The following is a 71658-nucleotide window of genomic DNA, read 5'->3' on the forward strand; positions in this document are numbered from 1 at the left end:
CTTTAGATTTATCTTTTAAAGTTTGATTTTTAGGCACCTATGCGCTCAAATCTAGAAAATTGAACGCGCAGTTTGTATTTCTAGTTCTAACATGAATAGAAAATAGAAAATAGAAAATTGAAATGACCGAAGACACTAGACACAGCGGGGGGATTAGGGGGCCCAGCGAGGCTTCCATTCGTACTCGTGTCTCATGAGATACATTTCCAACACACAAGCACGTGTTCGTTTTTACTTTACTTTCCGTCACGTGCCAAACTACGTTGGCTACTCTTGACAACTCCGCTCTGACACACAACGTCGTGCCAGTGAATACCGCGGTCCCTAGCTGTGTAGGTACGTGCATTGTACACTACACGCTACCTTTACCGTAGATGAACCGGTTAGAGAAGATGAACAGCTTGGCTGCAGATGTAAACGTACGCGCCTACAAAGACAGCCCAGAGATCATCGAATGACACCGTAGAACTCGATCTACAATAATTTTCTAGCACTATTGAGTCTATTAGCTATACCTAGCATTGACATAGTAGTCTACTTAGTAACTAACTCTAGTTGCAGATCACTAGCTATCAGCATGTTCCTTCAGTTGTAGCCGCACACTATTCTACGTTAGTTGAGTTAAGCCTGGTTCCCAATACATCTCGCGTCGCGACGGAGCGTCTCGCGTTAAAGAAGGCCGTTTTTGACGCGACGCGCTGGAATAGGAAAAAGTCCTATCCAACACGTCGCGTCGCGTTGCGTCGGAAACGGCCTCCTCTGACGCGAGACGACGCAAGGTGTATTGTGAACCAGGCCTCAATTAATTGAGTTGAGTTGAGCAAATAGAGTTCAGCTGAGTTGACTTCAACTAAAGTTCAGAAGACGTTGACGATGGATGTGCATGTCTGTTTACTTGGTGAGTTCTGCGACGTCATGCAAATACGAAACGTAACCTGCTATAGAGTACCACGCCCACCCTTGTATACGGTACCGGTACCGTGCACTATATCTAGAGTGTGCCCGTGAAAGTGCGCAGTCTATTACTAAATTAATTGTAGTAGGTTGACGGTTTCGATGTTTTAATTGTGTCTCGATTCTTCCTAGACAACGAACGTCGTTCTGTATACTTCGTCACCACAGTTGCCAACTAGGCGATCCGCTAGTGGGGAGCTTATCTAAATACATATATATTCGTAGCATTTCCCTTCCAACCGGTTGATCTACGGAAAAGGTAGCGTGTTGTGTACAATGCACGTACCTAAACAGCTAGGGACCGCGGTATTCACTGGCACGACGTTGTGTGTCAGAGCGAGTTGTCAAGAGCTGCCAACGTGGTTTGGCACGTGATCGAAAAACAAACACCTGTGTGTTGGAAAAGGAATCTTCTGAGACACGCGTACAAATGGAAGCCCCGCTGAGACCCCACTGTGTCTAGTGTTTTCGGTCATTTCAATTTTCTATTTTCTATTTTCTATTCATGTTAGAAATGTTCAAGTTTCCAGTTTTGAGCACATAGGTGCCTAAAAATCAAACTTTAAAGGATAAATCTAAAAATCACAAGAATCAAACGTCAAAAGATAAAAGCCATTTTGCAAAAAAAAAGTAAAATAAAAAATAAGACATGAAAAAATTTAAAAAAATTAAAAAATTAAATAAAAATTGAAAATTGCAAAATGAAAACATGAAAATTAAAATGTAGAAAATTATATGGCCGGACCATCCATTGACCGTAGAGAAACATTTCTGGAGATGCGGACAATCCCAATTATATAAATAATTTAAAGGGAGGGTGACATGCAAAAATCGCTACCTATTTTATAACTTAGAAACGTTGCTTTGCCAGTCAAATGAATGCATGAATTTTTTTAGAATTTTTAGCTAATGTTCTAAGGGTTAAAACGAGGGTTCTTTTGGCTATTATTTGGCTCCGCCTTTCATCTTCCGGCAATTTTGAGGCGTGTCCATCGCGACATCACAAGTTGAACGGAAACTGCTCGCGCAGAAGTAAATCAGGTCTACAATGGTGAAGCGATGTGTTGCGGCTGTTTGTTCTAACTCACACAGCGACCAAGTCAGCTTGTTTTCTTTCCCACAAGACCCAGTTCTTCGAAAGCGATGGACAGAAGCAGTACAGAGGACTAGAGACAAATGAAATGGGCCTTCACGGTATTCGGTTCTATGCAGCGACCACTTTACAGAGGACTGTTTTGAAACCGATCATCTTTTGCCCTCATCGTTTGGCATCGCCAGGCGAGCACGCCTGAAGCCAGACGTCGTTCCAACGCATTTTGTCAGAGCGAATTTGAGAACAGGCGCCTCTGGATCGTCAGCTATGTCTTTGGAACGAACACGGAAACGAACGTGCACTGGCGGTGAGAGTGAGTTGACAAGCAAGAGGGGAGCATATGAGAAGAGACAAAGAGCTAGGGTATGTAGCTATTGTGTAACGTCGTATTGACAATTGATAGAAGTGTTGCATTGTGAATGCACCTCAACGTGTGATTTGCAGTAGGCGTGTTGCTAGAAGTGTGGTTAGTAGCCTTAGGCTTGAAGTGTGAGCACAACGGCGAGGCTTCGCTGCAGTCTAGACTGATTTTTATGCGTTTACTTTGCAGCTTCTACAGGAAATTGTCAGCACTCCAAAGCACCTGTGGAAAGAGAAACAGAAATGGAATCTACTTGGCAAGACAGTGAAGACAATGAGAGTGAGAAGAGTGCAACTCATGCAGATATTGGTGTACAGGCAGTATGCCTACAGGATATTCCACGCAGATCCACTGTAAATGTCAGAGTTCAAGTAAAGCCAAAAACTGTCTCCAGGGGTGAGTGACAGGATAGTTTGATCACTGACTAACAACTTGTGGGAATGTACCTACAAATTAGAGAATTACACATGCATGCATGTACTAAGTTTTGGAGTCAACAATAAATTCTAAAACTACTTACTCCTGTGGAGTTTCATCTTCATCATCATGACCATGCTCCTGCCGATATTGAAAGTACGCTGTTTGAAGGACCCACACATTCAGGCAGACTGGTTCAAATCCTTCGAGCTCTGTGATACACTTGCATGATGTTACACTTTCTTCCAGTTTCCTTTCAATGTCGTCATACTCGCAACAGCACACACATTCATCTACTGTAGGCATAACTTCGCACTGTCCACAGCTGCACCTTCATTTCAACACAACTATTTGTACTCGAGGTTGCACGTGAAAGGTATGACGTCATGCATCTGTATATCAGGACCCTAAAAGGTATACATCATTTTTCTGCCGTGACCAGACATGATATTGCTATAAGTGAATCATGATTGGCTACTAAAGGTAAAGATAAGCTTGTCAAACGATTCCTGTACTCTCTGGTTTCCTGGTGTACGGCCACGTGACGACAGACGTCAAGTGTAAACACTCGCAAAAACAAGCGGAAAGCGATCACAAAGCTACTGCAATCATGCTTACCAGTCTAAATTCTGAAGTCTTTCATCGTTTTGCGTGCCATCATTGGCCGGACTGTGAGAAGATGAGCGGTTTTCGCTTTCCACAAGCTCGTACTGGTAAGGCTCTACAATGCCTCCAGAAGCTATAATTTCCTCCTGAAATGTGTCGGAACTACTGCTATTCAACGACGACCTGCTGCAACTCAAATCTAAGCTGGCAGAGTCGATGCTAGATTGACTTGGACTATGTTCTTCCTCCATCTGGAAAAGCCTTACGCGACTTCCGTTCAACTTGTGATGTCACAACGTACACGCCTCAAACTAATCGGAAGGCGGAAGGCGTGGTCAATGGTCACCGAAAAAACCTACGTTTTAGCCCTTAGAACATTAGCTAAAAATTCTAAAAAAATTCATGCATTCATTTGAATGGCAAAGCAACGTTTCTAAGTTATAAAATAGGTAGCGATTTTGCATGTCACCCTCCCTTTAAGTCACTTGGTGTCCGGAAGGTATGAGTATAGAAAGTTGAGTTATAATTAATTATAAAATTAAGCTAACAGACTGTAAAGACTGTAAACACCTGTACCATGGAATGGTCAAATGCTCTCTTTTATGATCCTGAAGGCTGCTGGCTAAGCCGCGAATGAGTCGAAATTTTTTATAGACACACGCAATTAAAATGTTTTTAAATGTTACGCCCACTTTTTCAAAGGAGGCAGTTGCCTGGGTTTCCTCATGCGCAGTCATACGCTCGTGATATGTAGCACAGTTTCTTTACACACATGGCAGTTAAAGTAAACAATCGTCTTTGAGTGTTCCTGTTATTGACGTTAATTTTCCATGTCGAAATGTATTGTGCGTATGAAAGTCAATTTGTTGTTTATTAGCTAGAGTGTGAGTCGGTGGTCCTATTCGTCAAATTATTCATAGTTGCCGGTGAGAACGCTATTGTATCCGTAGCGCATGCGCGCTTAGGCTTATCGAGTAAATTTTGAAATTTTGTCAACTGACGCAATGGCGCCTGGAAGGTCTCCTAAGGTGAATCTGTCATTGTCACATAAGCTGACCTAATTTGGGAAGGCGGAGACTTAACGTGTTATTTTCAGCACCAGCTGCTGCATGAGGAGAAGGTATTGGACTAGTACGTTCCGTACTAACTCATTGCCTTTTTTGAATTGTTTGAGTGCACTAACTATATCAGATTCTCCTACGAAGCCGACCACCTTCCAGCAGATTGAGGCAGCGTTTGTTGACTAAAGTAAATTGTGACTACAGAATTCATCGATCCTGCTCAACTCTCAACTCTAGTCAATCAGAATGAGGTAAAGTGGAACGAAAGGTTGCGTGTGTTTACGTTTTTCAGTGGCATTTTTGGGACTTGTAGCCGTTACTCGTCCAGAAGACTTGGGTTGATAGGCGATTTTCACACTATGGTGTTGATACTCGGCCTGGTATTCATTGCAACTGTTTCAGGTTAGTATCATATAGCCTGTAAGAAATGTCTGGTCATTTTCTATGGGCATGACTGAATGCATACGCGCGTCTCTTTACTTTATAATGCTGAAATTCTAAACTATTCGATAAGTCTGCTGGTTTGTTGTTTATGCCTTTCTGACTTGATGTCCTAGTGTTCTAATAGACTGTCTTTGCTCTATCGAGCTTTCTTAGTCAAGGCATACCTCATGACTGTCAATTCTAAATAGACTTGAATTGTCAATGGATAATGCAAGTTGAAATGATGGAGTGCAGAAAGTTTTGCGGATTGGCTTGTTTATACGTTTTGACACTGCAGCTAATCTCTTAATATAAATACACGACCAGGAAAATGTTAGGATGTAAGCTGACAATATCTATACCTCATCAGCGATAATGCAGGACAGTATTTGCGGGCGACATTAGCACTGCTGTTAGGGGGTTGGTCCAAATAATTGGGTTTCAATCACTCACGCCACCTTTGGATCCGTCTCAGAATTGACAAATGTGTTTGAACCAAAGCAGACTAATCTAATGTAGTTTGTCTACCTCAAGGAGTTTTCAGTAGCTTATCACACGTTTAAAATGTGGCAAAAGATGTGTTGCATTTAACTCGATAAGCGAGAATTTCTAAAGGAGACTGATGTAGCTACAAACTTTTCTGAAATGTGGTAGCATACATAGAAAAGATTGCAAATAGGGATTAATTCTTCATGAATATGGAACACGATGTGGTGCACGTCACTTACTCAGTCAAGAAACGCTCAGCAAGTGGAACAAGGTAATTGCAATGTACCTTGTTTGTCAATCAAGAAATCCTGCTAAGTAAGTGATTAAGTGTTTTGGAAATGTGGCAACATGATAAGGTTCCAGTCATTGACTGATAACCAGACCGTGTACTAGGTGATCAAACGTTTCTGAAATGTGACAATAGCATAATGCGATATACCAGGTTGTCAAGCAAGTGACGGTGCTTATCAAACGTTTCTGGAACGCCGCCACATTGCGAGCCCACTAAGGAGAGTTCTAGGCATGGCAATATAATGTGAGGTACTTTAGCTATCATCTCATGCACTGCAAGAGAATAATCAACTCGCGGAGTAGGCGCAAATTGTTATCACACTTCTAAGCTGTTCTGTCTGTTCGAAAACCAGACTTTCGCGATTGACTCCTCCTCCCTAACCTATATAGCACATGCAAGCACGCGATTAGTACGGCGTTTCCTGTTTAAAAAAGAACAGACTCTAGAAAGCGTAACATTCACATGCATTTCAATCTCATGCACGCTCTGTGCCTTGCAATCGATCGCACTAGGCAGTAAACCTACTATATTATTTTGGCTATCACTGTGCTACTCTATCATCTCGAGACCGCAACCCACTCACATTGGACGATTGAGGAAGCCCTTAAGCTGACAGCCTGAGTTGGGGGGGGGGGCGGGTTAGACGAGCCGCCCGCTCAGCTGTGTAAGCCGGCTTTCGATACAATGTATACCGGCGTGTAATACGCCAGATACGTCTGTAGGTTTGTAAATGCGCCTACTATGTGAAACTTGTCAGCCGCTGCTCACATGCTCTATGGTTCCAGTAGTAACGCTGTGGACTATAAACTGACCATGAACGGCCTCATGGCGATGGGATTGCAGAACACGTGCTCGTTGTTATAGATGCATTAGTTTGGTCCATATTTCGACCATCCCAGGTGCCATTCAATGTGTCCAGCCCCCTCCTCACGCTCTTCGTGTTAATTGGCAGGTGCCAGTACGCCTGCAGCAACTGTTTGCTAACCAAAGCTAGCACTTTAGTGCTTTTTCATTTCTATTGTTTTTATCATTTCTCCTCATTCTATATATATGATATAATTTGAAATATATAATTTGAAAGGTCAAAAGATAACACGACGTCATTGTGACGTCATTGGTCTATTTTGGTGTACTAAGCACCTCCTACTTTGAAGTAGGGATATAGACAGACGAATTCATCTGCATTTGATCCTTCCAGTTGGTCTCCCAAACCGGTAACTGACTTCGTATTGTTCATTGAATCGTGATAGTTGCTGGAATAGAACACAAAGTCACAAGAACAAGTACTTTGATGCGTCAAATGAGTTATATCTCGAATCAAGTTCGTTAGTTTTACATGTTTGGTTGTTTAGTTGCCATGGACAGCTAAGATTCCGCAATCTCAGAATAGTGGACTAACTGGGTATCTACCTTTCTAATAGATCGCCATTCATGCGGCTGATATGCTTCTTTGAACAAAAATTCGAAAAATTAGAACCACATCATGTCGTAGCCAGCAACCAAATGAATTGAGGGTGTGCTGACCTTTTAAAGTAATTTTCTGCACATTCCGTTTGCACGGGGAATCACCGGGGTAATCTTGGAACAAATAGAAACCTGTAAAAATTGTTATTGAATTCAAAATTATCCAACACAGCCAGTTTAAATGTCTTGACGATTTTTAATTTTTGGAGAAGTCGTGCTCTTTAGTTATAATTTGTTCCTGCTTGTCATTCGTCGATCGACAAAAACAGGGATAGGAAAATCGTCTCCATTCAATTGCTAAGCAAAATTTTCTACTGGTGCTACACGAGCAGGTAAGGCTGTAAAGATATTACCAAAGGTTGGATGATTTCTCTGGACTTTAATATGGGATCTGGCTCGATGATTGGAGTGATAGGCACCACTCGGTGATAATAGTGTATAGCGGGGATTTCTCTGTCTCGTCTTTATGGCATAAACGGTAGCATACCTCACGCAGTCACTGGTGTACACCATAACAGTCTCTGGAGTACACAAGACTCTGATGTAGTGGATTCAAGCATCACAAAACAAAGACAGAAAACAAAAAATGTGAAAGTGCAAAAGCGATACGAACATTTGCCTGAGGATGGATTTCAGTAACTCTGTGCCATAAAGAACCTTTCAACCTTTGCAGCATAATTTTCTGATGAGAACGTTTAAAAAATTTAGGAATAGTAACAAAGTTTAGTTATCGAAATGCTTTCTATATTGGATTGCACTGATATTAGTTTTCTGACGGTAGTGTTATAGAAAATTGTGTCCTATTAGACGTGATTTGTGTTGCAGTGAACACAACTCAGCATTTATTTCTGGTGCTCGCGCCACTAATCTACCGCATCCGGGAACACTGCTTTACCCTGGATTAAGTTACTACGTAAACTATCTCTCCAATCTACTACAATCCTTCCCTCAACTATAGTCACTGCTACAAGTCCAGTCTTTCCATCGTCGGAGTTGTCTTTCCCAGCTGTTTTGGTTAGTTGACCATCTGCTTGAATGGTTTCCGCTTGTGGTCGTTTAGCAGAATGTGGAAGAGGTGGTGCTTCTACATCCTGTTTGTATGACCCGGTTCCTTGTTCAGAGGTTCCTACTTTGCCTCTTGTTTTGCTCAGCAGTTGCGGTTCTCTGTGCCGGATTTGATCCTGATGCTTACGTATTATATCCTCTGTTCTTCCCATTGATATGTAAATTACAATGGCCCTGTCGCCTCCACTATATTGGCAGCATTCCAGGCGGCTCCCTCGTTATGATTCCGAGCATAAACGGTATCTCCCGCTTGTAAAACTCTTATCCCACGCCGTTCGATCATGGCCTTCCTTTTGCAACACCCGTTCCTCTAACCCTGGTTTGACCAAGTCCAGGCGAGTCTTGAGTTTTCGTTCAATGAAGAGTTCGGCTGGAGATACACTCGTGGCGTTGTGTGGTTTGTTGGGTATGCAAATAAATAAAACGACTAATCTGCTCTTCTAAAGTATCTACTATCACTTTCTTCACTCCAGCCTTGAATTTCTAGATGGCACGTTCTGATAGACCATTGGAAGCTGGGCGATATGGTGCAATTTTGATATGTTGGATGGCACTTTTCCTCATGAACTGTGAAACACACTGCTGGTAAAAGAACCCCGTTATCCTAGGCTAACGTCTGGGAGTCTGTTGAACAAAAGCATTTCGCAGTTTAAGTAGCGTCAGAAAACCTGTAGACGCATGCCTTGTGTTGTAAACCTCAATCCACTTCGAGTGTGCATCCACTCTTACTAGAAACATCGACCCTAACAACTGTCCTGCATAGTCCACGTGTACTCTTGACCATGCCTTTTGGACACTGCCTTGGGAGTAACGGCGCTGAAGGAGGGTTGAGGCGGAAAATTTGGCATATTTCACATTTCCTGATCAGCTGTTCCACCTCTACGTTAATGCTTGGCCACCAAAACGTAAACCTTGCCAATCCTTCAATAATAGCAGTTTCGGAATGGGGATGATGAAGGTCTGTCAAGATCAGCGTGCGGCATGCAAGCGGTATCACAACCATGATTCCCCAAACTACACGGTCAGCCTCCACAGACAGTTCTTGACTCCTTATCTTATATGGTCGCACATCTTCTGCTACTTTTAGTGGCCAGCCTTCTCTAACCCATGTTCTCACTTGAGACAGTACTGGGTCGTTGGTGGTCCACCATGCAATCTGTGTAGATGTAAATGGATGTTTCTCCAACTGTTCTAAAACGTAAAGTACAGCTTTCGTCCGTCATGTATGGTGTGGTAGATCCGGTAGGGGCACTCGGATTAGTGAGTCAGTATTGCTGTACCTCTTCCCTGCTTAGTAGCGAAAGGTAAACTGATATACCGCCAATAGTGGCGCCCAACGTTGTATTCGTGCCGAAGCCGTCACTGGCATGGTCTGTCCTTCGCCAAGCAGCCCCTTCAGTGGTTGGTCATCAGACAAAAGGTCAAAGTGTCGGCCATAGACATAACGGTGAAATTTTGAAATTCTAACGCGATTGCAGCCCTTTCACAGTCAATCTGTGAATAATTTTTCAGGTACGGATAGCAATCTCGATGCAAACACAATAGGACGTTCATTGCCATTTTCACGTCTCTGCGACAAAACGGCACTTAGTCCAAAAGGTGAGGCATTACATGCCGGCAACAGTGTTAACTTGGTATTGTAGTGTACCAGTACCCGAGAAGTTCTCAACAACCTTTTCGATTCCTGGAAAGCCTTGCCTTCGTCCTCTCACCGTTTCCATGTTTCTTCTTTCTGTAAAAGGGCATGCAGCGGTGTCAACACTGTCGTGTCGCTCGATCCGGAAGGAACTTACTGTGGTAGGTCAGCATTCCAAGGTATGCCTTCAACTCTGATACTCCTCGTGGTATCGGTGAATCTCGAATGGCCCTCACCTTCATCTCCGTGGGGTGCAATCCACCCTTGTCGATTCGATGACCGAGATACAGCAAAATCCTTCACAAACTGATACTTTGTCTTTTTGTAATGTCAACCCAGTTTCCCTTGGTCTCTTCAAAACTTCTCCCAAGTTCTCCAAGTGCTCAGCCTGACTCTTTCCGCTTTCAAGATATCGTCACGGTATACCACGATGCCCGACATGTCTTCTAGCAAGCCTTCCATGATCCTCTAAAATATGGCGGGTGCTGAGGCTATTCCAAAAGATAACCGGGGTAACGAAACAGTCCTATATGCGTGTTAATGGTTGTCAGTTCTTGGGACTGTTCCTCTAGACGTAACTGGTGGTAACTTTAGTGCTTTTTAATTTCTATTGTTTCTATCATTTCTCCTCATTCTATATATATATATATATTATAATTTGAAATATATAATTTGAAAGACCAAAAGACAACGTGACGTCATTATGACGTCAGTGGTCTATTTTGGTTTACTACGCACCTTCACTTTGAAGTCGGGATATAGACAGAGGGATTCATCTGCATTTGATCCTGCCAGTTGGTCTTTCAAACCGGTAACTGACTTCATATTGTTCATTGAATCGTGATTGTTGCTGGAATAGAACACAAAGTCACAAGAACAAGTACTTTGATGCGTCAAATAAGTTATATCTCGAATCAAGTTCGTTAGCTGTACATGTTTGGTTGTTTAGTTGCCATGGACAGCTAAGAGTCCGCACTCTCAGAATAGTGGACTACCTGGGTATCTACCTATCTAATAAATCGCCATTCATGCGACTGATATTCTTCTTTGAACATATATACGAAGAATGGGAGCCACATCATGTCGTAGCCATCAAAGAAATGAATTGAGGGTGTGCTGACCTTGTATAGCAATTTTCCGCACATTCCGCTTGCACAGGCAATCGCCGGGGTCATCTTGGAACAAACACAAACCCGCAGAAATTGTGATTGACTTCGAAATTATCCAACAGAGCCAGTTTAAACGTTATAACGATTTTTAATTTTTTGAGAAGTCTTACTCTTTCGTTATAATTTGATCCTGCTGGTCATTCGTTGATCGACCAAACAGGCATAGAAGATCGTCTCCAATCGATTGCTAAGCAAACTTTTCTACTGGTGCTACACGAGCAGGTAAGGCTGTAAAGATAGTACCAAAGGTTGCATGATTTTTCTGGACTTTTAATATGGGATCTGGCTCGATGATTGGCGGAGATTTCTCTGTCTCGTCTTTATGGCGTAATCGGTAGCGTACCTCACGAAGTCACTGGTGTACACCATAACAGTCTCTGGAGTACACAAGACTCTGGTGCAGTGGATTCGAGCATCACAAAACAAAGAAACCAAAATAAGAATAGGCAAAAGCGATATGAATATTTGCCTGAGGACGAATTTCAGTAACTCTGTGCCATAAAGAACCTTTCAGCCTTTGTAGCATAATTTTTTGATGAGAACGTTTAAAATATTTAGGAATAGTAAGAAAGTTTAGTTATCGAAACGCTTTCTATATTACATTGCACTGATATTAGTTTCCTGACGGTAATGTTATAGAAAATTGTGTCCTATTAGACGTGATTCGTATTGCAGTGAACACAAGTCAGCATTTATTTCTGGTGCTCGCGCCACTAATCTACCGCATCCAGGAACACTGTTCTACCCCGGATTAAGTTACTGCGTAACCTATCTCTACAATCTACTACAATCCTTCCCCAACTATAGTCACTACTACAAGTCCAGTCTGTCCATCGTCGGAGTTGTCCTTCCCAGCTGTTTCGGTTGGTTGATCATCTGCTTGAATGGTTTCCGGTTGTGGTCGTTTATCAGAATGTGGAGGTGGTTCTTCTACATTCTTTTTTGTACGACCCGGTTCCTTGCTCAGGGGTTCTTATTTTGCCTCCTGTTTTTGCTCAGCAGTTGCGGTTCTCTGTGCCGCATTTGATCCTGATGCTTACGTACTATATCCTCTGTTGTGCCAGATGATATGTAAATGACAATGGCCTTGTCGCCCCCACTATTATCGCAGCAATCCAGGCGGCTCCCTCGTTATGATTCCAAGCATAAACGTTGTCTCCCGCTTGCCCGCTTGTAGAACTCTATCCCGCGCCGTTCGATCATGGCCTTCCTTTTGCATCACCCGTTCCTCTAACCCTGGCTTGACCTAGTCCAGGTGAGTCTTAAGTTTCCGTTCCATGAAGAGTTCGGCTGGAGATACGCTAATGGTGCTGTGTGGTTTTGTTCGGTATGCAAACAAAAAAAGCACTAATCCGCTTTTCCGAAGTACCCACAATCATTTTCTTCACTCCAGCTTTGAATGTCTAAATGACACGTTCTGCCAGTCCATTGGAGGCTGGGCAATACGGTGCAACTTTGATATGTTGGATGCCATTTTGCCTCATGAACTCTGAAACACACTGCTGGTAAAACACGGCCGTTATGCAAGACTACCGTCTGGGAGTCTGTTGAACAAAAGCTTTTTGCAGTTTATGTACCGTGACAAAACTTGTAGATGCATGCATTGTGTTGTAAACCTCAATCCACTACGAGTGTGCATCCACTAATACTAGGAACATCGACCCTAGGAACTGTCGTGCATAGTCCACGTGTACTCTTGACCATTTTTGGACACCCCCTTGGGAGTAACGGCGCTGAAGGAGGGTTTGGGCGGATTATTTCCCATATTTCACATTTCCTGACCAGCTGTTCCACCTTTACGTCAATGCTTGGCCACCAAAACACACACCTTGCCAATCCTTTAATAATAGCAGTTTCAGAATGGGCCCGATGAAGCTCTGTCAAGATCCGTGTGCGGCATTCTGGCGGTATCACAACATTGGTTCCCCAAACTGTACAGTTATCCTCCACAGACAGTTGGTTACTCCCTATTTTATATGGTCGCTCAACATCTGCTACATTTATATGGTCAGCCTTCCCTAACCCATGTTCTCACTTGAGACAGTACTGGGTCGATGGTGGTCCACCATGCAATCTGTTTAGCTGTAAATGGAAGTTTCTCCATCTGTTCCAAAACGTAAAGCATTGCTTTAGGCTGGCATGTATGGTGTAATAAATCCGGTAGGGGCACTAGGATTAGTGCGTCAGCATTGCTGCGCCTCTTTCCTGCTTAGTAGCGAAAGGTATACTGATACCCCGCCAATGGTAGCACCCACCGTTGAATTCGTGCCGAAGCCGTCACTGGAATGCTTCGTCCTTCGCCAAGCAGTGCCTTCAGTGGTTGGTGATGAGACAAAAGTTCAAAGTGTCGGCCATAGATCCAACGGTAAAAATTTGAATTTCCAAACACTTGCAGCCCTCACGAAAAATCTGTGAATAATTTTGTCAGGTGCAGACACCAATCTCGATGCAACCGCAATTAGACGTTCATTCCCATTTCCAAGTCTGTGCGACAAAACGGCACCTAGTCCGAAAGGTAAGGTATTACATGCCAGCAACAGTGGTAACTTGGTACTGTAGTCTACCAGTACCCGAGAAGTTGTCAACAACATTTTCGATCCTGGAAAGCCTTGTCTTCATCCTCTCCCCGTTTCCATGTTTCTTCTTTCTGTGAAAGGGCATGCAGTGGTGCCAAAACTGTTGTGTCGCTCGATCTGGAAGGAACTTACTGTAGTAGGTCAGCATTCGAAGGTATGACTTCAACTCTGATAGTCCCTGTGGTATCGGTGCATCTCGAATGACCTTCACCTTTATCTCCGGGAGGTTACCCATTTTTGTAGATTCGATGTCCTACATACACCACAGAATCCTTCACAAACTGACACTTTGTCTTTTCGTAATCTAAACTCAGTTTCGCTTAGTCTCTTCACAACTTCTCCCAAGTTCTCCAAGTGCTCAGTCTGACTCTTTCCCGTTATCAAGATATCGTCAAGGTATACCACAACATCCGACATGTCTTTTAGCAAGCCTTTCATGATCCTCTAAAAATATGGCTAGTGCTGAGGCTATTACAAATGGTAACCGGGGTAACGAAACAGTCGTTTATGCGTGTTCATGGTTGTCAGTTCTTGGAACTGTTCCTCCAGACGTAACTGGTGGTATGCTCGGTTCAGGTCTAGTTTTGACAATGCTACCCATCCTGCTAACTGTGACAGCAAGTCATGTCCGAAAATGGGTGTCGGCCACCTTCCAATATGGGATTTACCGTTGTGTTTTAATCTCCACAAATCCATCCGGTTGAATTGGACTTCACCACTGCAACAGTTGGTGTGGCGCAATCTAAAATTTTCACTGGGCTAATAATACCTGCTGCTTGAAGCCTGAACAGCTCTTCTTCCACTTCTCTTTCAGTGCATATGGCACATTTCTTGTCTTATGAAACCGAGATGCTGCTTATGACTTTGTGTTGAGTGTGGCTTGGATATCTTTCAACTCTCCAAGGTCCGCCTGAAAAACCTCTCGGTTCTCTTCTAACCGCTCCTGTAGACTATTCTGTGTGTGTGTAGACTGAACAGTGCCTTCCAATCCACCTGTATGTGTCGTAATCAATCTCTAAACAGCAAACTGCGTCCGTTTCTTTCCACCAAGTGTAACTCAAGTTGTTTGGAGAAGCCTTGATTGTCCCCAACACTCTAATTACTCTGCCCCATTTGGTCTCAGTATGGGGTTGTCTCTCTAAGATGTGGAGGAGACAGTACCCACATTGTCTTCTACGTTGTGGCAGTAATTACTGTCACCGTTGCTCCTGTGTCAATCTCCATAGTCAAGCATCTCCCATTTATTTTCATTTACGTCGTCAAAGCAACCGCTTTGGGTTTGCTTACACAATACGTGTTTCAGCTTTCAAAGATTCTTCTTCGTCATCCGTTGCCCGTTCCACCTGATGTGTGGCTTGCGGTTTTGGCTGTGCTTTCATAATGCGACTGCATTTCTTGCCTTGCCGTTTTGATCTGCAGACTTGACTAAGGTGTCCCACTTTCTTGCATGCAAGACCTTTGACTTCTTTGAACCTGCATTCAGTAGGAAGTGTCCTGACCATTCACGGCGATACCAGGTTTTGTGCATTTGTGTTTGCATTCGGTGTTCCGCCGAGCCACTGCTTCCTTCGCTCCTTCTGTCGTGTCAACAACTTTGGACGCCATTATCTACCGTGAACATTTTCCAGCCACTTTTTGTAGAGCCGGCTATTTCCTAGGACCGCGCAAAAGACAGCTCATTTCACTGCTACAAACGCCGCTGCGTGCGCGCATCGTCCATATCACAAACTAAACGATCTCAGAACATCTCGTTCGATGTCTCTCCATACTCGTAAAACTCTGATAATGCGCGCAACGCTGACCCAAACTCTTACCCGTATGCCAGACTTTCAAATTGAATCACAGTCTCTGTACCATCACAAGGCTTGGGGCTGTAGTAGTTTAAAGACCCTCCATCAGATCTTTTAAAGACCTTTCTCTCGGTTTGACTGCAGACGTCAATTTGCGCAGTAACCTGAACGTGCGTGCGCCGACTAATGAAAAAAGAATGCCTTCATTCTGGATCTTATACGTGATGCCCCTGGCTTCGAAATAGCACAACATTCGTTCCCCGTAATGCGGCCACATGTCGGGCTTCGCATAAAAAGACGTCTAGCCTGCAGAACGCTGACACAGGCATTGGTATGGCTGTTGACGTTCAAATCGCTGTGGCTTCGTCTATCCTCGTCGCCAATGTAGTGTAAACAACTGAACATTTGCAGTGCTCGCTCCACTAATCTACCGCATCCAGGAACACTACTCTACCCCAGAATAGGTTACTATGCAACCCGTCTCTCTAATCTACTACAGTATAGTATAGAAATTCTTTGAATAGAGAGGTCTGACGGCAGCAGGATGTGTGATAGGCCAACATTTACTAAGCTGACAGAGTATCATTAGAGGACCACCACAATCTTCTAGCTTTTTGTCATACATGCGCCCAAACCTTCAGGGAATGCACTCATCCACGGAGTCAAATTCCAACTCGCTCTGCTGGCTCGTGACCACAAACACCCCCAGAGAATTAAGGTATCCACAAATGGAAATAACCTATATTCAGGAGTAGAATGATCATCATTTGATCATCACATCATAGAAACGGTGGACACGGAATCCTGGCAGCTGTTGCAAAAGCTGACTAATAAGGAGCAACTATTCGGATGAGCAGTGGATCGCGTTCAATCATTAAAGTATTCCTTCTTGATATAGCCCGATGTCAATCACTAATGGACACATCGTTGTGGAAGTACGAATCAAAAATGACGTCTTAACTCAACATTCAAAAAAAGATATAACAGATGTCTGGAATGGCCTCTTTGATCGGACCCGCTTTTTTAGCAAGCTGTAAGCTCAATGGCCTACCCAATACTCCCATGACGACAGGCAGTGCTCGGACACCATTGAAGAACCAAACCCATCCGAGTGATCGATCAAGTAGAACGCAATATTCTATAATGGCCGTTTTACTTGTAAATGGGTCAAGGAAGGATATCTGCTCAAAAATTCTAATCTGCACGAGACGCACACAAAAATATTACTAGTCCTCGAGCAGGAAGGTAAATAATACAGTTGTATAAAAACACAAAACCCCTACTTCATTACCAGAGGCGATAAGAAAAACTCAATGTCTTCTACGATCATCTCTGTACGGATGAAGCGAGATCTTCGCGAGTGAAACATCCCAGTGTCAAAATATGGATCATCGAGTTTGGGAGTAAGTGAAGACAACAAAAAGCTAACCTTACAGAATATCTGCAAGTCCTTTCGTAATCTATGTATGGTTTGAAATCCTTGTCGACAGATTTTTTTAACATACATGCTATCGTAGCAAGAGTATTCCAGTGCGACGGAAACCGAAAATCCTGTTGGTTACTGAGTGGCCGATGGGGAGTAGAAAGGAGTAACTAACAATTAACACTACTGTAGCTACTACTGAATTTATGCACCAGTCTCCACGACTGAAGATTACACAGTGCAACGATCTTCTGGACGCGCACAGAACACTTAGAGTTTGACAGCGACCACAATCAAATCACTGATATATCAAAGAGTGATAGCGAGGAGCAGCTCAAACTGCATGCAATATCAAGCTGCCGTTATAGAAAATAAACATTACAACCTCGTGGCATTAAGCAATGTCTTCCAATATGACAGTCATTCTAAATGCTACGTGGAAGGCAACATCAAAAGCGTCCAGTTCCTGTTAGCCACAGAATGATCAATGCAAAGAAGTCACAGTGAGCACAACCTAGACAACGAAAACCATCGTCTATCTCTAAGGAAAGCATATACATATCAAGGAGTATATGGACGAATGGATTCGATTCGACAAATCCTCACCACAACCTAAGAATGGCTGTAACAGCATGCTCAACGATGAAGGCATCACTTAAGCAGCTACGGCTACGAGCAAAACATTTGGTCGATCTATAGTTACAAGACCATGGGCGACTCTCGTGATCTCTAATTTGGAATGGATGTATTGCTCCTGTATGATGTATTAGGAATTTCAGAGAGTACTACCGATTGATATCGACCTCTCTGCTACCATGGTCCCGGACTCTCGCTGTATCAAATGCTGAAACGTTCAAACATCGACAAGGAGATTGCGGTGGAAAGCAGTATGCATCTGTTCGGTAAGGACGGCATGCGAGGTAGCATCTTTCTAATCTCTCGACGAGATGCCAGAGCTAATAATTGCACGTGGATTGGTATGATTGCATTGCAACAACTCTACTAACTACATCTTGTACTTAGATGCCAACAATCTATACGGATAAGCCAAATCGAGTCGCCGTGGCTTTACCACGGAAGGTCCAAATCGATCGGTAGGATTTCTCAAACCTGTAGGAGGTCGTGAATCATCCCGTCGACGACGAACAGGCCACTCCTTGGAAGTCGATCTTGAATAGCCGAAAAAGTAGCACGACGCACACAACGACTGCTCACTGGCACCCGCATCCACCACTGCAGGTTTCCAAAGAATGGATGTTGCATGAGATGTCGCACTACCAGTGAAACTTACCTCGGGAGGTTCATTTTTATTCGGATCAGGCGAATGAAGTGCAACTTAGTGCCTAATTTCCAAAACAGGAAGAAGACTATTCTCCACTATGGGAACCTACAGTATAGAGTAAAGCCGAAAGCTAGAACTACTGTTAGCCAATATCCAGATACGGCACGACTGGATTACAGTTTCTGGATGGCCTCATAAATCGACAACACAGGCTACGCATGCGTTTTCGTTTCCTTCATCAGAGCCATTCGCTAATATCGTGTATGGTTTGAGACTGCAAGTAAATAGATAAATATATATTGGCAATGAATGCATGTTATGGCCTACACAGGCAACTTTCAATCTCGAAAAGGTAAGAAGAAAGAGGGGTGTCTTCCTTGGTAGGTTATTATATAGTCATTTGCTGCAAGTGGAATCGTTCAGATGGTTCGTTAAAACAAGATGATTGCCCGAATATGATTAATTCTCTACAGTGCGTTTGACAAGTTCAACATTGTGCAATACCAGTAACCACGAAGAGATAAATTTGCGATAGCACAATTTGATCAGTCTGAAAAATGTATTAAAGTGAAAAGCATCCAAAATGTTGAAGTGCAATGCAGTAGATTCAGTGTTTTGGGACGCCTAAATCAGTGCTGTTACGTTACACATGTTTAATCCTTTTATGTGCGTTATGGAATACATTGCACACAAGAGTCTACACAGTCTTGTGTGGAATCCATCGGTCATAAGATTGGCAATCATTTGTCATTGGTCGACATGTTCACTGAAGCGTTTTTAATTATGGTAATTTTCTCGGAAACATTAACAGCCAACATAGCAAATTCGAACGCGTGGAGATTGTTTCTTTGCGGTAACATTAACATGGAAACAAAGAAATGACAAGAAACAAATTGTACCAAGAAAACGGGAGAGTCTATCCTAAATACCGTCAAAAGAGGTACTAGAGTACCATAACTGATAGTACCGTACGTTTTAGAGTTATAGGAAAGCTTTTGAAGAAATAATTAGTAAATTTATTAAACCAGTCAAAAAAATGAGATAAAAATTGAAAAAAATTTCAAAATTTTATATTCGGATTGTTTCTAAATCTAAAGAAACCAGAGTATAACATCTCCTTAGAAAGCTGCCTCTACACAAAGAGAAAGAGAGAGAGAGAAAGCTATCCATACAAACAGAATAAAAAGGAAAATGATAAATGACTCTTAATGTTATTGTCCGCCAATTGCTTTACCTATCACTTTGTTTGAAATTCTAGTGGCTTGAGTAGAAAAAGAGTTGCTTTTGTATATGTAATTTTTTTGAAATTTATCCAATCAACAGAGCCTATGTGACATAACAACGACCATGCAAATCGTCTTTGTTTCTTCTTTCTGTTTCGGACTTAAAGCATCCAAAATATATTCGTGAATTTATACTCTTAGCATCAAAGAAATAGTTACTACATCTTATTGCTATATTGTTGGTATACAGGTGAAACGAATTTTGATCGCATTTCTGGCAGTGTCCACGCTTGCAAAAACAACACTTTGCTGCACGCTGCTGCTGCCAAATACTGCAATTTCATCCAGGAGACAGCAGGTCCATACTCAGCATGTCATTCCTCCGTCAATCCGACAGAAAGTTTTGATGCCTGCATGTCTGATTTCTGCAACTGTAAGAAAGAGAGACACAGCGATTGTGCCTGCAGTGCTGCTAAAGATTACGAGAAGCAATGCTTAGCCGAAGGAGTGATCACATTCAGGTCAATCGTCGATGCCTGCGGCGTATGCGGTGGGGACGGCACCTCTTGCAGCCAAAAATACTCTACGTGCACCGTTTTCAGCAGCCCGCTAGCCTCGGTCAATGGAAAAAAGCAGAAATTTACAACGTTCGACTGCTTATTGCACAAATTTCAAGGTTCTTGCGAATACGTTTTGGCACGTGACTGCACTGATGGCTTCTTTGATATCCACATTGAGAATGACTGTCCTTTTCCAAATGGCATCCGTACTACTTGGACAAAAGGCATTGCTATTCGTACACGTCAGCTCGGCGTGGTTAAAGCTCTCCTTTCTTACAAAGAAACCAAAGTCTATATGAACGATAGCCTTTTAAGTTGGCCATCAACAAATTATGGAGCCGACGGTTCTCGAATTCTCTTGTTCACTAAAGTAATGGAAGACATAGTTGAGATCGTTTTGGCAAGCATAGATGTCAGGATATCAGTGATTGATCAACATCAAATAGTTGTATCTATTCCAAGATCATTTATTAATAAAACTTGCGGCTTGTGTGGTAACTACAATGGCAACCCAGAGGACGACCTCATGCTGACCAACGGAAAGTCGCTGCCAGTCAGTAACGTAGACGGTTCTACGTCCACTATGTCTGTCTCTAACTATCTCACGTTTGGTACCAACTGGACTGCACAGGGCAAGGACAGACTACTCTTAAGCCCGAGTGACACTTGTGGTAAGCTCATCCATGTATCCTATTGCGATCAACTGTTGGATCGCAGAGAAACGGTCGAAAAATTTTGCGAAGTTATTATTGATCCGAAAGGACCATTTGCTGAAGCTCACAGTTACACCGATCCAGAGAAAGCGTACAAGCAATGTGTACTGAGCGGCTGCGCGCATGATGGAGATACAAAATATGCATGTTCAGCAATCCTATCATACAGAGATCAATGTCAAAGATGCAACAAAAATTTCCCTAGACCCGTCGTGCCAGATTGCGGTGAGTGTATAGTCAATCTTCATAGTGTATTTGCTCTAAATACGTTTAACGATTTCCCACTGATTATAGAAATATCGTGTAACAATCTTACTACACCAGCGAATGGTTCCAAAACCGGCAGCGGGAATTCTCTTGAAGACATAATAACATTTTCTTGCAACAACGGATTTACATTATCTGGATCACCTTTCCGTCAATGTCAGGCAAACGGTTCGTGGAGTGGAGAGCAGCCCCAGTGTTTAGGTAGATAGGAAGATTTAACGCGTATTAGTTTGCGTCATTTACAGCTGTTGGATTTTAGACGTCGACGAGTGTGCGAAAGGTACCCACGACTGCGATTCGAATGCCGAGTGCATCAACGGGCTAGGATCTTTTGCTTGCACTTGCAATCCATGCTACAGTGGCAGCGGGACGACATGCACACGTACGAAGTCTGAGCTTTACTGTGGACATATAGCGAATTAGAATATAGTTGCAGGATTGAAGTGCCCTGTTCTGGCGCCTCCAACGGCCGGAAGGCTTACTGCTAGCAGTTCCAATATGTGCGGAAAGAACTCGACGTTTGAATGCGAGGTAGGCTATCGTTTGGTCGGATCGTCTTCTCTGCAATGCGGCGAGGACTCCCTCTGGTCTGGAATGAAGCCGGTCTGCTATGGTACAGTCGAATAATTATGGAAATGCAATTGATCATGTCGGCGATTGAATGATCGCTCTCTTAATCTGAATTTAAATTGCAGATATCGATGAATGTGTACAGGGAACGGACAATTGCGATTCCAACGCTGAGTGCAACAACACGGTCGGATCATTCACTTGCACTTGTCATGCTTGCTACAGCGGAGACGGCATTAATTGCACGCGTAAGCAGAGTTACGTGTCACGCCATCATCCTATATAGTTTGCAAAGGGTTTATACATTCTTAGAAACGTCGTGTGCTGTTTTGGAGCCTCTAGAGAATGGGATCATTTCTGGTGAGACGAATTTGTGCGGAGAAAATGTGACGTTTGCTTGTAACGATGGCTACCGCTTGTCGGGATCCTCCTCGAGACAATGCGGCATAAACTCACTGTGGTCTGGAACGCAACCAGTTTGCAACGGTACAACCTATAATAAACGATTTCGTTATTGAGTAAAATTGAATTGATGATGTAGATGTCAATGAGTGTAGTGAGGAGTCTCACAATTGTGCTCTAACAGTGGGATCTTGTACGAACACTGTGGGAGGCTTTAATTGCTCGTGTGTGAAGTGTTATGCGGGTGATGGCAGATCGTGCAAGAGAATCGAGTGCGAGAGTCTTTTGTCGCCGTCCAATGGAACAATAAACAGCAGCGACACGACATGTTCTGCGACGGTTGCGTATGGATGCGATGCTGGATACCGTCTGAATGGCGACCAAGTAAGAACGTGTCAGGAAGACGGTACGTGGAATGGAGAACAACCCCATTGTTCAGGTAGAGAAGAAGGTTCGACGCGTGTTAGTTTGCGTCATTTACGGCTGTTGTATTTCAGACATCGACGAGTGTGCGGAGGGCACGCACGACTGCGATTCTAATGCCGAGTGCATCAATGGGATAGGATCTTTTGCTTGCACTTGCAATCCATGCTACAGTGGTAGCGGGACGACCTGCACGCGTAAGTGCGGATCCAAAACATGCTTAGCGCACTCTGTCATTAGAATAAATGTATGTAGGTACGACTTGTCCTGGTTTGGTTTCTCCAGAACATGGAAGCATTGCAAGTAACTCTAGTCTCTGTGGAAATAATGTGACATTCGCATGCAACGTCGGGTATCGGTTACATGGATCCTCCTCGAGACAATGCGGCATAAACTCACTATGGTCTGGAACGCAACCAGTTTGCAACGGTACAACATATTATAAATGATTTCGTCATCGAGTTAAATACAATTGATGATGCAGATGTCAATGAGTGTAGTGAGGAGTCTCACAATTGTGCTGAAACAGTGGGATCTTGTACGAACACTGCGGGAGGCTTTAATTGCTCGTGTGTGAAGTGTTATGAAGGTGATGGCAGATCGTGCGTGAGAATCGAGTGTGAGAGTCTTTTGTCGCCGTCCAATGGAACAATAAACAGCAGCGACACGACGTGCTCTGCGACGGTTGCGTATGGATGCGACGCTGGATACCGTCTGAATGGTGACCAAGTAAGAACGTGTCTGGAAAACGGTTCGTGGAGTGGAGAGCAGCCCCAGTGTTCAGGTAGATAGGAAGATTTAACGCGTATTAGTTTGCGTCATTTACAGCTGTTGGATTTTAGATGTCGACGAGTGTGCGAAAGGTACGCACGACTGCGATTCTAATGCCGAGTGCATCAACGGGCTAGGATCTTTTGCTTGCACTTGCAATCCATGCTACAGTGGCAGCGGGACGACATGCACACGTACGAAGTCTGAGCTTTACTGTGGACATATAGCGAATTAGAATATATTTGCAGGATTGAAGTGCCCTGTTCTGGTGCCTCCAACGGCCGGAAGGCTTACTGCTAGCAGTTCCAATATGTGCGGAAAGAACTCGACGTTTGAATGCGAGGTAGGCTATCGTTTGGTCGGATCGTCTTCTCTGCAATGCGGCGAGGACTCGCTCTGGTCTGGAACAAAACCGGTCTGCAATGGTACAGTCGAATAATTATGGAAATGCAATTAATCACGTCGTCGATTGAATGATCGCTCTCTTAATCTGAATTTAAATTGCAGATATCGATGAATGTGTACAGGGTACGGACAATTGCGATTCCAACGCTGAGTGCAACAATACGGTCGGATCATTCACTTGCACTTGTCGTGCTTGCTACAGCGGAGACGGCATTAACTGCACGCGTAAGCAGAGTTACGTGTCACGCCATCATCCTATATAGTTTGCAAAGGGTTTATACATTCTTAGGAACGTCGTGTGCTGTTTTGGAGCCTCTAGAGAATGGGAGCATTTCTGGTGAGACGAATTTGTGCGGAGAAAATGTGACGTTTGCTTGTAACGATGGCTATCGCTTGTCGGGATCCTCATCGAGACAATGCGGCATAAACTCACTGTGGTCTGGAACGCAACCAGTTTGCAACGGTACAACCTATAATAGACGATTTCGTTGTTGAGTAAAATTGAATTGATGATGTAGATGTCAATGAGTGTAATGAGAAGTCTCACAATTGTGCTGAAACAGTGGGATCTTGTACGAACACTGCGGGAGGCTTTAATTGCTCGTGTGTAAAGTGTTATGCGGGTGATGGCCGATCGTGCAAGAGAATCGAGTGTGGGAGTCTTTTGTCGCCGTCCAATGGAACAATAAACAGCAGCGACACGACATGTTCTACGACGGTTGCGTATGGATGCGATGCTGGATACCGTCTGAATGGTGACCAAGTAAGAACGTGTCAGGAAAACGGTTCGTGGAGTGGAGAGCAGCCCCAGTGTTCAGGTGGATAGGAAGCTTTAAGGCGTGTTAGTTTGCCTAATTTACAGCTGTTGGATTTCAGATGTCGACGAGTGTGCGGAAAGTACGCACGACTGCGATTCTAATGCCGAATGCATCAACGGGCTAGGATCTTTTGCCTGCACTTGCAATCCATGCTACAGTGGCAGCGGGACGACATGCACACGTACGAAGTCTGAGCTTTACTGTGGACATATAGCGAATTAGAATATATTTGCAGGATTGAAGTGCCCTGTTCTGGTGCCTCCAACGGCCGGAAGGCTTACTGCAAGCAGTTCTAATATGTGCGGAAAGAACTCGACGTTTGAATGCGAGGTAGGCTATCGTTTGGTCGGATCGTCTTCTCTGCAATGCGGCAAGGACTCGCTCTGGTCTGGAACGAAACCGGTCTGCAATGGTACAGTCGAATAATTGTGGAAATGCAATTAATCACGTCGTCGATTGAATGATCGCTCTCTTAATCTGAATTTAAATTGCAGATATCGATGAATGTGTACAGGGTACGGACAATTGCGATTCCAACGCTGAGTGCAACAACACGGTCGGATCATTCGCTTGCACTTGTCATGCTTGCTACAGCGGAGACGGCATTAATTGCACGCGTAAGCAGAGTTGCGTGCCACGCCATCATCCTATATAGTTTGCAAAGGGTTTATACATTCTTAGGAACGTCGTGTGCTGTATTGAAGCCTCTAGAGAATGGGAGCATTTCTGGTGAGACGAATTTGTGCGGAGAAAATGTGACGTTTGCTTGTAACGATGGCTATCGCTTGTCGGGATCCTCATCGAGACAATGCGGCATAAACTCACTGTGGTCTGGAACGCAACCAGTTTGCAACGGTACAACCTATAATAAACGATTTCGTTATTGAGTAAAATTGAATTGATGATGTAGATGTCAATGAGTGTAATGAGAAGTCTCACAATTGTGCTGAAACAGTGGGATCTTGTACGAACACTGCGGGAGGCTTTAATTGCTCGTGTGTGAAGTGTTATGCGGGTGATGGCCGATCGTGCAAGAGAATCGAGTGTGGGAGTCTTTTGTCGCCGTCCAATGGAACAATAAACAGCAGCGACACGACATGTTCTGCGACGGTTGCGTATGGATGCGATGCTGGATACCGTCTGAATGGTGACCAAGTAAGAACGTGTCAGGAAAACGGTTCGTGGAGTGGAGAGCAGCCCCAGTGTTCAGGTGGATAGGAAGCTTTAAGGCGTGTTAGTTTGCCTAATTTACAGCTGTTGGATTTCAGATGTCGACGAGTGTGCGGAAAGTACGCACGACTGCGATTCTAATGCCGAGTGCATCAACGGGCTAGGATCTTTTGCCTGCACTTGCAATCCATGCTACAGCGGCAGCGGGACGACATGCACACGTACGAAGTCTGAGCTTTACTGTGGACATATAGCGAATTAGAATATATTTGCAGGATTGAAGTGCCCTGTTCTGGTGCCTCCAACGGCCGGAAGGCTTACTGCTAGCAGTTCTAATATGTGCGGAAAGAACTCGACGTTTGAATGCGAGGTAGGCTATCGTTTGGTCGGATCGTCTTCTCTGCAATGCGGCAAGGACTCGCTCTGGTCTGGAACGAAACCGGTCTGCAATGGTACAGTCGAATAATTGTGGAAACGCAATTAATCACGTCGTCGATTGAATGATCGCTCTCTTAATCTGAATTTAAATTGCAGATATCGCTGAATGTGTAGAGGGTACGGACAATTGCGATTCCAACGCTGAGTGCAACAACACGGTCGGATCATTCGCTTGCACTTGTCATGCTTGCTACAGCGGAGACGGCATTATGTGCACGCGTAAGCAGAGTTGCGTGCCATGCCATCATCCTATATAGTTTGCAAAGGGTTTATACATTCTTAGGAACGTCGTGTGCTGTTTTGAAGCCTCTAGAGAATGGGATCATTTCTGGTGAGACGAATTTGTGCGGAGAAAATGTGACGTTTGCTTGTAACGATGGCTATCGCTTGTCGGGATCCTCATCGAGACAATGCGGCATAAACTCACTGTGGTCTGGAACGCAACCAGTTTGCAACGGTACAACCTATAATAAACGATTTCGTTATTGAGTAAAATTGAATTGATGATGTAGATGTCAATGAGTGTAATGAGAAGTCTCACAATTGTGCTGAAACAGTGGGATCTTGTACGAACACTGCGGGAGGCTTTAATTGCTCGTGTGTGAAGTGTTATGCGGGTGATGGCCGATCGTGCAAGAGAATCGAGTGTGGGAGTCTTTTGTCGCCGTCCAATGGAACAATAAACAGCAGCGACACGACATGTTCTGCGACGGTTGCGTATGGATGCGTTGCTGGATACCGTCTGAATGGTGACCAAGTAAGAACGTGTCAGGAAAACGGTTCGTGGAGTGGAGAGCAGCCCCAGTGTTCAGGTGGATAGGAAGCTTTAAGGCGTGTTAGTTTGCCTAATTTACAGCTGTTGGATTTCAGATGTCGACGAGTGTGCGGAAAGTACGCACGACTGCGATTCTAATGCCGAGTGCATCAACGGGCTAGGATCTTTTGCCTGCACTTGCAATCCATGCTACAGCGGCAGCGGGGCGACATGCACACGTACGAAGTCTGAGCTTTACTTTGGACATATAGCGAATTAGAATATATTTGCAGGATTGAAGTGCCCTATTCTGGTGCCTCCAAAGGCCGGAAGGCTTACTGCAAGCAGTTCTAATATGTGCGGAAAGAACTCGACGTTTGAATGCGAGGTAGGCTATCGTTTGGTCGGATCGACTTCTCTGCAATGCGGCAAGGACTCGCTCTGGTCTGGAACGAAACCGGTCTGCAATGGTACAGTCGAATAATTGTGGAAATGCAATTAATCACGTCGTCGATTGAATGATCGCTCTCTTAATCTGAATTTAAATTGCAGATATCGATGAATGTGTACAGGGTACGGACAATTGCGATTCCAACGCTGAGTGCAACAACACGGTCGGATCATTCACTTGCACTTGTCATGCTTGCTACAGCGGAGACGGCATTAATTGCACGCGTAAGCAGAGTTGCGTGCCACGCCATCATCCTATATAGTTTGCAAAGGGTTTATACATTCTTAGGAACGTCGTGTGCTGTTTTGAAGCCTCTAGAGAATGGGAGCATTTCTGGTGAGACGAATTTGTGCGGAGAAAATGTGACGTTTGCTTGTAACGATGGCTATCGCTTGTCGGGATCCTCATCGAGACAATGCGGCATAAACTCACTGTGGTCTGGAACGCAACCAGTTTGCAACGGTACAACCTATAATAAACGATTTCGTTATTGAGTAAAATTGAATTGATGATGTAGATGTCAATGAGTGTAATGAGAAGTCTCACAATTGTGCTGAAACAGTGGGATCTTGTACGAACACTGCGGGAGGCTTTAATTGCTCGTGTGTGAAGTGTTATGCGGGTGATGGCCGATCGTGCAAGAGAATCGAGTGTGGGAGTCTTTTGTCGCCGTCCAATGGAACAATAAACAGCAGCGACACGACATGTTCTGCGACGGTTGCGTATGGATGCGTTGCTGGATACCGTCTGAATGGTGACCAAGTAAGAACGTGTCAGGAAAACGGTTCGTGGAGTGGAGAGCAGCCCCAGTGTTCAGGTGGATAGGAAGCTTTAAGGCGTGTTAGTTTGCCTAATTTACAGCTGTTGGATTTCAGATGTCGACGAGTGTGCGGAAAGTACGCACGACTGCGATTCTAATGCCGAGTGCATCAACGGGCTAGGATCTTTTGCCTGCACTTGCAATCCATGCTACAGCGGCAGCGGGACGACATGCACACGTACGAAGTCTGAGCTTTACTGTGGACATATAGCGAATTAGAATATATTTGCAGGATTGAAGTGCCCTGTTCTGGTGCCTCCAAAGGCCGGAAGGCTTACTGCTAGCAGTTCTAATATGTGCGGAAAGAACTCGACGTTTGAATGCGAGGTAGGCTATCGTTTGGTCGGATCGTCTTCTCTGCAATGCGGCAAGGACTCGCTCTGGTCTGGAACGAAACCGGTCTGCAATGGTACAGTCGAATAATTGTGGAAATGCAATTAATCACGTCGTCGATTGAATGATCGCTCTCTTAATCTGAATTTAAATTGCAGATATCGATGAATGTGTAGAGGGTACGGACAATTGCGATTCCAACGCTGAGTGCAACAACACGGTCGGATCATTCGCTTGCACTTGTCATGCTTGCTACAGCGGAGACGGCATTATGTGCACGCGTAAGCAGAGTTGCGTGCCACGCCATCATCCTATATAGTTTGCAAAGGGTTTATACATTCTTAGGAACGTCGTGTGCTGTTTTGAAGCCTCTAGAGAATGGGATCATTTCTGGTGAGACGAATTTGTGCGGAGAAAATGTGACGTTTGCTTGTAACGATGGCTATCGCTTGTCGGGATCCTCATCGAGACAATGCGGCATAAACTCACTGTGGTCTGGAACGCAACCAGTTTGCAACGGTACAACCTATAATAAACGATTTCGTTATTGAGTAAAATTGAATTGATGATGTAGATGTCAATGAGTGTAATGAGAAGTCTCACAATTGTGCTGAAACAGTGGGATCTTGTACGAACACTGCGGGAGGCTTTAATTGCTCGTGTGTGAAGTGTTATGCGGGTGATGGCCGATCGTGCAAGAGAATCGAGTGTGGGAGTCTTTTGTCGCCGTCCAATGGAACAATAAACAGCAGCGACACGACATGTTCTGCGACGGTTGCGTATGGATGCGTTGCTGGATACCGTCTGAATGGTGACCAAGTAAGAACGTGTCAGGAAAACGGTTCGTGGAGTGGAGAGCAGCCCCAGTGTTCAGGTGGATAGGAAGCTTTAAGGCGTGTTAGTTTGCCTAATTTACAGCTGTTGGATTTCAGATGTCGACGAGTGTGCGGAAAGTACGCACGACTGCGATTCTAATGCCGAGTGCATCAACGGGCTAGGATCTTTTGCCTGCACTTGCAATCCATGCTACAGCGGCAGCGGGACGACATGCACACGTACGAAGTCTGAGCTTTACTGTGGACATATAGCGAATTAGAATATATTTGCAGGATTGAAGTGCCCTGTTCTGGTGCCTCCAACGGCCGGAAGGCTTACTGCTAGCAGTTCTAATATGTGCGGAAAGAACTCGACGTTTGAATGCGAGGTAGGCTATCGTTTGGTCGGATCGTCTTCTCTGCAATGCGGCAAGGACTCGCTCTGGTCTGGAACGAAACCGGTCTGCAATGGTACAGTCGAATAATTGTGGAAATGCAATTAATCACGTCGTCGATTGAATGATCGCTCTCTTAATCTGAATTTAAATTGCAGATATCGATGAATGTGTACAGGGTACGGACAATTGCGATTCCAACGCTGAGTGCAACAACACGGTCGGATCATTCACTTGCACTTGTCATGCTTGCTACAGCGGAGACGGCATTAATTGCACGCGTAAGCAGAGTTGCGTGCCACGCCATCATCCTATATAGTTTGCAAAGGGTTTATACATTCTTAGGAACGTCGTGTGCTGTTTTGAAGCCTCTAGAGAATGGGATCATTTCTGGTGAGACGAATTTGTGCGGAGAAAATGTGACGTTTGCTTGTAACGATGGCTATCGCTTGTCGGGATCCTCATCGAGACAATGCGGCATAAACTCACTGTGGTCTGGAACGCAACCAGTTTGCAACGGTACAACCTATAATAAACGATTTCGTTATTGAGTAAAATTGAATTGATGATGTAGATGTCAATGAGTGTAATGAGAAGTCTCACAATTGTGCTGAAACAGTGGGATCTTGTACGAACACTGCGGGAGGCTTTAATTGCTCGTGTGTGAAGTGTTATGCGGGTGATGGCCGATCGTGCAAGAGAATCGAGTGTGGGAGTCTTTTGTCGCCGTCCAATGGAACAATAAACAGCAGCGACACGACATGTTCTGCGACGGTTGCGTATGGATGCGTTGCTGGATACCGTCTGAATGGTGACCAAGTAAGAACGTGTCAGGAAAACGGTTCGTGGAGTGGAGAGCAGCCCCAGTGTTCAGGTGGATAGGAAGCTTTAAGGCGTGTTAGTTTGCCTAATTTACAGCTGTTGGATTTCAGATGTCGACGAGTGTGCGGAAAGTACGCACGACTGCGATTCTAATGCCGAGTGCATCAACGGGCTAGGATCTTTTGCCTGCACTTGCAATCCATGCTACAGTGGCAGCGGGGCGACATGCACACGTACGAAGTCTGAGCTTTACTGTGGACATATAGCGAATTAGAATATATTTGCAGGATTGAAGTGCCCTATTCTGGTGCCTCCAAAGGCCGGAAGGCTTACTGCAAGCAGTTCTAATATGTGCGGAAAGAACTCGACGTTTGAATGCGAGGTAGGCTATCGTTTGGTCGGATCGACTTCTCTGCAATGCGGCAAGGACTCGCTCTGGTCTGGAACGAAACCGGTCTGCAATGGTACAGTCGAATAATTGTGGAAATGCAATTAATCACGTCGTCGATTGAATGATCGCTCTCTTAATCTGAATTTAAATTGCAGATATCGATGAATGTGTACAGGGTACGGACAATTGCGATTCCAACGCTGAGTGCAACAACACGGTCGGATCATTCACTTGCACTTGTCATGCTTGCTACAGCGGAGACGGCATTAATTGCACGCGTAAGCAGAGTTGCGTGCCACGCCATCATCCTATATAGTTTGCAAAGGGTTTATACATTCTTAGGAACGTCGTGTGCTGTTTTGAAGCCTCTAGAGAATGGGAGCATTTCTGGTGAGACGAATTTGTGCGGAGAAAATGTGACGTTTGCTTGTAACGATGGCTATCGCTTGTCGGGATCCTCATCGAGACAATGCGGCATAAACTCACTGTGGTCTGGAACGCAACCAGTTTGCAACGGTACAACCTATAATAAACGATTTCGTTATTGAGTAAAATTGAATTGATGATGTAGATGTCAATGAGTGTAATGAGAAGTCTCACAATTGTGCTGAAACAGTGGGATCTTGTACGAACACTGCGGGAGGCTTTAATTGCTCGTGTGTGAAGTGTTATGCGGGTGATGGCCGATCGTGCAAGAGAATCGAGTGTGGGAGTCTTTTGTCGCCGTCCAATGGAACAATAAACAGCAGCGACACGACATGTTCTGCGACGGTTGCGTATGGATGCGTTGCTGGATACCGTCTGAATGGTGACCAAGTAAGAACGTGTCAGGAAAACGGTTCGTGGAGTGGAGAGCAGCCCCAGTGTTCAGGTGGATAGGAAGCTTTAAGGCGTGTTAGTTTGCCTAATTTACAGCTGTTGGATTTCAGATGTCGACGAGTGTGCGGAAAGTACGCACGACTGCGATTCTAATGCCGAGTGCATCAACGGGCTAGGATCTTTTGCCTGCACTTGCAATCCATGCTACAGCGGCAGCGGGACGACATGCACACGTACGAAGTCTGAGCTTTACTGTGGACATATAGCGAATTAGAATATATTTGCAGGATTGAAGTGCGCTGTTCTGGTGCCTCCAAAGGCCGGAAGGCTTACTGCTAGCAGTTCTAATATGTGCGGAAAGAACTCGACGTTTGAATGCGAGGTAGGCTATCGTTTGGTCGGATCGTCTTCTCTGCAATGCGGCAAGGACTCGCTCTGGTCTGGAACGAAACCGGTCTGCAATGGTACAGTCGAATAATTGTGGAAATGCAATTAATCACGTCGTCGATTGAATGATCGCTCTCTTAATCTGAATTTAAATTGCAGATATCGATGAATGTGTAGAGGGTACGGACAATTGCGATTCCAACGCTGAGTGCAACAACACGGTCGGATCATTCGCTTGCACTTGTCATGCTTGCTACAGCGGAGACGGCATTATGTGCACGCGTAAGCAGAGTTGCGTGCCACGCCATCATCCTATATAGTTTGCAAAGGGTTTATACATTCTTAGGAACGTCGTGTGCTGTTTTGAAGCCTCTAGAGAATGGGATCATTTCTGGTGAGACGAATTTGTGCGGAGAAAATGTGACGTTTGCTTGTAACGATGGCTATCGCTTGTCGGGATCCTCATCGAGACAATGCGGCATAAACTCACTGTGGTCTGGAACGCAACCAGTTTGCAACGGTACAACCTATAATAAACGATTTCGTTATTGAGTAAAATTGAATTGATGATGTAGATGTCAATGAGTGTAATGAGAAGTCTCACAATTGTGCTGAAACAGTGGGATCTTGTACGAACACTGCGGGAGGCTTTAATTGCTCGTGTGTGAAGTGTTATGCGGGTGATGGCCGATCGTGCAAGAGAATCGAGTGTGGGAGTCTTTTGTCGCCGTCCAATGGAACAATAAACAGCAGCGACACGACATGTTCTGCGAAGGTTGCGTATGGATGCGTTGCTGGATACCGTCTGAATGGTGACCAAGTAAGAACGTGTCAGGAAAACGGTTTGTGGAGTGGAGAGCAGCCCCAGTGTTCAGGTGGATAGGAAGCTTTAAGGCGTGTTAGTTTGCCTAATTTACAGCTGTTGGATTTCAGATGTCGACGAGTGTGCGGAAAGTACGCACGACTGCGATTCTAATGCCGAGTGCATCAACGGGCTAGGATCTTTTGCCTGCACTTGCAATCCATGCTACAGCGGCAGCGGGGCGACATGCACACGTACGAAGTCTGAGCTTTACTGTGGACATATAGCGAATTAGAATATATTTGCAGGATTGAAGTGCCCTATTCTGGTGCCTCCAAAGGCCGGAAGGCTTACTGCAAGCAGTTCTAATATGTGCGGAAAGAACTCGACGTTTGAATGCGAGGTAGGCTATCGTTTGGTCGGATCGACTTCTCTGCAATGCGGCAAGGACTCGCTCTGGTCTAGAACGAAACCGGTCTGCAATGGTACAGTCGAATAATTGTGGAAATGCAATTAATCACGTCGTCGATTGAATGATCGCTCTCTTAATCTGAATTTAAATTGCAGATATCGATGAATGTGTACAGGGTACGGACAATTGCGATTCCAACGCTGAGTGCAACAACAAGGTCGGATCATTCGCTTGCACTTGTCATGCTTGCTACAGCGGAGACGGCATTATGTGCACGCGTAAGCAGAGTTGCGTGCCACGCCATCACCCTATATAGTTTGCAAAGGGTTTATACATTCTTAGGAACGTCGTGTGCTGTTTTGAAGCCTCTAGAGAATGGGATCATTTCTGGTGAGACGAATTTGTGCGGAGAAAATGTGACGTTTGCTTGTAACGATGGCTATCGCTTGTCGGGATCCTCATCGAGACAATGCGGCATAAACTCACTGTGGTCTGGAACGCAACCAGTTTGCAACGGTACAACCTATAATAAACGATTTCGTTATTGAGTAAAATTGAATTGATGATGTAGATGTCAATGAGTGTAATGAGAAGTCTCACAATTGTGCTGAAACAGTGGGATCTTGTACGAACACTGCGGGAGGCTTTAATTGCTCGTGTGTGAAGTGTTATGCGGGTGATGGCCGATCGTGCAAGAGAATCGAGTGTGGGAGTCTTTTGTCGCCGTCCAATGGAACAATAAACAGCAGCGACACGACATGTTCTGCGACGGTTGCGTATGGATGCGTTGCTGGATACCGTCTGAATGGTGACCAAGTAAGAACGTGTCAGGAAAACGGTTCGTGGAGTGGAGAGCAGCCCCAGTGTTCAGGTGGATAGGAAGCTTTAACGCGTGTTAGTTTGCCTAATTTACAGCTGTTGGATTTCAGATGTCGACGAGTGTGCGGAAAGTACGCACGACTGCGATTCTAATGCCGAGTGCATCAACGGGCTAGGATCTTTTGCCTGCACTTGCAATCCATGCTACAGCGGCAGCGGGACGACATGCACACGTACGAAGTCTGAGCTTTACTGTGGACATATAGCGAATTAGAATATATTTGCAGGATTGAAGTGCCCTGTTCTGGTGCCTCCAACGGCCGGAAGGCTTACTGCTAGCAGTTCTAATATGTGCGGAAAGAACTCGACGTTTGAATGCGAGGTAGGCTATCGTTTGGTCGGATCGTCTTCTCTGCAATGCGGCAAGGACTCGCTCTGGTCTGGAACGAAACCGGTCTGCAATGGTACAGTCGAATAATTGTGGAAATGCAATTAATCACGTCGTCGATTGAATGATCGCTCTCTTAATCTGAATTTAAATTGCAGATATCGATGAATGTGTACAGGGTACGGACAATTGCGATTCCAACGCTGAGTGCAACAACACGGTCGGATCATTCACTTGCACTTGTCATGCTTGCTACAGCGGAGACGGCATTAATTGCACGCGTAAGCAGAGTTGCGTGCCACGCCATCATCCTATATAGTTTGCAAAGGGTTTATACATTCTTAGGAACGTCGTGTGCTGTTTTGAAGCCTCTAGAGAATGGGATCATTTCTGGTGAGACGAATTTGTGCGGAGAAAATGTGACGTTTGCTTGTAACGATGGCTATCGCTTGTCGGGATCTTCATCGAGACAATGCGGCATAAACTCACTGTGGTCTGGAACGCAACCAGTTTGCAACGGTACAACCTATAATAAACGATTTCGTTATTGAGTAAAATTGAATTGATGATGTAGATGTCAATGAGTGTAATGAGAAGTCTCACAATTGTGCTGAAACAGTGGGATCTTGTACGAACACTGCGGGAGGCTTTAATTGCTCGTGTGTGAAGTGTTATGCGGGTGATGGCCGATCGTGCAAGAGAATCGAGTGTGGGAGTCTTTTGTCGCCGTCCAATGGAACAATAAACAGCAGCGACACGACATGTTCTGCGACGGTTGCGTATGGATGCGTTGCTGGATACCGTCTGAATGGTGACCAAGTAAGAACGTGTCAGGAAAACGGTTCGTGGAGTGGAGAGCAGCCCCAGTGTTCAGGTGGATAGGAAGCTTTAAGGCGTGTTAGTTTGCCTAATTTACAGCTGTTGGATTTCAGATGTCGACGAGTGTGCGGAAAGTACGCACGACTGCGATTCTAATGCCGAGTGCATCAACGGGCTAGGATCTTTTGCCTGCACTTGCAATCCATGCTACAGCGGCAGCGGGGCGACATGCACACGTACGAAGTCTGAGCTTTACTGTGGACATATAGCGAATTAGAATATATTTGCAGGATTGAAGTGCCCTATTCTGGTGCCTCCAAAGGCCGGAAGGCTTACTGCAAGCAGTTCTAATATGTGCGGAAAGAACTCGACGTTTGAATGCGAGGTAGGCTATCGTTTGGTCGGATCGACTTCTCTGCAATGCGGCAAGGACTCGCTCTGGTCTGGAACGAAACCGGTCTGCAATGGTACAGTCGAATAATTGTGGAAATGCAATTAATCACGTCGTCGATTGAATGATCGCTCTCTTAATCTGAATTTAAATTGCAGATATCGATGAATGTGTACAGGGTACGGACAATTGCGATTCCAACGCTGAGTGCAACAACACGGTCGGATCATTCACTTGCACTTGTCATGCTTGCTACAGCGGAGACGGCATTAATTGCACGCGTAAGCAGAGTTGCGTGCCACGCCATCATCCTATATAGTTTGCAAAGGGTTTATACATTCTTAGGAACGTCGTGTGCTGTTTTGAAGCCTCTAGAGAATGGGAGCATTTCTGGTGAGACGAATTTGTGCGGAGAAAATGTGACGTTTGCTTGTAACGATGGCTATCGCTTGTCGGGATCCTCATCGAGACAATGCGGCATAAACTCACTGTGGTCTGGAACGCAACCAGTTTGCAACGGTACAACCTATAATAAACGATTTCGTTATTGAGTAAAATTGAATTGATGATGTAGATGTCAATGAGTGTAATGAGAAGTCTCACAATTGTGCTGAAACAGTGGGATCTTGTACGAACACTGCGGGAGGCTTTAATTGCTCGTGTGTGAAGTGTTATGCGGGTGATGGCCGATCGTGCAAGAGAATCGAGTGTGGGAGTCTTTTGTCGCCGTCCAATGGAACAATAAACAGCAGCGACACGACATGTTCTGCGACGGTTGCGTATGGATGCGTTGCTGGATACCGTCTGAATGGTGACCAAGTAAGAACGTGTCAGGAAAACGGTTCGTGGAGTGGAGAGCAGCCCCAGTGTTCAGGTGGATAGGAAGCTTTAAGGCGTGTTAGTTTGCCTAATTTACAGCTGTTGGATTTCAGATGTCGACGAGTGTGCGGAAAGTACGCACGACTGCGATTCTAATGCCGAGTGCATCAACGGGCTAGGATCTTTTGCCTGCACTTGCAATCCATGCTACAGTGGCAGCGGGGCGACATGCACACGTACGAAGTCTGAGCTTTACTGTGGACATATAGCGAATTAGAATATATTTGCAGGATTGAAGTGCCCTATTCTGGTGCCTCCAAAGGCCGGAAGGCTTACTGCAAGCAGTTCTAATATGTGCGGAAAGAACTCGACGTTTGAATGCGAGGTAGGCTATCGTTTGGTCGGATCGACTTCTCTGCAATGCGGCAAGGACTCGCTCTGGTCTGGAACGAAACCGGTCTGCAATGGTACAGTCGAATAATTGTGGAAATGCAATTAATCACGTCGTCGATTGAATGATCGCTCTCTTAATCTGAATTTAAATTGCAGATATCGATGAATGTGTACAGGGTACGGACAATTGCGATTCCAACGCTGAGTGCAACAACACGGTCGGATCATTCACTTGCACTTGTCATGCTTGCTACAGCGGAGACGGCATTAATTGCACGCGTAAGCAGAGTTGCGTGCCACGCCATCATCCTATATAGTTTGCAAAGGGTTTATACATTCTTAGGAACGTCGTGTGCTGTTTTGAAGCCTCTAGAGAATGGGATCATTTCTGGTGAGACGAATTTGTGCGGAGAAAATGTGACGTTTGCTTGTAACGATGGCTATCGCTTGTCGGGATCCTCATCGAGACAATGCGGCATAAACTCACTGTGGTCTGGAACGCAACCAGTTTGCAACGGTACAACCTATAATAAACGATTTCGTTATTGAGTAAAATTGAATTGATGATGTAGATGTCAATGAGTGTAATGAGAAGTCTCACAATTGTGCTGAAACAGTGGGATCTTGTACGAACACTGCGGGAGGCTTTAATTGCTCGTGTGTGAAGTGTTATGCGGGTGATGGCCGATCGTGCAAGAGAATCGAGTGTGGGAGTCTTTTGTCGCCGTCCAATGGAACAATAAACAGCAGCGACACGACATGTTCTGCGACGGTTGCGTATGGATGCGTTGCTGGATACCGTCTGAATGGTGACCAAGTAAGAACGTGTCAGGAAAACGGTTTGTGGAGTGGAGAGCAGCCCCAGTGTTCAGGTGGATAGGAAGCTTTAAGGCGTGTTAGTTTGCCTAATTTACAGCTGTTGGATTTCAGATGTCGACGAGTGTGCGGAAAGTACGCACGACTGCGATTCTAATGCCGAGTGCATCAACGGGCTAGGATCTTTTGCCTGCACTTGCAATCCATGCTACAGCGGCAGCGGGACGACATGCACACGTACGAAGTCTGAGCTTTACTGTGGACATATAGCGAATTAGAATATATTTGCAGGATTGAAGTGCCCTGTTCTGGTGCCTCCAACGGCCGGAAGGCTTACTGCTAGCAGTTCTAATATGTGCGGAAAGAACTCGACGTTTGAATGCGAGGTAGGCTATCGTTTGGTCGGATCGTCTTCTCTGCAATGCGGCAAGGACTCGCTCTGGTCTGGAACGAAACCGGTCTGCAATGGTACAGTCGAATAATTGTGGAAATGCAATTAATCACGTCGTCGATTGAATGATCGCTCTCTTAATCTGAATTTAAATTGCAGATATCGATGAATGTGTACAGGGTACGGACAATTGCGATTCCAACGCTGAGTGCAACAACACGGTCGGATCATTCACTTGCACTTGTCATGCTTGCTACAGCGGAGACGGCATTAATTGCACGCGTAAGCAGAGTTGCGTGCCACGCCATCATCCTATATAGTTTGCAAAGGGTTTATACATTCTTAGGAACGTCGTGTGCTGTTTTGAAGCCTCTAGAGAATGGGATCATTTCTGGTGAGACGAATTTGTGCGGAGAAAATGTGACGTTTGCTTGTAACGATGGCTATCGCTTGTCGGGATCCTCCTCGAGACAATGCGGCATAAACTCACTGTGGTCTGGAACCATATCGTTCTGCAGTGGTATTAAACAACACAGTAAACAGTATCTGATTAAAGGGTAACAATGTGAATTTATAATGTAGATATTAATGAGTGCATCGAAGGCTCTCATAATTGTGCTCAAAAGGGGGGACTTTGTGCTAACACACCAGGCGGATATAATTGCTCGTGTGACCCATGCTATAATGGCGACGGCAGGTCTTGCTCTCTAATTACTTGCGAAAATCTTACAGCGCCGTCTAATGGGGCAATAAGCGGGGATGGGACAGTGTGTGGTTCCAGGGTAGCCTATTCTTGTACCTCTGGATATCGGCTAAAGGGAGACAGTTTGAGAGAATGTAAACGGGATGGCTCATGGAGTGGAAAGGAGCCTGAGTGTGCAGGTTGGCAGTGTACCAAAGCAAAACTAGTGTCTTTTCATTTTTTGCGTTTTTGGATGTAGATGTCAACGAATGCAAGGAGAAGACACATAAATGTGACACCGCCAATGGTGCCTGCTCTAACACCGCCGGGAGTTATAAATGCTCGTGCAAAAAATGCTACACTCTGAACGGCGTTTCTTGTGAGTTACTTCATTGTTCCAATTTGTCAGCTCCAATTCATGGAAGATTATCGTCATTGGATACGGGTTGTGGGAGCATGGTCTCGTTCTCCTGTTTAGATGGTTTTGCCCGTTCAAGTGGCTCACAAAAGCGAAAGTGTAATCCGAAGGGAAGGTGGTCTGGCAAATCTCTCTTGTGCAAAGGTTGGCTCTATTTAACCTAATTAACTGAATTAATGACTAATATAATAATTCGAATCTCTATATCTATATCAAAGCTGCTCCGCACGCCTGTCCCACAGCGTCTGGCAATTTTTTTGGCTGGCTTAGGGTGAGCGTGGGTGAGGGCAGGTACGTGTTCCGTGTGACAACTAAACACACCAAGGCGGCTCATAGAACGCATTGGGCAGGGGTGTCTGCTCAGCTGTGTGTGTTTCTGCCTGACTGCCTGACTGTCTGTTTGCCTGTCTACTTGCCTGCTTGCCTGCATGACTTCCACTTGCCCCTTTGTCAGTCTCTCTCTCTATTCGTCCGTCCGTCCGTCCGTCCGTCCGTCCGTCCGTCCGTCCGTCTGTCTGTCTTCATGTCTGGCTGTCTGGCTGCATGTATGTACGTATGTACTATGTATGTATGTATGTATGTATGTATGTATGTATGTATGTATGTATGTATGTATGCATGCATATTTGTCTGTCTGTTTGTATGTCTGTATGTTTAGCTGGCTGTCCGCCGTAGTAGTCCAGCGAACACCAAGGCAGCAAACAAAACACAAAAGGATATAGCTAACAGCTGCTCAGGATACGACTCAAACTCTACATTTCCACAACTAGAGAGTCTACTGGGTTTGCTTGCAAATACTTTAGCATTGCAACGCTGAAGAGCATCTGAGGAGCACTGTCTTCAGAAAGCTTTGAAGTCAGTCGTTTCTGCTCATTTCATCCACAAATAACTCAGACAACTCCAGAAGAAACTTCTGAGCTCGCCACCCCTAAAGCCAAAAGGCTCAAAGGCTAGTGGAGTGCACTTGATAATATTGCCAACGGCATCCATTTTATTGTTCCATATTAAAAATAGTCGGTTTTCCCTTTTTGATGCAGCAAATCCACCAACCTCAGAGGTTTGGGAGATAATCTCTCCATTTGATGGATAAGCCAAAGATAGTCTGTCTGTCTGTCTGCATCTTTGCCTGTATCCCTGTCTAAATGTCTATCCCTGTCCGTTTGTACCTCAACCAGGCAAAAACGGCTTTGCCACTCGCCAAGACGCCATGCTCTAAACCAGCGTTCAACACCCTATTGCAAATTTGTATTTCGGTTTCAGGATAAAAAGCTTTCTAAATGCTGTTACTGTTGGTTTGCGCCATAAATTGTGCATGACAAACCAATGAGTTGAAGATCAACGTCCGATGGGAAATGAAAGAGCCGTCTGCTTCTGGTGGAAGCGTCCAGCAACGCTCCTCTGGGTTTGAGTGATGCCATGTCAGCATTTTGACATCACTAAAGTAAACCTTGCGAAAAGGTACAAACTAGAGTATTTCATATTTTATTAAAGATCAGATTAACGACTTCCTGTGTCAAGGTGCAGGACCGACCAAGCAGGGTGGGCCAGGTGACTAGCCAACTTTTGAAAACGGCACTTCCAGACACGGATTAGTTCAAGTGATTAAATGAATTAGGAATTTTTGCAATTAAATTAATGTATTTAAGGCTTGTTTATGCACACAAGAGATGGCCCACCCTACAACTGGAGTGCTCTGCCAGCCAAAGGGTGCCACCACGCCTACAAATGATGGGCTATAGCCTGACCTAGCTCATATGACACGCTACACTCTGGCGATGTATACATGACCTCTCTAATATTCGTAGGTGTTGATTCTTAGATGCTACACTGTTCTCATAAAAGTTAAACCCTAGTAACAGGCATCTCCAAATTTGGGGGTCCAGCGACAACCTAGGCACAAGTGGCTGTTGGGTCAGTGGACGGTTCGGCCATTTAATTTTCTACATTTCAATTTTCATGTTTTCATTTTTCAATTTTCAATTTTTAGTAATTTTTTTAATTTTTAATTTTTAATTTTTAATTTTTTACTTGCATTCTTATTTAAAATTTTTGTGTTTATTAAATTTTTATTTTTAATTTTTTAATTTTTAATTTTTAATTTTTAATTTTTCATATTTTTGTAAAATGGTTTTCATCTTTTGATGTGTTGATGCTTGTGATCTTTAGATTTATCTTTTAAAATTTGATTTTTAGGCACCTATGTGCTCAAAACTAGAAACTTGAACGCGCTGTTCGCTTTTCTATTTCTAACATGAATAGAAAATAGAAAATAGAAAATTGAAATGACCGAAGACGCTAGACACAGCAGGGGTCTCAGCGGGGGTCCCAGCAGGGCTTCCATTCGCACGCGTGTCTCAGGAGATCACGTTTCCAACACACTAGCAGGTGTTTGTTTTTACTTTGCTTTCCGTCACGTGCCAAACCACGTTGGCAACTCTTGACAACTCTTGACAACTCTTATTATTATTAGTCAAAAACAATATGGGGAGATGCAAGTTGTGGTGACCTAACGTAGACGACGCTTACAAAACAACTGTAGTGGAGGCTGCGAAAGTCTACCCAAGAATGTCTTGCGGTGTGAGAAAGCAGTCGACCCGTCCAATTACTACCGAGCGGTGGTTCGGACTCTTCTAGAGCTGCAATGCGATTTGTTTTGACGTTTATTGTTAGCCACTCATGGGGTTAGCTAACTCTTCTCACAAACAACCAGACTAGAGGCTTCGAAGCAAATCGTTTAGCACTAGGTGGGGTGTGAGAACATACGGCCACGCCTTTCTCGCAAACAGCTACCTCCGCACACTAGCTACTATAGTGTATCGATAAAGAAACTCTCTGAACATCAAAAGCTATAGGCTTTCCAAATGTACAAAAGCAATTTGCTAACCGTAGACATCATCACCCTTGCTAGATCTCACTCATGATCATTGAGGGAATTCCCCGGGAAGGCACGCCCTCAACTTGCACAACCAGTTAGTATTGCAGTCGCTGTAATGGACGAGGCAGACATCAGACAAATGGTAGAAGAAGGCATTTCGCATTCAGAAATAAGCTATAGATTGAGGCGAAGACATCCTGGAGTTAGAGGACTTTCTGAGAGATCGGTGAGAAGATTTTGCTTTGAACACGACATCCACTCTAACTCGGGTGTGTCGAATCGTGAGTTGAGGCAAATCGTTGAAGCCGGTGTTAGAGAGGTAAATTGTAAATATGTACATACTCTAAATATCTATATACATGTGATTACAACGTTGCTGAAATAAGGTTGGGCCAGCATACGGGAGGAAGATGATGAAGGGCTACTTGCAAACTAGAGGCTTTTGTGTATGGGAAAAGAGAGTTGGATGGGCTCTTGGACAAGTTGCTCCTGGATATCACAGAAGGAGGCAAGCTCTTGCGCATCGACGAGTAAATCCCATACCCTATTACGCTCAATACTGTGGTCACAAAATGCACATAGACCAGAATGAAAAGTTTGTGATGTATGGAGTTACACATGTCCTCGCCATTGATGGCTATAGTGGATTCATTCTTGGCATCATCACAATGCCTATCAAAACAACATTTTGATTTACAGCCACTTATTCCGACCTATCTTGATACAATTTGGTCTGTGGGATCAAATACGAGTTGACCATGGGAAAGAGTTCATTTTGTCTCTATACGTGCAAGAACGCTTAGCAAATTTAAGGCGAAATCAAAGAAGAGCTCCCCATGTTCAGTCAATGTCAAGGGAGGTATAGACACCAACATGAATGACACACAATGATTAGGATGTGATTGTAATATATTTAATTCTTTAATTACCTAGAATCATCCAGCAGAAAGAATATGGGTGGAAGTCAACCAAAGGGTTAATTATCCTGTTAAGGAATGCCTTAATGATCTGGTGGAAACCGACCAACTAGACTTGAACGATGACATTGTCAAGTTTTGTATCTCGTGGCTAGCTATGAGAGTGTGCCAGGCTGGAATAGAACTATTTGTTCTAGCGTGGAACTACCATCCTATTCCAGGTTAGGATAAAGTCTGCATACTGTCAATTAGCAACACACTTTGTGTAACTTTGCCTAGAGGGAAAGGAACTCCTAATCACAGAGTTCAAAATCACCAGGCTGTTAGACTTCCAGCAGGAACAATTCCAAGTGTAGACTACGCAGTGCAGTTATTCGAAGGAGAGGGAGAAATTTTGAGAAGGCCAACAGAATATGGCAATGATCCGATTGCGGACAACGCCATCCACTTGGCCAGAAGTCAATATTTTACATTAAACCACGGAACCTACAATGATCTCTACTCAGCAACAGCAAACGGCTATTATACTCCATTTCATGACGCTTGGCACTATTTCTATCATTTGACAATTACTTTGTAATAGTTGCATGATGAAAAATAGCCATTGGAGTACCGCTTCAATAGAGAACCTAAAAAATAGCGACTGCAATACTAACTGGTTGTGCAAGTTGAGGGCGTGCCTTCCCGGGGAATTCCCTCAATGATCATGAGTGAGATTAGCCTCGTCCCCAGACTCACGTGAGTCTGGCAGTGTCCGGTTCCCGTATGACATTTTCAGCCTCCCGTGAGTCTGGACTCACCGCACCTACTTTCACACACTTACTTCACTAAGTGTCACCCCACGTCATAGTCTTGGCACCCCACGTGACTAAAAAGTAACTACGTCACAAACTCAATTAGCTTATATCTATCTAATGTGTGACCCAGCAGATTCTGTATCACGCCCAAGCTTCCGAACAGCGCATGGTGACTCTCCACGGTGAGTGATGCACCACGTTCACGCTATCCAAATCTCAAGACGACTTCAGCATGTGGAAGGTGAGTGTATTCCTAGCTAAGTTATTGTCCTACTCGCGTAGACTGGCGAGCCTGCCAAGTCTAGTTACAGCGATCCGGACTCCACGTGTATTCACTCGTTGTTTGTGCGGACAAAGATGTCTTTTCCCCCTAGAATGGCCCTGGAGACTTCAAGTTTACTCTCCCGAAAGTCATCATAATTGAAAACACGGAGAGCGGACTGCAATTCCACGTCAATGTGTCTCTTGTTGCCATTGCGCGCCCTACTGGCCATTAGAGTCTGCACTAGCAAGGGCCGTGCAGATAGCGGATGTGCGACGAAACAACGAGTGAACTACACGCACAAACAACGAGTGAATACACGTGGAGTCCGGATCGCTGTAACTAGACTTGGCAGGCTCGCCAGTCTACGCGAGTAGGACAATAACTTAGCTAGGAATACACTCACCTTCCACATGCTGAAGTCGTCTTGAGATTTGGATAGCGTGAACGTGGTGCATCACTCACCGTGGAGAGTCACCATGCGCTGTTCGGAAGCTTGGGCGTGATACAGAATCTGCTGGGTCACACATTAGATAGATATAAGCTAATTGAGTTTGTGACGTAGTTACTTTTTAGTCACGTGGGGTGCCAAGACTATGACGTGGGGTGACACTTAGTGAAGTAAGTGTGTGAAAGTAGGTGCGGTGAGTCCAGACTCACGGGAGGCTGAAAATGTCATACGGGAACCGGACACTGCCAGACTCACGTGAGTCTGGGGACGAGGCTAAGTGAGATCTAGCAAGGGTGATGATGTCTACGGTTAGCAAATTGCTTTTGTACATTTGGAAAGCCTATAGCTTTTGATGTTCAGAGAGTTTCTTTATCGATACACTATAGTAGCTAGTGTGCGGAGGTAGCTGTTTGCGAGAAAGGCGTGGCCGTATGTTCTCACACCCCACCTAGTGCTAAACGATTTGCTTCGAAGCCTCTAGTCTGGTTGTTTGTGAGAAGAGTTAGCTAACCCCATGAGTGGCTAACAATAAACGTCAAAACAAATCGCATTGCAGCTCTAGAAGAGTCCGAACCACCGCTCGGTAGTAAGGTAGTAATTGGACGGGTCGACTGTGTGGTGTTATAGGGTTTGTATTTACTCTACTCAACACACTAGAACTCAACACACTACCAAGACATACTACCCAGATACAATAGTTACGCATGCGTGTCACAACGCTATTAATAGAGTCACTCCACATCTCCCCTTACAGGTCGAGTTTCATCCGCCTCTTTATTTGACAACCAGTCTGGCTTCTCGTTTGTGGCCTGGTTGGTGTTGTTTGACCAGTTTCCGTATTCTGGGGACTTTCGATTTCAGGTGAAGTGCCAAACTTTGGGATGGCTTTCAAATGTCCTCTATTTCTCCTCACCTCCCCTTTGTCTGTTTTGATGACATAAGATCGTGGAGTGTGGCCTGGACCGACGATTGTCCCTTGAGCTGGCTCTTTACCTGACGTTATCCAGACTTCCGTGTCCTTTTGTAATTGGGGCAGGTCTTTAGCTCGATGTCTGGAGTCAAAGTTCTTCTTCTGTTTACTTTTGAAAAATTTATCTGCTTCACGAAAATTCCTCAGATAATCCCAGTGTGGGGTGAGTTGTGCTGTCGACTGTGGCATCGTTGTTCTCAACCGTCTTCCCATGAGCAATTCTGAAGGACTGAGAGTGAACCAAGGCAGTGGCGTGGATCTGTAAGCCAGTAGCCCGAGATGTGGGTCCTCCGTCTTTGTCAGTAGCTGTTTGATGGATTTGACCATCCGCTCCACGAGTCCGTTGCTCTGCGGGTACCTAGGGCTGCTGGTTATCATGACAAATCCATAAGCCTTAGCGAACTCTTTGGTTTCCCGAGCGATATACTGAGGTCCGTTGTCACTCCTGAGAATATCAGGGATGCCGTGACGGGCAAAAACAGATTTCAAGGCTTGAATTACTGCTAAGGCTGTGGTGGATGTCAACTTGATAAGTTCTGGATATCTTGAGAAGTAGTCAATGACAACAAGATAATGAGCTCCATTTAACTCCATCAAGTCCGTCCCCACAACTTGCCAAGGAAAATCTGGTAACTGAGAAGTCATGAGTGGTTCAGTTCCTTGTTGATTCTCTTTTGCACATGTGGGGCATTGTTGCACCAATTGATATATCTGTTGTGTTATCCCCGGCCACCAGACTGAGGTGTGTGCTCTCTGTCTGCAACGAACTATGCCCTGATGACCCTCATGAATTTTGGTCAGGACATCTTTTCTGAGTTCGTCAGGAATCACTACACGGTTGTTGTATAGTAGTAGGTCATTGTGTACCGTCAGTAGCGATCTTACTCTCCAAAACGGGATTAGAGAAGTTTCCTCAGGACATTTGTCGGGCCATTGTGACTGACTGTACTGCATCACTTGGGCACACGTGGCATTTCTAGCTTGTGCTTCTCGGTACGTTTGTAGTCTGTCCGTTGTAGTTGGTAAATTAGCAACTACCTCATTGATGAAGGTCTCAACATCGTCCTGTAGAGAATTCTCCGTGATCTGTTCTTGTAGGGGTGCTCTTGACAACGTGTCAGCTGTATAAAGCAGTTTCCCAGGTACATGTTCAATTGTGAAGTCGTATCTCGCCAAACGAAGTCTAAAACGAACAATTCTTGGCGGTAACCTGTCCAAGTGCTTAGTGCTAAGCAAAGGAACTAACGGCTTGTGGTCGGTCTCGATATGAAATTTGCGACCAAGTACGTAATCTTGAAACTTATCGCAAGCCCATGTTAATGACAGAGCTTCCTTTTCAATTTGCGCGTAGCGCTTCTCAGTATCTGTCATGGACCGTGATGCGTATGCTATCGGCTTCCATTTATCTCCGGCTTCTTGAAGAAGTACCGCGCCTAGACCGTGTGATGACGCGTCAGCGGATACTTTCACCTTCTTCTGCGGATTGTACAGCTCCAGGACAGTAGGACGAGTCAATTCATCTTTGATTCTTGTGAATGCTTGCTCTTGTGGATGTTCCCATAACCATGAGCATCTCGTACTCAACAGCTCTCTCAAAGGTTGACTTATCTCTGAAAGATGCGGTGAAAATTTTCCCAATTGGTTTGCCATCCCCATGAAGCGGCGCAATTCTGATACGTTCTTGGGCTGTTCTAGGTCTTGGATAGCTTTCAGCCGTGCTGGATCCGCTCTAAGACCTTTTTACCATCGATAATGTGACCAAGAAATTTGACGGTGTGTACCCCAAACTCACATTTGGCCTTATTTAGAGTTGCTCCTGCTGCTTGCAGTCGTTGTAAGACCGAAGTCAGTCGGTCGTCGTGTTCCGTTTGACTTGTTCCGAATATGAGAACATCGTCCATGTGGCATAATACTCCAGGTAGTCCGGAAAGAATCTTGCTCATTCGCCGTTGGAAAAGCTCGGGCGCACTAGCGATGCCGAATGGTAACTTGTTGAAGCAGTACCGTCCGTGAGGAGTGACAAAGGTAGTCAGTAGCCTAGATTCCACCTCTAGAGGTATCTGCCAAAACCCACTATTAGCATCGATTTTGCTAAACGTTGTGGCTCCCGCCAATTGAGCAAGTGTGTCGTCCACTTTGGGTATGGGATAAATCTCTCGTAGTACATTCTCGTTGAGGGGTTTCATATCTACGCAAATCCTGACGTCTCCTGTCTTTTTCCTGACTACAACCATACCAGCACACCATTCTGTAGGGTCTTCCACTTGTGAGATGACGCCAATCTTTTCCATTCGATCTAGTTCTTCTTTGACTTGTTGTCTGAGAGAAATTGGAACATTCCGGGGTGTGTACAGCGCATAGGGCTTGGCTCCCTCTCTAAGCTTGATTTTGTATGGATCACCAAGATTACCCAGTCCCTGAAAAACTTTGGGAAATCGTTCTGGTATGGTGATTCCTACACTGGTTGCTTGGATCCCGTGGACAAGTTGTAACGATGTGATAGCCGGTAACCCTAGTAAATTGGTTTTTAATCCCTGGACAACGAAGATAATCTCCTCTGATGTCTTGTTATTCACTGATAGGGTACTTGTGAATTGTCCCAATGTCCGAAGAGCTGTAGATGTTGGTCCATACAAGGCTTTGGACGGTTTCTGCAACTTTGGCATTTCTAACATTCTATGTGCCTCTTCTGTGATCACTGTCACCTCCGCCCCCGTATCTAACTTGAATGTTAGCTCTTTGCCTCCTACTGAAATTTTGGAAGACCATGTGATCCTTGTGGATACGTTCACTGGAAATACATAGGCCCCGTCTCGACTCTCACTGTCCACATTTTCGATTGTCTTCGAGAAACATTGAGCTCCAAAGTGACCCTTTCGGTTACACTTTGAACACCTGGCTTGTCTTGCTGGACAGTAGGCTTCTTTAGCATGATATCTTCCGCAGCGCTTACATTGGTGTCTCGCGGGTGGGGTTGCCGACTTTGACCGTCCGCCGCCAAACTGGTGTCTGCTTGCTTGCGATTTGCCACCTGTGGTGCCGCTTTTACCGCCTGCTGTGCCGCTTTTAGCGCCGTTTCGCACTTGCTCTATGACGATTGGATGGTCCTTGCTGCCGTCACCTTGCAGATGTTTATGTTGTTCTTTCACGGCTTCTCTCTGTCTTGTAGATCGTTTGACCTTCTCCAACGTAAGCTCAGCATCACACTGTAGACGTTCTGATAGCGCCTGGTCTCTTATTCCGACGACAATTCTGTCCCTCAGCACTTCCTGTTGCAAACCTCCGTATTCGCATGTCTCGACCAGTTCGTACAAAGCGGTGATATACTGCTCAATAGACTCTCCCTCTAACTGATTTCGTCGATTGAAGCGCGCTCTCTCGTAGATCACGTTGCGACGTATGCGGAAAAATTCTTCGAATTTAGCAATCACCTCATCGTACTTCTTTTTGTTGTCTTCCGTGATGTTGGTGGAAGTTAGGACTCCCTCTGCGTCCTCTCCCATGCAGTAGAGTAACGTGGACACTTGACGTACTTCGTCCGCGTCTGCCAGGCCTGAAGCGATTCGAAACTGTGTGAATCTTCTCTTCCACCTCGGCCAGTCGTCTGGCTGCCGAAAGTTGAAAGGACCTGGTGGTTCGAGTCGTATGAGTCCCACTCCTGTCGCCATGTGGTGTTATAGGGTTTGTATTTACTCTACTCAACACACTAGAACTCAACACACTACCAAGACATACTACCCAGATACAATAGTTACGCATGCGTGTCACAACGCTATTAATAGAGTCACTCCACAGACTGCTTTCTCACACCGCAAGACATTCTTGGGTAGACTTTCGCAGCCTCCACTACAGTTGTTTTGTAAGCGTCGTCTACGTTAGGTCACCACAACTTGCATCTCCCCATATTGTTTTTGACTAATAATAATAAGAGTTGTCAAGAGTTGTCAAGAGTTGCCAACGTGGTTTGGCACGTGACGGAAAGCAAAGTAAAAACAAACACCTGCTAGTGTGTTGGAAACGTGATCTCCTGAGACACGCGTGCGAATGGAAGCCCTGCTGGGACCCCCGCTGAGACCCCTGCTCTGTCTAGCGTCTTCGGTCATTTCAATTTTCTATTTTCTATTTTCTATTCATGTTAGAAATAGAAAAGCGAACAGCGCGTTCAAGTTTCTAGTTTTGAGCACATAGGTGCCTAAAAATCAAATTTAAAAGATAAATCTAAAGATCACAAGCATCAACACATCAAAAGATGAAAACCATTTTACAAAAATATGAAAAATTAAAAATTAAAAATTAAAAATTAAAAAATTAAAAATTAAAAATTTAATAAACACAAAAATTTTAAATAAGAATGCAAGTAAAAAATTAAAAATTAAAAATTAAAAATTAAAAAAATTACTAAAAATTGAAAATTGAAAAATGAAAACATGAAAATTGAAATGTAGAAAATTAAATGGCCGAACCGTCCACTGACCCTGTTGGTTGGAAGACGAAATTATCCGCATACGTAACGCCGTAGAACATGCACGATGCATGCTATCTTGGTACCAGTACATCTTGGTACCAGTAGACCTATGCATGTGTCTAGAAAAGCGGCCCGTTCAAGAAAGGTGAGGCTAGGGGTCCTCGGGTTCCGCTGTATCCAACACTGCCTCAAGTTCAACGCTGTTTGAAAAACCCGTTTCCGTCACTGCGTTACTACATAATAAGTAGTAATGGAATAGTTGCTGCGTAATACGCATACGTCATTATAAAATGTTTTCCAGATATTAACGAGTGCTCTAAAGGCCACGATTGTGACAAGGTAAAAGGATCATGCAAAAATACGATCGGCAGTTATCAGTGCTCTTGCAAACCCGGATTCTTCGGGGATGGTCGGACATGTAGCAACACTTATACTGTTGAGGGACGCGTAATAGATGCTTCGGATGGCTCGGCTATTAGGACAGCGCGCGTTTTTCTGGGAAGTCGATTGACGACAACAAATACCAACGGTTTCTTCTCCTTCCGTAATGTTCCCGGCCTTACTTTCATACTGAACGCATCAGCAAATGGATATATTTCTAATACTAAAGAGGTCAATGTGACTAGCGATATTGGAAGAGGCATCGCAGATATCATACTCGTTAAAGTAATGAAATCAGGTCAAAAATTTCAACTAAGTTTTAGTCATATTTATATTCATGACACGTTGGAATGTGATCAGGTACCTGGAAGATTGTGGTCACATGGGGTGAGGAGCCTCGTGATCTCGATGCCTATTTGAAACTCCCTGACGGCCGTCAAATCAGTTACTTCGAGAGAGAGTTCCAGTCCGGAAATTCGAGCGTCACCTTGGATATCGACGACACTAGTCGATTTGGGCCTGAATCGATTACAAGTAGGAAAAGCGATGCTATATGATGTACATTGTATCATAATATAATACATAATTTTCATTTTTAGTCAATGAAGGAAGTCAGTCTGGCATATACAGACACTATGTTAATGCCTATACTGCAGATTTTAGTAGAGGACAAGGGACTGCAGAGCTATACAATGGAAATTCTAAAGTGGCAACACTGACATCTCCATTGGGTAAAGAGAAATACTGGGTAACGTTTCTAATCGATACAGGAATCAAAAAGTTCACGATTATTAATAAGCTGACCAACTTTCCCGACACGGAAGAAAAATAACTTGTCACTCAATCTTCGAACTTCAGAGATGTTTCTTTAAAAGTTGCGATTGTATGTGATGTATTGAGTAGCTCGGCGCGGTGCTACTAGTAGTAGTAGTTGTCGTAAGTCTTCAATAATGCCGAGACCAGGTATCTGTTTTTCTTCTCTCTTCTTTAAACGTAAGGGTTACAAAAATGTAACACACACTGTGCAGGTCAATGGATGATATTAGACAAGAATTTCAGTTTACTGATTCTGAGTAACCCACGGATATTACTCCACTTGGCAGCAGTAAAATTTATGTTGTCGTCTCAGAAAATCATTCTCTCGTTCATAATATTCCATACATATCTAATTCATAAAGTGAAATTGTCCAGGTTAAGTGCATGATAGCCGTCAAGCTTTGATGTCACATCCTGTAGAATGTTTGCTATAGGCATTCTGACAAAAGTTCGCTTTTTACTGATGTTTTCTCGTCTCTTCAAATGCCACCAATCCCTTAAATCATGTTATAAGATATAGGCGCAACTGTCCATTCAATCCTCTCACTATATGCATGAGAGTGATACTACTGTCCTAACAAACAACAAATAGACAGCAGAAGACACTTTCATTTATGCGTAATATAGCACAGAAACAGTCCCTTTTTCCCTTTTAGACCTTTTTGCTTATCATAAAGACAACGTTTGAATTGCTACGTGAAATGGACGGCTTTCAAGATTCAGGATTCAAGACAGCAGAATGCTAAAGAACTTACATGTACGCGCACGTATATGCAAGGGTATATAGATGGGCATGCTTCCGCTGCTCCCCAAACCTACAATTGGTAATTACCACTGTGTTCAAGTCAAATTTAAGCGGCACGAACAGCTCTGACTAGATTGTGTCCTGCGATCTAGCTAGATGCACTGTACGCATGATCTGCAGTCATTACATGCTCTCTGCAGCTTTGAAAACTGAGCAACAGCGGAAGTGCTCAGACTAGATTTACGCACAAATCTCCCTTATTGAGACATCCCATGTCCAGACACCTCTAGTGGACACTTTATCCAATGACGTCAACGCCCGGGGTAATTAAATGTTAAGGAAATTGAAAGGAATCTTTGCATAGATATGCTGCAGAAAAATACTGATAGTTGCCATGTCAACCATTTTCAACCTCTAGAAAGACCAATTCTTTTACTGATTTCCAAACTTTAAATCTGAGAAACACAAGGTAGTGAAACATTTCTTTGAGATACAGGCATGTCCACCTTAAAATAGGGTTTGTACCATGGTGTCCGTATCACAAATACTTAAAGGTTTGGGTCTACAAATTTAATGCCTCTGCCAATGTATACATTATAAAGGGCGTAACGAACCATTAAATTTTACCAAGGCACCTTGTTAATATCAACTTTCAAAAGTGTTGCTAATGTCAATCACGCGACAGTCAACGAAGACTTACAGACTAGATAACACTAACCAAGTCTATGATTATCTACATGTATACCATCAAATAGGCTAATGCTCTCTTTGTTGATTTTGAAGCCTGCTGGTAACACATGGAGAGATCTAAGAGTTTCAATCGACTCACAAAATTGAATGCTTTTCAACTGCTACCTCCCTCTTTTCAACTAAAGTTGCCTCATGCCTAGCTATATGTGCCTGGTTATGTAGCTATTTGTGTTACACATATTGGAGCATGTTAAAAATTATTTTCCAACCTTCCAAAACAAGTGAAGTTAATAGCCGTCTAAGTATGTTGCAGTAACAAGAAAGAAGTGGTATCGACATCAATGTTACAATGAACAACAAAGTTGGTAGGTAGGAGCTCTGTATAGAATCTGGCAAATACTGAGTTTTTGAAGTAGGAATAGATTGAAAAATGGTAACATGACACCATATTGCATTGGTGATTCTGATACCATGTACTTATGCAAACACTACTCGGAGCAAGTGAATAAGGAGGGCTTGGACTTACTCCCCTTCCAACGTCATCTGCAACAAACAATTCCATACTGCAGCCAGGATTCTTCATAAAAAATGTGACCCTTTCCTACACAACTTAGAAGCTCGATTGCTACTGCCACTTGCATCAAATCATCTCACCAGACTGACTTCTGTGTTTGTGTGTGTGAGTGTGCGTGCGATCGTGTTTGTACGTAGATCAGATGCCAAGTACGTCTCCATTGTAAGCTCCGGTAACACATTTGCAATTATGCATATGTAGCTAAGTCTTTGAAGGCTGCATTCTGTTGGTATATAGCGAAAAGTAGTTCCAGATCTTTTATAGTAGATCACCAATTTTGGTCATGCAAACAAAAATTTAGTTCTTCTTTTTTGCACAAGAGAATGACATTAAACAGTGGCAATGACCTAAATTCAAAAAAGAAGAGGAGAAAGATACAGAAGGAGAAACTGTTTTGACTGTTGATACATGGAATGTGAAGACACTGGTTGAGTCTACAGAAGATGAACAAGTGTGTAGGAGGAGACTTGCTGAAGCGAGTGATAATCTTGGTAGTTGATACGAAGAAGTTTGACCCTGCTGTGAGGGAGTTAGAGATATGGACCAGGAGTGTTTGCTACAACAGGTGAATACATCCTTTTACATTCTGGACGTCCATTGCCAAGTACTGACAAAATTATGAGGGTACGTGAGAAATAAAGGAGTTCAAATTGCTCTAGACAAAGCAGCAGCGGAGCTTGAAAGAACGCAGGAGACTTGTGAAAGGCTGAGCTCTAGAGTAACAATGACACGGTTAATTATTGTGGTTAAATCAGAGAGAAGATGGTATAGAAGAGGAAAGACTTGTGTGTCCCTTGTCTGTACTTATGCCCTTAATGCCAACGCTCAACCCAGCACTAATTAAACAGAAATTCTACTCAGACCTGCAGATATTATTGACCAATTCCACAGGCAAATATACTAGTGATTTTGGGTAATTTAAACTCATGGGTGGGTGTACTGAAACAAGAAAGTGATGTATACATATGGCAGAAAGATCAAAGAAGATATGCTAAGAATGAGCGCAAGTGAGCAAGAGTTGAGTTTACGAAGTTTTGCGCTGTCAATGCATGAAATGTCCATCATAAACACTTGGTTTCAGAAGGAGATACAACAGGACTTTTGGAGACATCCTGCAAAAAAGAATTTCACATAAGTTTGTTTATTAAATGCCAGGCAGAGAGGTCACTGTAGAAATGTAGGAGTGATGCGAGGAGCCAATTGTTGGACAGACCAAAGGCTACATAGTGAGAGCACAATTGAACATTGTGACTCCAAGCTTTAGAAGTGGTGTAGAGCTGTACACCATTTGCACTACATGAGCTTGCTCGTTAAGATCAGAGGAATTCATTGGTACCACAAAATGTTTAAGCATTGCGCTAACAGCATAGACCACACAAGGATGAAGATACACGTAAGACCATGTGGTACACTCTTAAGGATTGCATTGTGACTGCAGCTAATGAAGATTTGGGTAGTTGAAAGAGAAAACAACCAGAGTGGCTTCAAGAAAGCTCTGACATCATTGATACCTTTAGCAGAAGACAAGGACAAACACAGCAGAGAGCGCTACAATCGAACACGAGAGCAAACCAAATGGAAATCAGGAGACAACCGAGACTTGTGAAGAAAACATCCAAAGCTGTTGTACAAGATTACCATACAAAGTGGGACAGAATTAGATGATTACAGAAGTTTGACACACGGTAACGACGAGTTGACTAAGAAGTGGAGACAGCAATTCTTGAAGGTCCTCAATGTTACATCAGAGCATATAGGTATGAAATGTTTGATGCTCTGCCATTACTGCCACCTATTGCATGTAGAATTACTCACCAACTGCCAAAGAACTATCACAAGCCTTGAGTCATTAGAAAAAAGGAAAGGCAAAAGAATGTCTGGCATTCTCCCATAATTAGTACATCGTGAAGATTGTGAGTTGGAAGATAGAATATTGAAGATAATTGAACAGATAAAGGAGAGAAGAGGTGTGATATATGATTGAAAAGATAGTGTGATTATTCCAATTCCAAAGAAGGATGATTTTAGATGATGTGACTATTGGCGTGGAATAGGTCTGTTGATGTGGTAGAGAAAGAAATCGCAAGAAGAGTGAAGAACAGATTAAGAAATTTACTAATACTATCTTACCAAAGTCAACGTGTAGCAAAAGTTGTGGCTGTGTAAATATAATCTCTGTTACTAGACAGCTTGTGCAGAAACTTGAAAGCATAATATGACACATTGTACATATCATTTGTTGACTAAAGAGAAGTGTGGCGTGCGACCAAGGCTGCTGCAACAAAAGTCAATTCACGAGGAAACGCATGCCAAAGTACGAGTAGACTCTCATATAACAGAAAAGTTTGAACTTCAAAATGAACTCAGACAGGGATGCACTTTGGCACGTATACTCTTCTATGGCGCTGTCGTAGCTAAGTGGACTGAAAGGTATTAAGACTTGAGAGTAAATGTACTGCATAAGGATTCGAGAAAACTAGTGGGCGACAGGTCAGTTTAATCTAGAACAAAGGGAGTGAAAGTTAATGGGACACAGATTGCAGATGATGCAGCACTGTATGCAACATTTTAAACTGCATTTGAGTCAGCAGCAGTAGGATGTGAGGAAGTAGCAAGCAGCTTTGGATTTCACATGAGTGTGAAGAAGATAAAGGTAATGGCAGCTGGCCAAGAGGTTGATGTCGCTGTGACATCACAGCAAGAGAAAGGTGGAAGTCTGGATATTGTAGATAACTTCGCGTATCTTGGTTCTAACATCTCTAGTAATGAAGAAATCATGATAGAAATAGACTGTAGGATTGCTAAAGCATATCGAGCCTTTGGATGCCTGCTGAGATCCAAATTCTAAGAAAGACACCTATCTGTAGCAACAAAGCGGCCAGTCCATCGAGCAGTATAGTATTGTCAGTCCTGCTATATAAGGCAAAGATCTGGCACTGAAAGCAAAAGTAAAACACTTGAACTCATGCAATTATTTTTGTGTGAGAGCTATCTTAGGCGTGACAAGATACAAAAAGTAAAAGGAGACAATATCAATCAGAATTTTAGTATCAACATTTGGCATGCAGGAAGTCATATCTGATCTGATTATGACACAGCCACTCAAATTGCTGGCACGGGTTGGTCATATGGATGAAGAGAGGCTGCCAAAAATGTTATATGAGAGTTGAGAAAAGAGAGACTACGTAATGGATTCATGATGGAATGAAGAGAAAGAGAGATATTGTTAAATCGGGTATACAAGCTATTGGTGCACGTGGGAGATAGGTGGTGCAAGATGTGCTAAAACCGAGAAGACTGATTCAAGCTTTGTGACAAACAAAGGGAAAGTGTCAAAGATCAGGCAGAGACATGAATGTCCAATCAATACCAGTCTCAATTAAGTAGTTTTCATGTACATGTGAGAAAAGCTTAATTCGTCAACAAGGAGACCTACGTAACTAGACATAAGCATTTCCATGGTCGTTGATTTTTGACAGTGAATTGCGATCGATTCTGGGTATACTCAGAACACCGCTATCATGTTCTTTGCAACTTAGGCGGCTCCAAGGTTCAAATGTGTGTGTGTGTGTGTGTGTGTGTGTGTGTGTGTGTGTGTGTGTGTGTGTGTGTGTGTGTGTGTGTGTGTGTGTGTGTGTGTGTGTGTGTGTGTGTGTGTGTGTGTGTGTGTGTGTGTGTGTGTGTGTGTGTGTGTGTGTGTGTGTGTGTGTGTGTGTGTGTGTGTGTGTGTGTGTGATCCGTTTTTTTGTTAAATAGTTTTTCATCTTTTGATGTTTGATTCTTGTCATCTTTAGATTTATCTTTTAAAGTTTGATTTTTAGGCACCTATGCGCTCAAATCTAGACATTAAACGCGCAGTTTGTATTGCTAGTTCTAACATGAATAGAAAATAGAAAATAGAAAATTGAAATGACCGAAGACACTGGACACAGCGGGGGGATTAGGGGGCCCAGCGAGGCTTCCATTCGTACTCCTGTCTCATGAGATACATTTCCAACACACAAGCACGTCTTTGTTTTTACTTTACTTTCCGTCACGTGCCAAACTACGTTGGCAGCTCTTGACAACTCCGCTCTGACACACAACGTCGTGCTAGTGAATACCGCGGTCCCTAGCTGTGTAGGTACGTGCATTGTACACTACACGCTACCTTTACCGTAGATGAACCGGTTAGAGAAGATGAACAGCTTGACTGCAGATGTAAACGTACGCGCCGACAAAGACAGCCCAGAGATCATCGAATGACACGGTAGAACTCGATCTACAATAATTTTCTAGCACTATTGAGTCTATTAGCTCTACCTAGCATTGACATAGTAGTCTACTTAGTAACTAGCTCTAGCTGCAGATTACTAGCTATCAGCATGTTCCTTCAGTTGTAGCCGCACACTATTCTACGTTAGTTGAGTTAAGCCTGGTTCCCCATACACCTCGCGTTGCGACGGAGCGTCTCGCGTTAAAGAAGGCCGTTTTCGACGCGACGCGCTGGAATAGGAAAAAGTCCTATCCAACACGTGGCGTCGCGTTGCGTCGGAAACGGCCTCCTCTGACGCGAGACGACGCAAGGTGTATTGTGAACCAGGCTTCAATTAATTGAGTTGAGTTGAGCAAATAGAGTTCAGCTGAGTTGACTTCAACTAAAGTTCAGAAGGCGTTGACGATGGACGTGCATGTCTGTTTACTTGGTGAGTTCTGCGACGTCATGCAAATAAGAAACGTAACCTGCTATAGAGTACCACGCCCACCCTTGTATACGGTACCGGTACCGTGTACTATATCTAGAGTGTGCCCGTGAAAGTGCGCAGTCTATTACTAAATTAATTGTAGTAGGTTGACGGTCTCGATGTTTTAATTGTGTCTCGATTCTTCCTAGACAAAAAACCTCGTTCTGTATACTTCGTCACCACAGTTGTCAACTTGGCGATCCGCTAGTGGGAAGCTTATCTAAATACATATATATTCGTAGCATTTCCCCTACAACCGGTTCATCTACGGTAAAGGTAGCGTGTTGTGTACAATGCACGTACCTAAACAGCTAGGGACCGCGGTATTCACTGGCACGACGTTGTGTGTCAGAGCGGAGTTGTCAAGAGCTGCCAACGTGGTTTGGCACGTGATCGAAAACAAACACCTGTGTGTTGGAAATGCAATCTCTTGAGACAAGCGTACAAGTGGAAGCCCCGCTGAGACCCCACTGTGTCTAGTGTTTTCGGTCATTTCAATTTTCTATTTTCTATTTTCTATTCATGTTAGAAATGTTCAAATTTCTAGTTTTGAGCACATAGGTGCCTAAAAATCAAACTTTAAAGGATAAATCTAAAAATCACAAGAATCAAACGTCAAAAGATGAAAAGCCATTTTACAAAGAAATAATAAAGTGAAATAAAAAATAAAAAAATTTAAAAAATTTAAAAAAATAAATGAAAATTGAAAATTGCAAAATGAAAACATAAAAATTGAAATGTAGACAATTATATGGCCGGACCATCCATTGACCGTAGAGAAACATTTCTGGAGATGCGCACAATACCAATTATATAAATAATTTAAGTCGCTTGGTGTCCGGAAGGTATGAGTGTAAAAAGTTATATTATAATTAATTATAAAATTAAGCTAACAGACTGTAAAGACTATAAACACCTGTACCATGAAATGGTCAAATGCTCTCTTTTATGATCATGAAGGCTGCTGGCTAAGCCGCGAATAAGTCGAAATTTTTTATAGACACACGCAATTAAAATGTTTTTAAATGTTACGCCCACTTTTTCAAAGGAGGCAGTTGCCTGGGTTCCCTCATGCGTAGTAATACGCTCGTGATATGTAGCACATTTTCTTTACACACATGGCAGTTAAAGTAAACAATCGTCTTTGAGTCTTTCTGTTATTGACATTAATTTTCCATGTCGAAATGTATTGTGCACATGAAAGTTCATTTGTTGTTTATTAGCTAGAGTGTGAGTTGGTGGTCATATCCGTCAAATTATCCATAGTTTCCGGTGAGAACGCTACTGTATCCGTAGCGCATGCGCACTTAGGCTTATAAAATTTTGTCAACTGACGCAATGGCGCCTGGCAGGTCTCCTAAGGTGAACCTGTCATTGTCACCTAAGCTGACCTAATTTGGGAAGGCGGAGACTTAACGTGTTATTTTCAGCACCAGCTGCTGCATGAGGAGAAGGTATTGGACTAGTACGTTCCGTACTAACTCATTGCCTTTTTTGAATTGTTTGAGTGCACTAGCTATATCAGATTCTCCTACGAAGCCGACCACCTTCCAGCAGATCGAGGCAACGCTTGTTGACTAAAGTAACTTGTGACTACAGATTTCATCAATCCTGCTCAACTCTCAACTCTAGTCAATCAGAATGAGGTAAAGTTGAACGAAAAATTGTGTGTGTTTACGTTTTTCAGTTGCATTTTTGGGACTTGTAGCCGTTACTCGTCCAGAAGACTTGGGTTGATAGGCGATTTTCACACTATGGTGTTGATACTCGACCTGGTATTCATGGCAACTGTTTCAGGTTAGTATCGTATAGCCTGTAAGAAATGTCTGGTCATTTTCTATGGGCATGACTGAATGCATACGCGCGTCTCTTTACTTCATAATGCTGAAATTCTAAACTATTCGATAGGTCTGCTGGTTTGTTGTTTATGCCTTTCTGACTTGATGTCCTAGTGTTCTAATAGACTGTCTTTGCTCTATCGAGCTTTCTTAGTCAAGGCATACCTCATGACTGTCAATTCTAAATAGACTTGAATTGTCAACGGATAATGCAAGTTGAAATGATGGAGTGCAGAAAGTTTTGCGGATTGGCTTGTTTATACGTTTTGACACTGCAGCTAATCTCTTAATATAAATATACGACCAGGAAAATGTTAGGATGTAAGCTGACAATATCTATACCTCATCAGCGATGATGCAGGAGAGTATTTGCGGGCAACCTTAGCATTGCTGTCAGGGGGTTGGTCCAAATAATTGGGTTTCACTCATTCACGCCACCTTTGATCCGTCTCAGAATTGACAAATGTGTTTGAACCAAAGCAGACTAATCTAATGTAGTTTGTCTACCTCAAGGAGTTTTCAGTAGCTTATCAAACGTTTAAAATGTGGCAAAAGATGTGTTGTATTTACCTCGATAAGCGAGAATTTCTAAAGGAAACTGATGTAGCTACAAAATTTTCTGAAATGTGGTAGCATACATAGAAAAGATTGCAAATAGGGATTAATTCTTCATGAACATGAAACACGATGTGGTGCACGTCACTTACTCAGTCAAGAAACGCTCAGCAAGTGGAACTAGGTAATTGCAATGTACCTTGTTTGTCAATCAAGAAATCCTGCTAAGTAAGTGACTAAGTGTTTTGGAAATGTGGCAACATGATGAAGTTCCAGTCATTGACTGATAACCAGACCGTGTACTAGGTGATCAAACGTTTCTGAAATGTGCAATAGCATAATGCGATTTACCAGGTTGTCAAGCAAGTGACGGTGCTTGTCAAACGTTTCTGGAAAGTCGCCACATTGCGAACCCACTAAGGAGAGTGCTAGGCATGGCAATATAATGCGAGGTACGTTAGCTATCATCTCATGCACTGCAAGAGAATAATCAACTCGCGGTTTAGGCGCACATTGTTATCACACTTCTAAGCTGTTCTGTCTGTTCGAAAACCAGACTGTCGTGATTGACTCCTCCTCCCTAGCCTATATAGCACATGCAAGCACGCGATTAGTACGGCGTTTACTGTTTAAAAAAGAACAGACTCTAGAAAGCGTAACATTCACATGCATTTCAATCTCATGCACGCTCTGTGCCTTGTAATCGATCGCTCTAGGCAGTAAACCTACTATATTATTTTGGCTATCACTGTGCTACTCTATCATCTCGAGACCGCAACCCACTCACATTGCAGGATTGAAGAAGCCCTTAAGCTGACAGCCTGAGTTGGGGGGGGGCGGGTTACACGAGCCGCCCGCTCAGCTGTGTAAGTCGGCTTTCAATCCAATGTATACCGGCGTGTAATACGCCAGACACGACTGTAGGTTTGTAAAGGCGCCTACTATGTGAAACTTGTCAGCCTCTGCTCACATTCTCTATGGTTCCAGTAGTAACGCTGTGGACTATAAACTGACCATGAACCATGGTGATGGGATTGCAGAACACGCGCTCGTTGTTATCGATGCATTAGTTTGGTCCAGATTTCGACCATCCCAGGGGCCATTCAATGTGTCCAGCCCCCTCCTCACGCTTTTCGTGTTAATTGGCAGGTGCCAGTACGCCTGCAGCAACTGTTTGCTAACCAAGGCTAGCACTTTAGCGCTTCTTCATTTCTATTGTTTTTATCATTTCTCCTCATTCTATATATATATATGATATAATTTGAAATATATAATTTGAAAGGTCAAAAGACAACACGACGTCATTGTGACGTCAGTGGTCTATTTTGGTGTACTAAGCACCTCCCACTTTGAAGTAGGGATATAGACAGACGGATTCATCTGCATTTGATCCCGCCAGTTGGTCTCCCAAACCGGTAACTGACTTCCTATTGTTCATTGAATCGTGATAGTTGCTGGAATAGAACACAAAGTCACAAGAACAAGTACTTTGATGCGTCAAATGAGTTACATCTCGAATCAAGTTCGTTAGTTGTACATGTTTGGTTGTTTAGTTGCCATGGACAGCTAAGATTCCGCACTCTCAGAATAGTGGACTAGCTGGGTATCTACCTTTCTAATAGATCGCCATTCATGCGGCTGATATGCTTGTTTGAACATAAATACGAAAAATGAGAACCACATCATGTCGTAGCCAGCAAACAAATGAATTGAGGGTGTGCTAACCTTTTAAAGTAATTTTCTGCACATTCCGTTTGCACGGGGAATCACCGGGGTAATCTTGGAACAAATAGAAACCTGTAAAAGTTGTGATTGAATTCAAAATTATTCAACACAGCCAGTTTAAACGCCTTGACGATTTTTAATTTTTGGAGAAGTCGTGCTCTTTGCTTATAATTTGTGCCTGCTCGTCATTTGTTGATCGCCAAAAACAGGCATAGGAAGATCGTCTCCATTCAATTACTAAGCAAACTTTTCTGCTGGTGCTACACGAGCAGGTAAGGCTGTAAAGATAGTACCAAAGGTTGGATGATTTTTCTGGACTTTAATATGGGATCTGGCTCGATGATTGGAGTGATAGGTACCACTCGGTGCTACTAGTGTATAGCGGAGATTTCTCTGTCTCGTCTTTATGGCATAAACGGTAGCATACCTCACGCAGTCACTGGTGTACACCATAACAATCTCTGGAGTACACAAGACTCTGATGTAGTGGATTCAAGCATCACAAAAAAAAGACAGAAAACAAAAATATGAAAGTGCAAAAGCGATACGAACATTTGCCTGAGAATGGATTTCAGTAACTCTGTGCCATAAAGAACTTTTCAACCTTTGCAACATAATTTTCTGATGAGAACGTTTAAAAATTTAGGAATAGTAACAAAGTTTAGTTATCAAACGCTTTCTATATTAGATTGCACTGATATTAGTTTGCTGACTGTAGTGTTATAGAAAATTGTGTCCTATTAGACGTAATTTGTATTGCAGTGAACACAACTCAGCATTTATTTCTTGTGCTCGCGCCACTAATCTACTGCATACGGGAACACTGTTCTACCCCGGATTCAGTTAGTACGTAAACTATCTCTCCAATCTACTACAATCCTTCCCTCAACTATAGTCGCTGCTATAAGTCCAGTCTGTCCATCGTCGGAGTTGTCTTTCCCAGCTGTTTCGGTTAGTTGATCATCTGCTTGAATGGTTTCCGTTTGTGGTCGTTTAGCAGAATGTGGAAGAGGTGGTGCTTCTACATCCTGTTTGTATGACCCGGTTCCTTGCTCAGGGGTTCCTACTTTGCCTCCTGTTTTGCTCAGCAGTTGCGGTTCTCTGTGCCGGATTTGATCCTGATGCCTACGTATTATATCCTCTGTTCTTCCTATTGATATGTAAATTACAATGGCCCTGTCGCCTCCACTATATTGGCAGCATTCCACGCGGCTCCCTCGTTATGATTCCGAGCATAAACGGTATCTCCCGCTTGTAAAACTCTATCCCACGCCGTTCGATCATGGCCTTCCTTTTGCATCACCCGTTCCTCTAACCTTGGTTTGACCAAGTCCAGGCGAGTCTTGAGTTTTCGTTCAATGAAGAGTTCGGCTGGAGATACTCTCGAGGCGTTGTGTGGTTTGTTCGGTATGCAAACAAAAAAAAACGACTAATCCGCTCTTCCAAAGTATCTACTATCACTTTCTTCACTCCAGCCTTGAATTTCTAGGTGGCACGTTCTGATAAACCATTGGAAGCTGGGCGATATGGTGCAATTTTGATATGTTGGATGCCACTTTGCCTCATGAACTGTGAAACACACTGCTGGTAAAAGAACCCCGTTATCCTAGACTAACGTCTGGGAGTCTGTTGAACAAAAGCATTTCGCAGTTTAAGTAGCGCCAGAAAACCTGTAGACGCATGCCTTGTGTTGTAAACCTCAATCCACTTCGAGTGTGCATCCACTCTTACTAGAAACATCGACCCTAACAACTGTCCTGCACAGTCCGCGTGTACTCTTGACCATGGTTTTTGGACACTGCCTTGGGAGTAACGGCGCTGTAGGAGGGTTGGGGCGGATAATTTGGCATATTTCACATTTCCTGATCAGCTGTTCCACCTCTACGTTAATGCTTGGCCACCAAAACGTAAACCTTGCCAATCCTTCAACAATAGCAGTTTCCGAATGGGGATGATGAAGGTCTGTCAAGATCAGCGTGCGGCATGCAAGCGGTATCACAACCATGATTCCCCAAACTACACAGTCAGCCTCCACGGACAGTTCTTGACTCCTTATCTTATATGGTCGCACATCTTCTGCTACTTTTAGTGGCCAGCCTTCTCTAACCCATGGTCTCACTTGAGACAGTACTGTGTCGTTGGTGGTCCACCATGCAATCTGTGTAGATGTAAATGAATGTTTCTCCAGCTGTTCTAAAACGTAAAGTTTAGCCTTCGTCCGTCATGTATGGTGTGGTAGATCCTGTAGGGGCACTCGGATTAGTGAGTCAGTATTGCTGTACCTCTTCCCTGCTTAGTAGCGAAAGGTAAACTGATTTACCACCAATAGTGGCGCCCAACGTTGAATTCGTGCCGAAGCCGTCACTGGCATGCTCTGTCCTTCGCCAACCAGCCCCTTCAGTGGTTGGTAATCAGACAAAAGGTCAAAGTGTAGGCCATTAATATAACGGTGGAATTTTGAAATTCTAACACGATTGCAGCCCATTTACAGTCAATCTGTGAATAATTTTTCAGGTGCGGATAGCAATCTCGATGCAAACACAATAGGACATTCATTGCCATTTTCACGTCTGTGCGACAAAACGGCAACTAGTCCAAAAGGTGAGGCATTACATGCCGGCAACAGTGGTAACTTGGTATTGTAGTGTACCAGTACCCGAGAAGTTCTCAACAACCTTTTCGATTCCTGGAAAGCCTTTCCTTCGTCCTCTCACCGTTTTCATGTTTCTTCTTTCTGTAAAAGGACATGCAGCGGTGTCAACACTGTCGTGTCGCTCGATCTGGAAGGAACTTACTGTGGTAGGTCAGCATTCCAAGGTATGCCTTCAACTCTGATACTCCTCGTGGTATCGGTGAATCTCGAATGGCCCTCACCTTTATCTCCGTGGGGTGCAATCCATCCTTGTCGATTCGATGACCGAGATACAGCAGAATCCTTCACAAACTGATACTTTGTCTTTTTGTAATGTCAACCCAGTTTCCCTTAGTCTCTTCAAAACTTCTCTCAAGCTCTACAAGTGCTCAGCCTGACTCTTACCCGCTTTCAAGATATCGTCAAGGTATACCACGATGCCCGACATGTCTTTTAGCAAGCCTTCCATGATCCTCTAAAATATGGCGGGTGCAGAGGCTATTCCAAAAGGTAACCGGGGGTAACGAAACAGTCCTATATGCGTGTTAATGGTTGTCAGTTCTTGGGACTGTTCCTCTAGACGTAACTGGTGGTAACTTTAGTGCTTTTAAATTTCTATTGATACTATCATTTCTCCTCATTCTATATATATATATATATATATATATATATATATTATTTATATATTATAATTTGAAATATATAATTTGAAAGGCCAAATGATAACATGACGTCATTGTGACGTCAGTGGTCTATTTTGGTTCACTACGCACCTCCCACTTTGAAGACGAATATAGAGAGAGAAATTCATCTGCATTTGATCTCGCCAGTGTGTCTCTCAAACCGGTAAATGACTTCGTATTGTTCATTGAATCGTGATTGTGGCTGGAATAGAACACAATGTCACAAGAACAAGTACTTTGATGCGTCAAATAAGATATATCTCGAATCAAGTTCGTTAGCTGTACATGTTTGGTTGTTTAGTTGCAATGGACAGCTAAGAGTCCACACTCTCAGAATAGTGGACCAGCTGGGTAAATACCTTTCTAATAGATCGCCATTCATGCGGCTGATATTCTTCTTTGAACATAAATACGAAGACTGAGAGCCACATCATGTCGTAGCCATCAACAAAATGAATTGAGGGTGTGCTGACCTTGTATAGCAATTTTCCGCACATTCCGCTTGCACGGGCAATCGCCGGGGTCATCTTGGAACAAACACAAACCCGCAGAAATTGTGATTGACTTCGAAATTATCCAACACAGCCAGTTTAAACGTTATGGTCAGCCTTCCCTAACCCATGTTCTCACTTGAGACAGTACTGGGTCGTTGGTGGTCCACCATGCAATCTGTTTAGCTGTAAATGAAAGTTTCTCCATCTGTTCCAAAACGTAAAGCATTGCTTTAGGCTGGCATGTATGGTGTAATAAATCCGGTAGGGGCACTAGGATTAGTGCGTCAGCATTGCTGCGCCTCTTTCCTGCATAGTAGCGAAAGGTATACTGATATCCCGCCAATGGTAGCGCCCACCTTTGAATTCGTGCCGAAGCCGTCACTGGAATGCTTCGTCCTTCGCCAAGCAGTGCCTTCAGTGGTTGGTGATGAGACAAAAGTTCAAAGTGTCGGACATAGATCCAACGGTAAAAATTTGAATTTGCAAACACTATTGCAGCCTTCACGAAAAATCTGTGAATAATTTTGTCAGGTGCAGACACCAATCTCGATGCAACCGCAATTAGACGTTCATTCCCATTTCCAAGTTTGTGCGACAAAACGGCACCTAGTCCGAAAGGTAAGGTATTACATGCCAGCAACAGTGGTAACTTGGTACTGTAGTCTACCAGTACCCGAGAAGTTCTCAACAACCTTTTCGATCCTGGAAAGCCTTGTCTTCATCCTCTCACCGTTTCCATGTTTCTTCTTTCTGTGAAATGGCATGCAGTGGTGCCAAAACTGTTGTGTCGCTCGATCTGGAAGGAACTTACTGTAGTAGGTTAGCATTCCAAGGTGTGACTTCAACTCTGATAGTCCCTATGGTATCGGTGCATCTCGAATGACCTTCACCTTTATCTCCGTGGGGTAATCAATTTTTGTGGATTCGATGTCCTACATACACGACAGAATCCTTCACAAACTGACACTTTGTCTTTTCGTAATCTAAACTCAGTTTCGCTTAGTCTCTTCACAACTTCTCCCAAGTTCTCCAAGTGCTCAGTCTGACTCTTTCCCGTTATCAAGATATCGTCAAGGTATACCACAACAACCGACATGTCTTTTAGCAAGCCTTTCATGATCCTCTAAAATATGGCTAGTGCTGAGGCTATTACAAATGGTAACCGGGGGTAACGAAAAAGTCCTTTATGCGTGTTCATGGTTGTCAGTTCTTGGGACTGTTCCTCCAGACGTAACTGGTGGTATGCTCGGTTCAGGTCTAGTTTTGACAATGCTACCCATCCTGCTAACTGTGACAGCAAGTCATGTCCGAAAATGGGTGTCGGCCAACTTCCAATATGGGATTTACCGTTGTCTTTTAATCTCCACAAATCCATCCGGTTGCATTGGACTTCACCACTGCAACAGTTGGTGTGGCGCAATCTAAAATTTTCACTGGGCTAATAATACCTGCTGCTTGAAGCCTGAACAGCTCTTCTTCCACTTCTCTTTCAGTGCATATGGCACATTTCTTGTCTTATGAAACCGACATGCTGCTTATGACTTTGTGTTGAGTGTGGCTTGGATATCTTTCAACTCTCCAAGGTCAGCCAGAAAAACCTCTCGGTTCTCTTCTAACCGCTCCTGTAGGCTACTCTGTGTGTGTGTGTAGACTGAACAGTGCCTTCCAATCCACCTGTATGTGTCGTAATCAATCTCTACACAGCAAACTCCGTCCGTTTCCTTCCACCAAGTGTAACTCCAGTAGTTTGGACAAGCCTTGATAGTCCCCAACACTCTAATTACTCTGCCCCATTTGGTCTCAGTATGGGGTTCTCTCTCTAAGATGTGGAGGAGACAGTACCCACATTGTCTTCTATGTTGTGGCACTAATTACTGTCACCGTTGCTCTTGTGTCAATCTCCATAGTCAAGCATCTCCCATTTATTTCCATTTACGTCGTCAAAGCAACCGCTTTGGGTTTGCTTACAGGATACGTGTTTCAGCTTTCAAAGATTCTTCTTCGTCATCCGTTGCTCGTTCCACCTGATCTGTGGCTTGCGGTTTTGGCTGTGCTTTCTTAATGCGACTGCATTTCTTGCCTTGCCGTTTTGATCTGCAGACTTGACTATGGTGTCCCACTTTCTTGCATGCAAGACCTTTGACTTCTTTGAACCTGCATTCAGTAGGAAGTGTCCTGACCATTCACGGCGATACCAGGTTTTGTGCATTTGTGTTTGCATTCGGTGTTCCGCCGAGCCGCTGCTTCCTCCGCTTCTTCTGTCGTGTCAACAACTTTGGACGCCATTATCTACCGTGTACATTTTCCCGCCACTTTTGTAGCGCCGGCTATTTCCTAGGACCGCGCAAAAGACAGCTCATTTCACTGCTACAAACGCCGCTGCGTGCGCGCATCGTCCATATCACAAACTAAACGATCTCAGAACATCTCGTTCGGTGTCTCTCCATACTCGCAAAACTCGGATAATGCGCGCAAAGTGGACCCAAACTCTCACCCGTATGCCAGACTTTCAAATTGAATCACAGTCTCTGTACCATCACAAGGCTTGGGGCTGTAGTAGTTGAAAAAAGCTTCCATCAGATCTGTTAAAGACCTTTCTCTCGGTTTGACTGCAGACGTCAAGTTGCGCAGTAACCTGAACGTGCGTGCGCCGACTAATGAAAAAAGAATGCCCTCATTCTGGATCTCATCCGTGATGCCCCTGGCTTTGAAATAGCAAAACATTCCTTCCCCGTAATGCGGCCACATGTCGGGCTCCGCATAAAAAGACGTCTAGCCTGCAGAACGCTGACACTGGCATTGGTATGGCTGTCACCGTTCCACTCGCTGTGGCTTCGCCATCCTCGTCGCCAATGTAGTGTAAACAACTGAACATTTGCAGTGCTCGCTCCATTAATCTACCGCATCCAGGAACACTACTCTACCCCAGAATAGGTTACTATGCAACCTGTCTCTCTAATCTACTACAGTATAGTATAGAAATTCTGTGAATAGAGAGGTCTGACGGCAGCAGGATGTGTGATAGGCCAACATTTTCTAAGCTGACAGAGTATCATTAGAGGACCAACACAATCTTCTAGCTTCTTGTCATACATGCGCCCAAACCTTCAGGGAATGCACTCATTCACGGAGTCAAATTTCAACTCGCTCTGCTGGCTCGTGACCACAAGCACCCCCAGAGAATTAAGGTATCCGCAAATGGAAATAACCTATATTCAGGAGTAGAATGATCATCATTTTATCATCACATCATAGAAGCGGTGAACACGGCATCCTGGCAGCTGTTGCAAAAGCTGACTAATAAGGAGCAACTATTCGGATGAGCAGTGGATCGCGTTCAATCAATAAAGTATTCCTTCTTGATATAGCCCCATGTCAATCACTAATGGGCACATCGTCGTGGGAGTACGAATGAAAAATGACGTCTTAACTCAATATTCAAAAAGATATAACAGATGTCTGGAATGGGCTCTTTGATCGGACCCGCTTCTTTAGCAAGCTGAAAGCACAATGGCCTACCCAATACTCCCATGACGACAGGCAGTGCTCGGACACCATTGAAGAACCAAACCCATCCGAGTGATCGATCAAGTAGAACGCAATATTCTATAATGGCCGTTTTACTTGTAAATGGGTCAAGGGAGGATATCTGCTCAAAAATTCTAATCTGCACGAGACGCACACAAAAATATTACTAGTCATCGAGAAGGAAGGTAAATATTACAGTTGTATAAAAACACAAACCCCCTACTTCATGACCAGAGGCGATAAGAAAAACTCAATGTCTTCTACGATCATCTCTGTACGGATGAAGCGAGATCTTCTCGAGTGAAACATCCCAGAGTGTCAAAATATGGATCATCGAGTTATGCGAGTAAGTGAAGACAACAAAAAGCTAACCTTACAGAATATCTGCAAGTCCTTACGTAACCTATGTAGGGTTTGAAATACTTGTCGACAGATTTTTTTAACATACATGCCATCGTAGCAAGAGTATTCCAGTGCGACGGAAACCGAAAATCCTAATGGTTACTGAGTGGCCGATGGGGAATAGAAAAGAGGAACTAACTATTAACACTACTGCAGCTACTACTGAATTTATGCACCAGTCTCCACGACTGAAGATTACACAGTGCAACAATCTTCTGGACGCGCACAGAACACTTAGAGTGTGACAGCGACCACAATCAAATCAATGATATATCAAGGAGTGATAATGAGGAGCAGCTCAAACTGCATGCAATATCAAGCTGCCGTTATAGGAAATAAACATTACAACCACGTGGCATTAAGCAATGTCTTCCAATATGACAGTCATTCTAAATGCTACGTGGAAGGCAACATCAAAAGCGTCCAGTTCCTGTTAGCCACTCTCGACAGAATGATCAATGCAAAGAAGTCACAGTGAGCACAACCTAGACAACGAAAACCATCGTCTATCTCTAAGGAAAGCATATACATATCAAGGAGTATATGGACGAATGGATTCGATTCGACAAATCCTCACCACAACCTAAGAATGGCTGCTACAGCATGCTCAACGATGAAGGCATCACTTAAGCAGCTGCAGCTACGGCTACGAGCAAAACATTTGGTCGATCTATAGTTACAAGACCATGGGCGACTCTCGTGATCTCTAATTTGGAATGGATGTATTGCTCCTGTCTGATGTATTAGGAATTTCAGAGAGTACTACCGATTGATATCGGACTCTCTGCTACCATGGTCCCGGACAATCGCTGTATCAAATGCTGAAACGTTCAAACATTGACATGGAGATTGCGGTGGAATACAGTATGCATCTGTTCGGTAAGGACGGCATGCGAGATAGCATCTTTCTAATCTCTCGACGAGATGCCAGAGCTAATAATTGCACATGAATTGGTATGATTGCATTGCAACAACTCTACTAACTACGCCTTGTACTTAGATGCCAACAATCTAATCGGATAAGCAAAATCGAGTCGCCGTGGCTTTACCACGGAAGGTCCAAATCGATCGGTAGGATTTCTCAAACCTGTAGGAGGTCGTGAATCATCCCGTCGACGACGAAAAGGCCACTCCTTGGAAGTCGATCTTGAATACCCGAAAGACTAACACGACGCACACAACGACTGCTCACTGGCACCCGCATCCACCACAGCAGCTTTCCAAAGAATAGATGTTGCATGAGATGTCGCACTACCAACGAAACTTACCTCGGGAGGTTCATTTTTATTCGGATCAATCGAATGAAGTGCAACTTAGTGCCTAATCTCCAAAATAGGAAGAAGACTATTCTCCACTATAGGAACCTACAGTATAGAGTAAAGCCGAAAGCTAGAACTACTGTTAGCTAATATCCAGATACGGCACGACTGGATTACAGTTTCTGTATGGCCTCATAAATCGACAACACAGGCTACGCATGCGTTTTCGTTTCCTTCATCAGAGCCATTCGCTAATATCGTGTATGGTTTGAGACTGCAAGTAAATAGATAAATATATATTGGCAATGAATGCATGTTATGGCCTACACAGGCAACTTTCAATCTCGAAAAGGTAAGAAGAAAGAGGGGTGTCTTCCTTGGTAGGTTATTATATAGTCATTTGCTGCAAGTGGAATCGTTCAGAGGGTTCGTTAAAACAAGATGATTACCCGAATATAATTAATTCTCTACAGTGCGTTTCACAAGTTCAACATTGTGCCATACCAGTAACCACGGAGAGAGAAATTTGCGATAGCACAATTTGATCAGCCTGAAATATGTATTAAAGTGAAAAGCATCAAAAATGTTGAAGTGCAATGCAGTAGATTCAGTGTTTTGGGACGCCTAAATCAGTGCTGTTACGTTACACATGTTTAATCCTTTTATGTGCGTTATGCAATACATTGCACACAAGAGTCTACACAGTCTTGTGTGGAATCTATCGGTAATGAGATTGACAATCATTTGTCATTGGTCGACATGTTCACTGCAGCATTTTTAATTATGGTAATTTTCTCGGAAACATTAACAGCGAACATAGCAAACTCGAACGCGTGGAGATTGTTTCCTTGCGGTAACATTAACATGAAAACAAAGA

The 71658-nt window shown here is 43.9% G+C and overlaps 4 protein-coding genes across 4 annotated transcripts in view; 3 read left to right on the plus strand and 1 right to left on the minus strand.

Moving 5' to 3' along the window:
• Positions 1–18419: 18419 nt before the first annotated feature.
• Positions 18420–39217, plus strand: LOC134194529 (fibrillin-2-like). Its single transcript, XM_062663473.1, has 73 exons — positions 18420–18453; positions 19575–20822; positions 20892–21065; positions 21124–21246; positions 21295–21477; positions 21560–21682; positions 21976–22275; positions 22334–22456; positions 22515–22688; positions 22744–23043; positions 23102–23224; positions 23279–23455; positions 23538–23660; positions 23725–23898; positions 23954–24253; positions 24312–24434; positions 24489–24665; positions 24748–24870; positions 24935–25108; positions 25164–25463; positions 25522–25644; positions 25699–25875; positions 25958–26080; positions 26374–26673; positions 26732–26854; positions 26909–27085; positions 27168–27290; positions 27355–27528; positions 27584–27883; positions 27942–28064; positions 28119–28295; positions 28378–28500; positions 29152–29274; positions 29329–29505; positions 29588–29710; positions 29775–29948; positions 30004–30303; positions 30362–30484; positions 30539–30715; positions 30798–30920; positions 30985–31158; positions 31214–31513; positions 31572–31694; positions 31749–31925; positions 32008–32130; positions 32195–32368; positions 32424–32723; positions 32782–32904; positions 32959–33053; positions 33238–33340; positions 33405–33578; positions 33634–33933; positions 33992–34114; positions 34169–34345; positions 34428–34550; positions 34615–34788; positions 34844–35143; positions 35202–35324; positions 35379–35555; positions 35638–35760; positions 35825–35998; positions 36054–36353; positions 36412–36534; positions 36589–36765; positions 36848–36970; positions 37035–37208; positions 37264–37563; positions 37622–37744; positions 37799–37975; positions 38058–38180; positions 38245–38418; positions 38481–38780; positions 38840–39217. The coding sequence occupies exons 1-73, from the start codon at positions 18420–18422 to the stop codon at positions 39160–39162; spliced, it is 14016 nt and encodes a 4671-aa protein (XP_062519457.1). The 3' UTR covers positions 39163–39217.
• A 7762-nt stretch (positions 39218–46979) lies between these two features.
• LOC134194530 (uncharacterized protein K02A2.6-like) lies at positions 46980–48938 on the minus strand. The gene has a single exon (XM_062663474.1). It carries the CDS (start codon positions 48936–48938, stop codon positions 46980–46982), a length of 1959 nt encoding a protein of 652 aa, XP_062519458.1.
• A 1075-nt stretch (positions 48939–50013) lies between these two features.
• LOC134194917 (uncharacterized) lies at positions 50014–51136 on the plus strand. Its single transcript, XM_062663900.1, has 3 exons — positions 50014–50414; positions 50477–50650; positions 50716–51136. Exons 1-3 carry the CDS (start codon positions 50405–50407, stop codon positions 50946–50948), a joined length of 417 nt encoding a protein of 138 aa, XP_062519884.1. The 5' UTR covers positions 50014–50404; the 3' UTR covers positions 50949–51136.
• Positions 51137–71099: 19963 nt separating this feature from the next.
• The window catches only part of LOC134194532 (IgGFc-binding protein-like), a 2659-nt gene continuing 2100 nt past the window's right edge, over positions 71100–71658 (plus strand). Inside the window, exon 1 of the mRNA XM_062663475.1 lies at positions 71100–71133. Coding sequence (XP_062519459.1) covers positions 71100–71133 — 34 coding nt within the window. The remainder of the gene's footprint in view (positions 71134–71658) is intronic.

The sequence above is a fragment of the Corticium candelabrum genome, chromosome 19 (genome assembly GCF_963422355.1).
Source record: "Corticium candelabrum chromosome 19, ooCorCand1.1, whole genome shotgun sequence".
In the NCBI taxonomy this organism is placed as follows: domain Eukaryota; kingdom Metazoa; phylum Porifera; class Homoscleromorpha; order Homosclerophorida; family Plakinidae; genus Corticium; species Corticium candelabrum.

Bases quoted from the DNA above. Each gene is read 5' to 3' on its own strand.
- LOC134194917 (XM_062663900.1), top strand. The intron at 50,651-50,715 runs GTAGGAAAAGCG...TTTCATTTTTAG, and splicing joins TGGGCCTGAATCGATTACAA to TCAATGAAGGAAGTCAGTCT.
- LOC134194529 (XM_062663473.1), top strand. From the start codon at position 18,420: ATGGCCTACACAGGCAACTTTCAATCTCGAAAAG. The intron at 32,131-32,194 runs GTAAGCAGAGTT...ATACATTCTTAG, and splicing joins AGACGGCATTATGTGCACGC to GAACGTCGTGTGCTGTTTTG. The intron at 36,354-36,411 runs GTGGATAGGAAG...GTTGGATTTCAG, and splicing joins AGAGCAGCCCCAGTGTTCAG to ATGTCGACGAGTGTGCGGAA.
- LOC134194530 (XM_062663474.1), bottom strand. From the start codon at position 48,938: ATGGCGACAGGAGTGGGACTCATACGACTCGAACCACCAGGTCCTTTC.